Source organism: Bubalus kerabau, chromosome 20 (genome assembly GCF_029407905.1).
Source record: "Bubalus kerabau isolate K-KA32 ecotype Philippines breed swamp buffalo chromosome 20, PCC_UOA_SB_1v2, whole genome shotgun sequence".
Lineage (NCBI taxonomy): Eukaryota > Metazoa > Chordata > Mammalia > Artiodactyla > Bovidae > Bubalus > Bubalus kerabau.
In genome coordinates, this window is record NC_073643.1 from 61829610 (window position 1) to 61899640 (window position 70031).

The 70031-nt window shown below is 53.9% G+C and overlaps 2 protein-coding genes and 2 long non-coding RNA genes across 4 annotated transcripts; 1 reads left to right on the forward strand and 3 right to left on the reverse strand.

The window, feature by feature from the left end:
• Nucleotides 1-8549: 8549 nt before the first annotated feature.
• LOC129635101 (uncharacterized) lies at nt 8550-19349 on the reverse strand. Its single transcript, XR_008706103.1, has 3 exons — nt 18653-19349; nt 14169-14277; nt 8550-13860 (listed from the first exon to the last, which is right to left on the reverse strand). It is a non-coding gene; the product is annotated as an uncharacterized LOC129635101 (long non-coding RNA).
• A 902-nt stretch (nt 19350-20251) lies between these two features.
• On the forward strand, nt 20252-33444 carry LOC129635080 (uncharacterized). Its single transcript, XM_055557703.1, has 7 exons — nt 20252-20257; nt 21428-21514; nt 23450-23528; nt 23869-24160; nt 29516-29684; nt 30564-30602; nt 32219-33444. The coding sequence occupies exons 1-7, from the start codon at nt 20252-20254 to the stop codon at nt 32402-32404; spliced, it is 858 nt and encodes a 285-aa protein (XP_055413678.1). The 3' UTR covers nt 32405-33444.
• On the reverse strand, nt 30780-31396 carry LOC129635100 (uncharacterized). Its single transcript, XR_008706102.1, has 2 exons — nt 31216-31396; nt 30780-31099 (listed from the first exon to the last, which is right to left on the reverse strand). It is a non-coding gene; the product is annotated as an uncharacterized LOC129635100 (long non-coding RNA).
• Nucleotides 33445-40951: 7507 nt separating the features above from the next.
• Nucleotides 40952-43863, reverse strand: PRR23E (PRR23 family member E). The gene is made up of 3 exons (XM_055557753.1): nt 43731-43863; nt 42779-43143; nt 40952-42653 (listed from the first exon to the last, which is right to left on the reverse strand). Exons 2-3 carry the CDS (start codon nt 42866-42868, stop codon nt 42228-42230), a joined length of 516 nt encoding a protein of 171 aa, XP_055413728.1. The 5' UTR covers nt 42869-43143; nt 43731-43863; the 3' UTR covers nt 40952-42227.
• Between the last annotated feature and the right edge of the window lie 26168 nt (nt 43864-70031).

The window sequence follows — 70031 nt, forward strand, 5'->3', positions numbered from 1 at the left end:
ACACTTCTTGGAGACTTGCCAAAATCCAGGCATGTGGAGGCTTTTCCTTTCTCCTGTTTTTAGGCACTTTTAGTTTCTTTAATTTAACAGGACACATATTTTTGATGAGTGAAGGACTCTGAGGCCCACATTCAGCCTTTCTGCAGGAGGTGTGCATCCTCAGCTCAGACTTGAAGACCCCTGGCCTCTAGTCTCTGTGTCGGAAGGAGACATCACTTCAATCATAAATCTACATTAAGACTCTACAGTCTACATGCCCCACCCCCTAACTTGGGACATGCGTGTTTCAACCTTCACACCCTCAAACACGTCATCAAAGAGCCTCGATCCCCTGACAGTCAGGGGATGCACCAGGACCCGGAAGCACACCTGCAGGACCCGGAAGCACACCTGTAAGAAGACGGGCATCAGCTGCTCCTGCGGCCTGGCTGGGGGCTCTCGTCACTGGTCACTGACCTCCCACTACCCCCACCCCCCGTTTATGTCTGCACAGGGGAATCTCTGGACGCCCCTGGGCCCTCACCAGGCAGGGACCCCACTGTCCCCCCACTCTCCGCTGAGACAGTAAGTTTTCTCCACTTCACCCACCCTCCTTTGGAAGTTTTACAGTATTGGGTTAAACCATATGAAATTGCCGTCACGTTGGTCAAACATCAGCAATGTCATATGGTTTGACCCATACAATGAACTCTATAACACTCACACCTGACAAAGTCGAATGCTAGTCCATCTCTACCTTTCTCTACCGTATTTGGACCTTTGGATACAGCTTCCCTGATCACTACCAGTTCCGTTTTACATATTACTATTGCCTTGTACTTCAGTGCCATTTTGTTATCACCAGAATAATCATCAGTCACACGATTCGCGTTGACCATTGACGCTCACTTCAGTCTGTCTCCACGGTCACTAATCAGTTTGCTGTCTTCACACGTTGCTCCTTCGTCTGGAGCTCAATTTCCTTCTCCCTGAAGTAGCTTCTTTGGAGATTTTCAGTAAAGACTAGCTAGTGGTAGGCTCTCTCAGCCTGTCTGAACCGTCTCTGCTCAGGAGTGTTACTCTACTCCTGACTGATACTTTAGCCGGATGTAAAATCCCAGGTTGACAACTGCCTCTCTCATGGCCTTGAAGACAGTTTCCTGATGTTTCAGGCTGCTCCTGTTGCTGTTCTGAAACTTCCTGTGGCCCAAACTGTTCTCAGGAGTAAACTTCCGTCCTTCTCTGGGCCCTTTCATGACATCCTTTCTGTCTCTGATGTTCTGAAGTTTCCATAGGAAACAGCCACATGTATGTGTTTTTAAAGCCTTTCTCTAGATTCACTGACAGTCTTCTGAGAACACATTGAAGAAGTGGAAGATCCCCTGGGGGAGGGCATGACAACCCACTCCAGTATTCCTGCCGGGAGACTCTCATGGACAGAGGAGTTTCTGGCAAAAGACTGAGCTCCGGTCACTTTGATTTCCTCTCTTCTCCTTTGGCACCCACGTTGAACACTGTTGTACAGTTTCTCTTGGATTCTTCAGTTGACTGAAGTTTCCAGGGAGCCAGGTTTCCTGGTTCCTTCTGTTTTGGTCGTGATGGAGTCGTCTGTGTACCTGCATGTGTGCTTGTTTAGCTGATCTCAGGCAAGGGTTATATTTACTGTGGAAGCACAAGGTCCCTGCACTGTTAAGGTGACTTTTCATGGTGGCTCATTTTGGCTGATACAGGTATTGAGGGTGGGGTGGGGTAGGTGTCCCACCACCCCAGGAACAGGCTCTCAGCTTTCAGTCCTCGGAGGTGACGTTAAAGCCAGATTCCAGGTCCAAGGCAGGGCCAGCCCAGGACTCTGGATTTTCCTTGAGGGTTATACCCACTGCCCCCCTAATCATGGGAGCTCAAGCTTTCTTCCTCTGGACAGGAGTGTGCAGTTCATTCATTTTCCCCACTGGGGTTGCAGGAGTCACCCCAGCTTCAGTCCTTCCCTCCAGGGTGGGCACAAGACAGGCGCCTCTGAATTGGCTGGAGCTGGAGGTCCATGAGCCAGAGGGCCCCCTCACCTCTCTTTCTGCCTTGCTCTCACATCTGGCATCTTCCTTCCTGGCTTGTTGTCTGTACCAGCACAGAGGAGAAGCTTGAGGCACCACCTCTAGGCCAGACGGCATGGGTCCCAACCAAGGCTCCACCACAGACGAGCCCCTTAACCTCAGGGCTCTCGGCCTCCTTGGCTGCAGTCACCATCAGCAGTGATTTTCAGAGCCCAAGAAAATAAAGTCTGTCACTGTTTCCATTGTTTCCCCATGTATTTGCCAGGAAGTGATGGGACCAGATGCCATGATCTTAGTTTTTTGAATATGGAGTTTTAAGCCAGCTTTTTCACTCTCGTCTTTCACTTTCATCAAGAGGCTCTTTAGTTCTGCTTCACCTTCTGCCATAAGGGTGGTGTCATCTGCGTATCTGAGGTTATTGATATTTTTCCCAGCAATCTTGATTCCAGCTTGTGCTTCATCCAGCCTGGCATTTTGCATGATGTACTCTGCATGTAAGTTAAATAAATAAGTTAAATAAATGGTGACAATATACAGCCTTGACGTACTCCTTTCCCAATTTTGGGGAGTGAAAGTGGAGAGTGAAAAAGTTGGCTTAAAGCTCAACATTCAGAAAACAAAGATCATGGCATCTGGTCCCATCACTTCATGGCAAATAGATGGGGAAACAGTGTCAGACTTTATTTATTTGGGCTCCATAATCACTGCAGATGGTGACTGCAGCCATGAAATTAAAAGACGCTTACTCCTTGGAAGGAAAGTTATGACCAACCTAGATAGCATATTCAAAAGCAGAGACATTACTTTGCCAACAAAGGTCTGTCTAGTCAAGGCTATGGCTTTTCCAGTAGTCATGTATAGATGTGAGAGTTGGACTATGAAGAAAGCTGAGCGCCAAAGAATTGATGCTTTTGAACTGTGGTGTTGGAGAAGACTCTTGAGAGTCCCTTGGACTGCAAGGAGATCCAACCAGTCCATTCTGAAGGAGATAAGCCCTGGGATTTCTTTGGAAGGAATGATGCTAAAGCTGAAACTCCAGTCCTTTGGCCACCTCATGCGAAGAGTTGACTCATTGGAAAAGACTCTGATGCTGGGAGGGATTGGGGGCAGGAGGAGAAGGGGACAACAGAGGATGAGATGGCTGGATGGCATCACTGACTTGATGGATGTGAGTCTGAGTGAACTCCAGGAGTTGGTGATGGACAGGGAGGCCTGGCGTGCTGCGATTCATGGGGTATCAAGGAGTCAGACACAACTGAGCGACTGAACTGAACTGAACTGAACTGAGGAGTATTAAATCACCTTGTTGGAAGGAATGGCATACAAAAGTAGGCAAAAATAAACAGATGTCTTTGTACAGGTACAGAAAGAGTAAAAGATGCACAGTTTGGTTTTCTAGTACTGTGTAACCAAACAACCCAAAACTTAAGTCTTAGAACCTCTGTTTCTTTTATTTTGCTCACAATGTGGCCAGTCAGGGAAAGAGTCTGCTGGGCAGGTCACCCTGACCCATGTGGCATCAGCTGGGGGGCCCACGACTGACCAACTTCTAGCTCAATTGCAGATCACTGATTTTCTTCATCATGTGACATCCTCCTTGGCATGAGGACCAAAAACTGAGTCTATTCCTGGGATGGTGGGACATCCCCTCTGGTATGGGGACCAAAAGCTGAGTCTGTTCCCAGGGTGGTGGGATACCCTCAATACTGGCATCCACCAAAATGAAGGGAATATGCTTCATTTATTCACCCGGACTCCTGTAGGTGGGCTTTGGGGTCGTCTCCAATTTCTCTTCCAGTATGAACGCTTTTGTGCATGTCTCTGGTAGACATGCCCAGCTTTCTGTCTTGGTACACAGTAAGGAGAGGAATTGTTGGGTCAGAGGTCAAGCAAATGATCACATTTATAAGATTACACCAGGGTGATTATTCTAAACTACACGCCCTTCAGTCTGTGTACTAATACTCAGTATCCTTAGACCTCTTATGTTTGTCCAATAACCCAGTCTTGCAGTTTGCTATGGCTTGGGCTGGGAAAGACTGAAGGCGGGAGGAGAAGGGGACGACAGAGAATGAGATGGTTGGATGGCATCACCAACTCAATGGACGTGAGTTTGAGTGAACTCCAGGAGTTGGTGATGGACAGGGAGGCCTGGGGTGCTGCAGCCCATGGGGTTGCAAAAAGCTGGACAGGCCTGAGCGACTGAACTGAACTGAACAGCTTGTGTGCGTGTCCTGGGGTCATTATTCCTCTGCAGGAGCTTTCTCTTCTGTGCCACAGCGGCTTTTTCTTCTGCACATTGGGTTTTTCCTTCCTTCTAGTTGATTTGAGTTGTTCTTTATTTAATCTTGATACCAACTTTTTGTCAATCATGTTTTGCAAATAGAGTCTCATACTGTGACTTTTTTTTAAAACCTGATTTAAATTGCCTTTTGATTTATAGACGCTTCTAATCTTAATAATGAATTAAAATACATCAGTCTTTTCCTCTTATGTTAGCACTTTTTGTACCTTAAGAAATCCTACCTTGAAATCGGAAATTTTCACCTATATTTTCTTCTAAATATTTTGAAAATTTTGCTTCAGACATTTGCTTTGACACAAGTTCTAAATCCATCTGGAGAGAATTTTAACTTTTTCCATATGGAGAAACAATTGTCCAGGTACATGGTGAAAACTCCCTGCCTCCCAGCTGGTGTGCCATGTGACCTGTGCTGCTCACAGAGCTCCGTATGTACACAGATATGCTCAGGAACATTCTGTCTGTTCCATTAGTCCATTTTCCTACCCCTGAACTAACACCACACACCATCCTTACTAAGCTTTATAACGTCTTGGTGCCTCATACAGCAAGCATACCTCGCTCTTCAGAAACAAATGGACAAGTTCCACAAGGGATCTTATTCAGTTTTGACCGGTGTCCTGAATCATTAGATAAGTTGGTGGAGATTATATATGATACTAAAATTTTCAAATTATAAACATGGGATTTCTCTTCAGTTGTTTAGGTTTTCTTTCATATCCTGTGGGAAATTATACAAATTTCAGAATATAGGTCTTTACAATTATGGTGAGATTTATCTTGTTCTGTTTGTAGTTTTTGTTGCTACATAAATGGTAGCAACGGGGCTTCCCAGGTGGCTCGGGGTAAAGAATCCACCTGCCAATACAGGAGACCCAGGTTTGATCCCTGGGTCGGGAAGATCCCCTGGAGAAGGAAATGGCAACCCGCTCCAGTATTCTTGCCTGGAGAATTCTATGAACAGAGGAGCCTGGTGGGCTACAGTCTTAGCATCGCAAAGAGCTGGACACGACTGAGTGACTAAAAAAACAACGAAATGGCAGCAACATTTTAAAGTTTCTTGATGATGTACAGAAATACAGTTGACATTGGTATCTGCAAGGTATATATGGAACTTATATTCAGCTATGTGGCTAAACTCTATTATTGCTAGTAATTTGTCTCCAGATTCTTTTTCTAAATATAAAATCATATCATCTGCAAAAAATAAATAAAAATCTGCTTTAACTTTTCCCTTGCCAATGCATGTCTTCAATTTCTTTTTTCTTGTCTTATTTCACTCTATGAGGTCTTTAGCTCTTCTGTATGACTTTAAGGTGAATGCATAAATAGATTTCTCTTCACCATCCATGCATTTTCCCTGGGGATCTCACTCATGTGCATAACTAACAGCTCCTCAACTCCCTTCAGCCCAGCTTTCCCCTGGCCCAGCGCCCATATCACCACCTGTCAAGATGCCCTGGGGATGTCATACAGAAGCTCTCTGCTCACTGAGCTCAGACAGGAAGCTACTTCCCCTGCAGCGTTTTCTGTCCACCAGGGCCTCCCCGTGCCCCCAGGAGCCTTGACTCCCCCCCCCCCCACCTCTCTCTAGTCACCATCACCCAACACGTTCCACCTCCTACAGCAATCTCAGTTCTGTCCTCTTCTCTCCCTTCCCCTGCTCACTCACCAAGTGCCCCCTCTCTCAGCACCAAGTGCCCCCTGACTCAGGTGCCATCCGATTGCACCCAGAGCCCCTTGCTTCTCCTTATCTGGGCTGTGCCCTCTTCCAATCTTTTAGGTGAAGGAATCTTCCTAAAACATTCAAGTATCAATCCACTACCTTTGATGGTCTCTCCCTGCTGTTTTCGGGGTGACTGCAAGGGGACCGACACACTGGCCTAGCAGGCGCCTCACCCCCACCTGCCCCTGCATACCCACCCACCCACCCCCAGACACTGTGGCTCGGATGTGTTCCCCGAGACCTCACAGTTCTGGTCCCTAACAACCCCTGACATGTGCACAGGTAACCTCATCTCACACGTCATGGACAGAAGCTCTGCCCTCTTTGGAAAGCCGGCAGAAGACGAGGGTGCAACAGCAAGAGCAGGGCTCGGCGCGTGGCCCAGGACGGGTCCTTACGACCTCACTGAGGCTGGCAGGGTGCACAGCTAACTTGGAGGCTCAGGGATGGGGTGGGTGCCCCTGGGGCAGGTGGGACATCGGGGTGGAAAGGCAGGAATGGCATGAGCCTCCCTGACCACTGAGGGGAGGGAGGGTCCAGGGGCTAGCTCCAGCCCCTCACCCACCCGCCCAGGCCGGGCCACCAGGAAAGGAGAACCTGTTCCCTGCCCCTCCCGCCTACCCCTCTAATTGCCAGCACTGTGAGGCGGGGGCGCAGCACTGAAGGTACCGCAGGCCCAGGCACCAAAGTGGCCTGGCCACGTGCACTGAGCCATTCTGGAGCCCAGCGATGCCTGGCGGCGTTGTCTGTGCCGAGGGCCAGGGTGTCGGCTGGCGGCAGTGAGTGCTGGGGACCGGAAGTGTGATGGCGTCCCCACCCGGGTGGACCTCGCCAGGCACCTGGAGAAGAGCGCCATGTCCGGCCCCTACACAGCCCGCCCTCCTGCACCCACAGCTCGCCTGGTCCCCTGTCCAGTGGCTGGGTGTGCAGGCAGGCGGGCTGTTAACAGCGACGTCAGTAACGACATCTATCAAATGCTTATAATGCGCTTGGCTCCGAGCTGAGCGTTGCAGACGCATTATCTCAATCGACTGCTCGGCAGCTCCCTCAGCACTTGTTTCTTCCAAGAGTCTTTAGAATTCACGAGCCTCCGGTTGTTACACTTGAGCAAATTGAGCTCCAGAGACGGAGGCTGGCAGGCCAAGGTCACCTAGCAACTCGGCGGCGCGTGAGGCTGCCCATGGACACCTGCCTCTGGAGCCGGGCATCCCTCCTTTCTCCAAGATGGTGCTCCCCCAGCCCTGCTCTCCCCCCAACGTCCATACCCCCATGCCCTCAGGGCTCCAGGCCGCTGAGCTTGCGAGGCAGTCCGCCTGAGGCACCATTTCAGGCAGTGACCAGGGTGTGGTTCTGTCAGGGCTGGCACTGGCCATCAGGGCCTGCCCAGTAGCTGGCTAAAGGATCCACATAAAGTGGGGTCAAGGGTCAGAGCATGTCCCTTAGAGGCCAGCATGTGGCAGGGGTCAAAGTCAGGGTGCAACTGGAGTCAGGGGTCGGAATATGTCTGGGTTCCTGAGGAGCCACGTGGCTGGCCAAGAGTCAGTGTAGGGCTGAGGTCAGGGGTCATGGCCAGCCACTGTCATGAAGCTGACCCCAGAGAGGACCACAGCCTCTTCTGCCCTTCCCTGTGACCAGGTGTGAGTGAGTCCCTAGGTCAGCTGGTGCGAGTGGGGCTGCAGGTCAGCTGGCCCCCAAGGGTCCCCCATGGAAGGTGTGCTGCTGGGCTGGGCAGAAGCATCACAAGAGGAAGAAAAGGGATCTGTAAGGCAGCTCCAGCCCTGGCCCCTTGCACCCCCTCTACAGTGGCCACCATGACCAACTCTACCCCCTTGGCTCCATCAGTGGCCCCTTGCGGATGTGGCTGTATTTCCTGTGGACCCAAATGCAGCCTCCACCGGCCCAAGACCCCACCCAGCTGCCAGGTGGTCGTCGCCTTCCTACCCCTTCCCGGGTGTCCCTGCTGCAGGAGGTTTCCAGCCCCCAACTTGGAAATCCTCTTCACCCCTCAGAGGCACCCCTGACCCCTTCAAGCCCTGCCACATCCCTGGTGATGTGCTCACCTCCCGGGCCCCCAGCACGCACACCACCCAGTCTCAGCTCTGTGGCATTCAGGCCACAGGTGGGGGGTGGGGGCAGGGACACAGGAGGGGTCAGAAGGTTCAGGACCTCGGCACTGAGCGGCAGCAACTCCTCTGGAGGAGGGAAGCTTCTGATCACACCCTAGAGAGGGCTCAGTGGGCCTGTGTGTCTGCCAGCCCCCTAATTCGAGAGACCCTTCATAAGGGGTGACAGCAAGCTTCAGGCCCAGGCTGGATACAGGGGGAGGATCCAGCCCCACGGCTGGGTTGCAGCTCAGCTCTGCTCTCATGACCACCCTGCTGTGCAGGTTTCTCTCCACCCTGAAACGCCAGGAGGATCAGGAGTGGGTCCTCCCAACCAGGCGCTGCCCAGGTCTGGCAACGCCGACAGGCCCCCTCTCCAGGGGCTGCAGGATCCCTGCCCAGGCCTCATAGTCTGCTGGGGAGTTGGACTCGTTAAAAATAATAGCCTGGCTGGAGTCATATGGACATGAGTTTGAATAGGCTCTAGGAGTTGGTGACGGAAGTCTGGTGTGCTGCAGTCCATGGGGTCGCAGAGTCGGCCACAACTGAGCGACTGAATTGAACTGGAGTTATTAGCTTCCCATGCAAAGCCAGTTGGCTTCCATAGCAGCAATCAAGCTCGCCAGCCCCTGGGGACCCCTCTTCCCAAGGAGAGGTGACGCTAGAGATCAGAACCCGCCTGGTAACGGCTCATGAGCAGTACAGCACCGAGCCTTCTGCAGGGGCCACTCAGAGGCCCCGGGGCCAAGGCAATCGCTCCCCACTTTCGTGGCAGGGAGATCGGGGCTCAGAGAGGCAAAGCACCTGCAGACACGAGGCACAGCTGTGTCTGGGAGCCTGCCGTGGGAGCAGGGCCCTGGGCCTGCCACCATCTGGGTGGGCTTGGGGCTCAGGGTTGGGTGTGCTGGCTGGCGACGCAGGGCCTGGCACCTGTCGGGCCAGAGAAGGTGAGGGCATTGAGGTGACTGCACCTGGGCAGGGTGTGGAACAGGCTCCCCGCCAGAAGCAGGCTGTCACTGGCCTACTGTGGGGGGCGGGGGCGGGGGGACAGGACCACCCAGGTGGAAGTCTAGGCAGGTGGGCAGCCAGAGCTCCCAAGGCCAACAGCAGAGCAGGTGACGGCATCCCACCTGCCCTTCCGGGCTGGCTCCTGAACACTGGCTGCTCCCAGCAAGCACCACAGGTGATAAAACACCCTCACACAAGAGCCGAGACGTTCCCCCGGATCTGGGAGGGCCTGGCCACCTGCCATGTGAGATCCTGGTTTGCTGAGAGGTGCCCGATGGGCCTTTCTGTCCCAAACACCGGGAGCGCACACACCACTGTGGGCTGAATGTCCGTGTCCCTGGATTTATGGGAATCCCTGACCCCAGTGTGGCTGCACTTGGGGAGGGGGCAATCAAGGTCACGAGAGGTCACCAGCGTGGGGCATGATCCTTCCAAGAAGGTGGGGAGCCCAGTTCCACAACTCTCCCCCACCGCGCCCACAAGGAGGAAGAGCTTGTGGGAGAGTGTCTGCAGTGGGGGGGGTGGGGGTGGGGCAGCTGGGAATCGTGTGGGAAGGGAGAGGGGACGAGGAGGATACTTGCTCCTCAAAGACTGTGCACCTGGGGGGCCCAAGCCACCCCAGGACCTCACGCCACACACAGGAGACCCTGGAGTCTTGGGAGCTTCAAGGTTCAAATCCGACCCCAAGCATCTGACACACTATAGTCATGTTGGCATCAATCAAAGTGGACTTTAGGCCAGCAGAGTCCTGTGAGGGTCACCAGGGCCCACAGGTGTTAAGAAAACAAGTAGCCCACTGAACACAGAGTAGCTCTGTCAGCTTGCGAGCCGTGAATGACACGGAGAACCACCACAGCGAGACTACGCCAGGTCCCACCTCGCAGACCTTTCAGGTCAAGAGGAAAGATTGTGGGTCTAGCATTTTCACTGACTAGGTTCGCAGAGGCCCCAGTCTGGAGCTGAGAAGCACAATGGCCCACTGGACACCCACCGGTGCAAGCCTACGGGAAGCCCGCCATGCCCACACCGACTTGCACACCCTCTCCAGACCTGCACACACTTCCCAGGAGCCTGGCAGGGTGCGGGGCAAGTGCGCAGGGCTGCCCCCTATCCAGCTCCAGCCTGGGGTGTTGGGGGGGTCCCCTCTGGAGGGACAGGCTGGAGCAGGCTGAGAGGAGGTGGGCCTTGCAGGCGGCCCTACTAGAAGCTTTCAAGCCCAAGGACGCTGGGGGCCAGGTGCTTGGAGCGGGACTGGAGGGGCTGAGACGAGCTCACGGGCCTGGCCACGGGGAGGGCGGGTGATGGAGGGCAGGGCCCTGCCGAAGGGAGAACAAGGCGGAAGGACCAGGTTGGGGAGGAAGGGTGCCAGGCGGGGCAAACCCTGACATGACCACGCCCCACAGGTGGTGGGCGGGGCAAACCCTAACGTGACCACGCCCCCACAAATGGTGGGCAGGGTAAACCCTGATGTGATCATGCCCCCCACTCAAGATGGGTGGGGCAAACCCTGACGTGGCCACGCCCTCCACACGTGGTGTGTGGGGCAAACCCTGTCTTGGCCAAGCTCTTCCGAACGCCAGCTCCAGCCAGCCCAGGGCTGGAGGGCAGGAGTCCAACTCAGGCCCACCAGACAATAGGACCCTTTCACGTCTGAGTGCCTATGAAAAGTGGGCCCGCTGCGCAACCGAGTGGCTGGATCACTTTGGGCAACTACTGAGAAACGAACAATGTGGAAAAGAAGAGGCTTTCTGGCAATGTCACCGAAGGGGGTTAACAGATGTGATGACAAAGAGACTTGAAAACGTCTGTGCGCAAAACACCTCCAAAACCCCAGAGCAAACAAAACGTCAGAGACAGAAAAGCTACGGATAAGCAAGTCACAGGGAAAGCTGTTCAAAGGCCAATAAACACATGAGAATCCTTCAAGAGTCATTACAGGAACTTTAAGAAATGTTAGGACGTGATGTTGTTTTTCATCCGTGTGGCTGGCATATTAAACAGCTGGCAGGCAGGGTTGGAGGCTGTGAAGAAACCTGTGCTCGGTGCACGGCTGGGGCCTCGTCGCCCTAACCTTCTGGAGAGTGACTTAGAAATTGCTCTCAAACTTGGGTCTGTTCCCTCAGCCCTGCGGCTCTGCTTCCACACCCAGGACGACTGCTAACTGAGAAGCAATTAGGGCTCCGGGGGGAGCATCCCTGTGGTGGAAATGGGTCCACGGAGACCTCTTAGGGGAGCAGAACAGGGGTGGGCTGCAAACCTAGCCCTCAGGGCGGCCCGAGCTCCACGCCTGCCTGCGGGGACCCCCGGGGCCCTGAGCCGAGTATCCTCACCAGGGGCTTGGCTGGTGGGCGCTGGGCCAGTAGTGGGGAACCGGCCGGGGAGACCCGGGGTGGTGAGCAGGTCTTCTGTCCCAGTTCAGAAGAGCTGATGGAAGCCTTCGCTCCCAGGCTGGCCTGGTCGCCTGGAGATAGGCTATGAAGGACAATGTGTTCGCGTTTCTACCTCATGGGCTTCTGTGTGTTTGCCAGAAAGCATGTAGTACTCTCGCAACTAAAGTCCCAAATGAAGATTTCTGTTTCTGAGACAAAAGCAAAATCAGGCCTGGCCCAGGTGGCACACGTGGTGACTGCTGGCACTCATTCCCATCGTGTTGGTTACTGCCAGGCTGTCCTGGATAGAGCCTGAGCTGGGCTGGGGGCTGGCTGGGTGGGCAGCTGCGGGGTAAGGGGGCTAAGTGGAGGCTGGAGCTGCCCAGACCCGCTCCTGAGAGCAGAGGGAGACGGGACGGTCCTTCACCCGAGGGCTGGGCAGTGCTGTTTCAGGAACACCCTGGCCAAGCAGAGGGCCAGGAAGGAGAGTCTAGGGCTGGTCAGAGGGATGGGGATAGGGGGCAGGGGACAGGGGCGCCACATCTGCCTTGGGAGGGGATGGGGCTGTGGGCAGCAGTGAGAGGGTGCGGGGTGGAGGAGGGGAGGATTCGCCTGCCCAGAGGAGGGGTGCGGAGGCCAGGACAGGCCACAGGGTCCCCCAAACGATGGCTGCACTGCATGCCTTTCCACCTGCAGGCTCAGCGCTGTGCATCGTGGGGTCTGAATGAGATGGTTTTAACATTTACGAAACACCCATAGAACAGTGAGATCCACACGGAAAGGATGCTCCCCAGAACCTGATAAGGACTGCCTGGTGGCGGGGGAGGCCGAGGCGGGCAATCTCTCAAGTAGGGGACCCTGTGGGCACCGGCCCTTGGGGGAGGACACCCAGATCCCCCACAGGGGGATCTGCCCACTGTCAGGGGTGCGTCCACTCCCACCAGCGCAGGAGAGAGGCCCCGAGAAGGGAAGGAAAATGCCACCTCCCTCAGTCCCTCCCTGCCCTGTCCAGACGCAGGGGCCTCAGCTCTTGGTTTCTCTGCACCCGAGCCCTATAACCCGGGACAGACGCAGACGTCTGGGGGCTTGGAGTCCACCAGCAGACCTTAAGCTGCAGCAGGAGTCTTGCCTCTGGGCTGGGTTCTGGATAGTTAACCAGTTTCCCGGTGTCTCATAGCAAATACAGGTCCCCAAGCATCCTCCCAGCCCAGCCGCTGGGGCATTTGCCTTGTGCTGACCCTAGGGCGCTCCAGTCCCAGGGGCTTCCAGCAGGCGGTGAAATCTAGTCAGAAAGGGACCCTAATGTTTTCCCTTAACCCTGGATCTTATTGTTCATAAAAGGCAGATTCCGATTTGGCAGGTGTGGGAGGGGGTGAGACCGGGAATTTCTCAAGGCTCCGGTAGCATCCTTTCTGAGGTCCGCACGACCTTCCAGGCTCCTCTGTCTCTGTCTTCACCCCCTGCTTCCACGAGGCATCTCACTGTCGAACACACTTTCCCACGTGAGCACCTGCCCGTTTTCGTGTCCAGGTATTCCAGGGCCCAAGGACTGTTCAGCTCCTCGCACAGCCCCGGAGCTCATCCGCGGTCACAGGGTCTTCAGGGTGGGAGTGTCCCTTCCCTGCAGGAGCACTGCTTGGTCAGCAACGGCTCTCTCGTCCTCACCAAACGGGCCTACCGATGCTGGCAATGCCCACCTGTTTAATTTTTGCCAAGCTGGCGGGCTGAAGAGATCCCCTGCAGTTTATTTTGTATTTTTCTAATAAATAGGGCATTTTCCTCATATGTTCAATAGCCTTTGCTGTTTCTTCTTCATAGAGTTCTTATGTGCTCCATTAAGGCAATCCCTCGAAACTATACTTTTTGTTCTATAATGCAGTAATACCTAATTCAATCTGTTTATTACATTTTCTAACTGGTGTGGAGCAATGTGAATGGTTTTCGGAAGTGAATCTTGTACCCACCAACCTCACGCAATCATTAGGTTTTGGGGTTTGTGTTGTGATGCTTCTTTTTACTTTGTTGTTGTTCAGTCACTGAGTCGGGTCTGACTCTTTGGGGCCCCATGAACTGTAGCTGACCAGGCTCCTCTGTCCTATGTTATCGCCCAAGGTTGCTCACACCCATGTACATCGAGTCGGTGATGCCATCCAGCCATCCATCCTCTGTCGTCCCCGTCTCCTGCCCTCAGTGTTTCCCAGCATCAGGGTCTTTTCCAATGACTTGGCTCTTCGCATGAGGTGGCCAAAGTGCTGCAGCTTCAGCTTCAGTACTTCCGATGAACATTCAGGGTGGGTTTCCTTTAGGATGGACCGGTTGGATCTCCCTGTGAGCCACAATAAGAGGAAACATCAAGAACGGGCCTCCAACCACAGAAACAACAAACGCCAGAGAGGATATGACAGGAATGAGCCCCAGGCCCACACCAGACTCCACAGGACGGAGCCAGGCCTTTCTCCCCCCCAAAACAGGCTTATTAGGAAACCACAGTAAGTAAAGACAGTTTATCAGAGTAGGAGCTTTTCAAAAAACCACAAAATACAATAATAGCCAGTGCACAAACGGCCCTGACCCCCACAGGAAAGCTGTTATACCACAGAAGCCGTAAAATATACTGCAGATGAAATAACAGACCAGGACATACGTGGCGCTGGGAAACTGGTGATTCACGGAAAACTTGCAGTGAGTCCCCTGTGTCCGGCCATGCACAAGAGTAAACTCCAAAGGGTCTCCGTGCCTAGATCTGAAAAGAAGTGTGCTTGCCATCAGGGAAAGAGTAAGAAAATGTCTTTAGTGGTGTTGGGGGTAGGAATGAGCTTCTTGACCAAGGCACAAAGGATAAGCTTAATTTTACTGAAATAAATGCAAGTTTTTACATGGAAAAAGACACCATCAACAAAGCAAACTGAAGATGTGTGCAAAGCACAGAACTAATGGGGAATCCATATCTAGCTATAAAAGGACCTCGCAGGAGTCAATAAGAAAAGGACAAAGATTTGAATAGAACATGAGCAAAGAATATGAACAGGCAATTCAGAGAAAAATAAATCTAAGTAGCAAACATGGAAACATAATAAAGCTCATGAAAACTCAGGGAACGCACATTAAGACAATAACAGGATGCTCTTCAACGCCCACCTCCTTGGTGGGAAATGTGAATTGTGACAGATCATCAGCACTGGTGGAAGCGTGGAGTAACGGGGGCTCCCTGCACGTGGAGGAGCGTGAGCTGCCACAGGCCCACCGAGAACAGCCTGGTGTTGCCCGTGTGGCCGAGGGTGTGCACACGCCCCATGACCCAGATGTCGCCCTGCCGGGTATCGACCTAGAGAACCCGTCATGCGTGTGCAGAGGACAAACAGGCAACCGTGGTCGCTATCTGCAACCACCAACAATGCCAGGAGGGAAGCGGAAGCCGCCCAGGTGCTCGTCAACAGGAAAGCGAATGCACTTGTCACAGGCTGTGCAGTTTCATGCAGCAGAGACGACGGGTGGAATGCACCAGCATCCATGTACCGCGGAGCAGAGCGGGCGACAGACAGGACAAGACGTAGAGGCTGATGATATCAAGTTCCACACGCTGTTCATGGACACGTCCACGTGCAGTAAGAGTGTAAAATGGAATGGCCCAAGATGAGAGCAAAGATTCGCAGATTACTTCCTGGCAATGAGTAATATCCAGGATGCACAGAAAACTCCTGAAACTCAACAACGACCAAAAAGCCTGAGTCAAAACTATGCAATGGGCTTGACTGGCCATTTCTCCAAAGAATACCTATGGGTGGTTACAACCACACAAAAAGAGGCTCAGCGGCACTAACCGTTAGGGAGATGCATGTGGAAAGCGTGACGAGCTGTCACCTCTCACCCGCTAACATGGATCCTCTCAGAACAACAGAAAATAGCAAGTGTGGCAAGGATGTGGTGAAACCGGAGCCCTGTGCACTGTTGGTGGGAACGTGAAACGGGGCAGCCACTGGGAGGACAGTACTCAACAAATGCAGCAAAATGTCCCTGTGACTCAGAAATGCCACTTCTGGGGATGCACCCACAGGACTGAGGGCAGGGTCGTGAGATGTGTGTGCAGCCCAGGGTCACAGCAGCGCTGTTTACAATGGATAAAACGTGGAACTGACCCAAGTGTCCATGGGGGATGATGGGTAAGCAAAAGGCGGTTTATCCACGGACCTGGAGGGCAGTAGTGAGGTAAGTCCACAGAGAAGGAACAAATGCCGTGTGATCCCACTGCCGTGAGGTCCCTGGAGGAGACATGTCCGCAGGGGCAGGAAGTCGCTGGAGGGGCGGGGCTGGGGGTGGGGTCGGGGGTCAGTGTTAATGGGGCCAGAGCCTCAGTTTCACAAGGACAGAGAGTTCTGGAGAGCTGCACACTTAGAGATGGTTAAGATGGCAAATTTTATGTCATGTGTATTTTATTTTAGCACAGTAAGAAAAGACAGAAAAAAACTGAATGGCAGAACAGCGGAGGAGGCACAGAGAAAACAGATTCGAGAGGAACAAAAAGAGACTTTACGTGTAATGTGTTTAAAAATTTTCAAAGAAACCATGGCATAATACTAAGTTTGTTACATTTGCCAAACTATAGTGGTAAGTACATGGATATTTGTTATCTTGTTCTCTTCACTTTTCAGTGTTCTGAGAGATTTCATAGTGAGAAAATAGATGAACTACATCATGAACTCTAGAAAAGAAACAGCAATAGCCTAAAAGGGGAGGAAAAAATACAAGGGAAAATTACTTTTGTGTTTTAAAATTTCATTGGTATTTTCATTGGGAAAACCAAAGCTTGCAAGAGACGCAGAAAGTTGGCCATCAGTCAGTCTTTGTGAGGGGGGACGTGGAGGGGGGCAAATTCTGTCAGGACAGGACGGAGCTTCAGGTGAGAGAAGATTTCCCCAGAACATCTGCTTCAGCTACTGTCACACATGCTAGATGACCAATGAAATGGACAACCTTCTAGGAAAATGTAAATATTCAAAATCAGCCCAAGAGAAAGATGATTTGAAAAGCTTGGTATGTGTGACCCAAGACCCACGTGTGGGCATCAACCAGGAGGCCATGGTTTTGTGGGCGCCCCTCGCACACCTGATTCTGGAACGTGGAAGCAGGGCGCCTCCCCGAGCTTGCTGGTTGGGGAAGGACATGTGCCCCAAGCCCCTGCTTTCCCACGTGACCCCGGGAGAGGCTGGAAGATGAACTCTCACTCGACCGGCGTCCCTGCAGCTGGGGGCTCCCAGAGCACGTGCCACTGAGACGCACAGACGCTTTCTGGGAGCCACAGGGCACACGCTTTCTCGACCCAAGGGGAGGGCCTCCTCCTCCCCCAGGGACCTGGTGCCTGGGGCCGCGCTGGCCACCTGAACCCAGGGACAGACAGCCGAGGGGACGCAGAAGCGCCTACCTCTACGATTGTTGTCATCAACACCGTGGAGAGGTCTTATTTATTACTTATGGCTGAGTTATCTCTAAAATAAATGCCAACCTGATGTGAAACCCAGTCAGAGACACTGAGCAACTCACAGCCAGTCTCATACATAAACAGATGGAAATAATCTCAAATAAAATATTGGCAAGCCGAAGCCAGCAGTGCATTAAAATAAAACGCCAAGTGGGGCTTCGTCCAGGAACCTAAGGATAATTTAGCGTCACAAAAGCCATTAACGTTGTTCACTTCACTTACAGACTAGAGCAGAGAAGCTGTATGTTCGCCTCAGTAGATGCTAAAAAAGCATTTGATGAAATCCAAAACTAATTCAGAGTAAACATTCTTAGTGAACCAGGTGTGGATCTGGTCTTCCCTAAATGAACAAAACTTTTATCCAAAACCTGCAGCAAACATCTTACTGGGAGGAACAAAATTCCCATTACAGCCAGTGCAAACATACAGGAAAACAAAAGCAGCGTGGTTTTGGGAAGAGAGAGAAAGCCGTCACTATTTATGGGCAAAGCCATCTATTAAAAAATCAAAGAGATTCTACAAAGAAGCACCTTTCTGTGGCCTCTTTCTCACGGCTATGAAACAGAGCTCCTAGAAGCATGCACTCCACGGACTTCTTAACACTACTAGTTAATTTCGTACGTGTAAGGACCTCAGGTGGGTGCCTCCACACGGCCATCAGTACCAGATCAATGTATAAAAATCAGTGACAATTCTACAGGCCAGTAATAACCAATCAGAAATGCAGAACACTTAAACATTTCCTTCATAAGCACAACTAACGCCCTGAACACCTAGATTCACCCTGAGAAAGATGTGGTGGCTCAGGCATTGGATGCCCAAGCTCCGTGAAGGAAGCCTGGACAGCGACCCCGGCGGCGGGGGTTGGGGGTGGGGGGGGCACTTACCATCAGGAGTCCTTCCCTGGGGCTCAGCGGTTCCTTCTGAGATGCCCGTGGGAGAGTGGAAACCCACGGATGCCCAGGACAGGCTGAGAACCGAGCACAAGCCCAGGGCACCAGCGTGAGTGGTCTGCTTCCCTTCCTGGGGGCCAGCCTGAGTCGGACAGGTGGACATCTGGCATGTGCAGGCCCCAGCAGACCCTGCTCCCAGGGCCCGCTGCCCCCACAGTGACGTCCAGACTCACAAGGCGCTAACGCAGGAGGGCCACTCCCGCCCAACACAGCGGATTATCCGTAGGCTTAGTGTTTGACAACTGATCAGTGAAAAATAATATCCCACTCCAGTAAAAATGACCAGGGAAGCTGCCCACTGCCTCTGGAGTCTAACGGGATTGGATTATCTGCTTTCCTGCTAACCCTCTGGCCCCACAGTCCGGGGCTTTGAGGCAGAGGCCCAAAAGGCGTGTAACTGAGAGCAGAACTGCCAGATTGCTGGGAGTCCCGGCTTCTGCCTCTCTGTCCTCACCAAGCAACCTTCCGGGCGGGGGGAGGGGGGTGGGGGCGCGCCTGCTGCACTCCTATCCATGCGGCAGCACCCTGGCATCCTCGCCTGCTCCGGGAGTGGTCAGACCGCTAGCCTCGGCCACGTGGTGGGTGTGTGGGGGCGTCTTGCTGTGACGTCAGTGCGCGTTTCCACGGTTCCCTGTTCACGGTCTTATTAGCGTTCATATTCTCTCCTGAAGCTTCTGCCAACCTCTCACCTGTTTTTCGCGTTCATCGCAGGCCCGTGTTTTGGGCCTCACAGGAGGGAACATCTCAAGTCTGCGCTGTCTCCCCCACTGCCTGCTTCACACCTTCCTTCGCTGCCTGGACCCTAGGAGCTCGGGAGTGATGCAGGCATCGCCTGCTCCTGAGAACATCTGAACATCACCACCCTCACCAACTCAGCCCAGACCCATCCATCTCCCACCCTGATTAAGAGCCTCCCGGTTTGTTCCTATGTGCTCACGAGGCTGTTACCCAGCTGACAAAAGTTACATCGTTCCCTGGGAGAATCTAACCCAGAAGGAAATCTCCCCTATAACTTCAGAACCGTCTTCTATAACCGGGTGTTTGGATCTGCACCCGTGTCCAGCATTACAGGTGGTGTTTCTGTCTCGAGTCTGAGGATGTCTCTACAACCTTCTCTCCAAGCAGGTGATGTGCAGCAGACTTAGACTTCCTTAGACCGTCCCACGTTCTGGACTTGTGTCCTTCCTTCCTGAGGGTCTCTCTCCAACAAACAGTGCTGGGAAACTGATGTCCACACGCAAAAGGATGAAGCTGGACCCTTATCTTAATACCACATACGAAAAGGAACTCGAAATGGACCAAAGACCCGAAGGTAAGACCTAACACTATAAAATCTTAGAGAAGAAAATGGGGAGGAAAACGCCATACCATTGGCTTTGGCACTGCTTTCTTGCCATGACACGAAAAGCACGGGTGACAAAAATAAAAAGATAAACTGGACTTTTTCAAAATTAAAACCTTCTGTGCAGCAAAGGACACAATCAAAAGAGTGAACAGGTAACCTCAGGAATGGGGGAAAATACTCGAAAAACATATACCCGATGGGGGTTAACATCCAGAACATACAAAGGACTCCTCAAACTCAACAGCAAGGAAAAATGCTTTCAGATGGGCAAAGGACAGGAATAGGCATTTCTCAAAAAAAGACATGCAGATGGAGCAAACAGAAAGATGCTCAACATCCCTGATCACGAGGGAAACGGAAATGAAAACCACAAAGAGTATGACTTCATACCCATTAGGATGGCTGCTCGAAAACAAAACAAAACACAGAAAATAGCAAGTGTCGATGAGGAGGGCAGTGAAGCGAGCCCGCGTGCACTGTTGGTGGGAGTGTAAGCCAGCAGGACGCTGGTTTCTCAACAAACAGAACCACACGACCCGGCAGCGTATTCACCCAAGAGAGCTGAAAGAGGGCCTCACAGAGGCGTCCACGCACCACGCTCACAGCGGCAACACTCACACCTGGTAAAACGCGGAAGCACCTGCGTCCACTGATGGTGGGTGGTAGACCGAGTGCGGTCCACACACGCAGCGCGATCTGATTCCGCCTTTGAAAGGCAGGGCGTCCGGACACCTGCTGCAACACAGATGAGCCTGGAGGTCCCTGCGCAGTGAAAGAAGCCGGTCACACAGGGACAGGTACTGCACGGCCCGCTTGTATGAGGCCCGAGAGGACGCATGTCCGTGGACACAGGACGCAGTGAGGGGGCGGGGTGGGGAGGGGGAGCGTTTAATGGGGGCGGGCTTCAGCTTTGCCGGGATGCGTTCTGGAGACGGTGGTCGTCATGGCGGTTACACATTCTGAATGTACTCATGTCACTGAAGGGAGAGGCTGTATTCTGGCGGCCGGAATTCTGGCCTGGAGAATTCCATGGACTGCATAGTCCACGGGGTCACAAGGAGTCGGACACACAAGGAGTTGGACACGACTGACTGACTTTCACTAATGTCACTGAACTGGACATTTCAAATGATTAAGATGATGACTTTTATGTCCTGTGTAGTTTATCACAAAAACATTTGGGAAAGATGATAAACTACCAGGTTTTTAAAAAAATATGCTGTGCTTCTTGGTCATGACTCTCACGGCTGCGCGAACAGCTCTTGCCCCTTAGGCTGGGTGCCCGACACTAACCAACGGGGCTTTTCAATCCATATACTTACTTTCTCAAGTTCCTAATGTGAGTAACAGGGCCCTTATCAAGTGATTTATTTCAGTTAAAATTACTGAATTAATAGCTCCTCATTATCAAAACCAGAAAATGTGTCAGAGCAGAAAAGGGGAGAGCGTGATGAGCTGTGATTCCGTCCCCCGCAGGCCATCTGCCATGGCGTGGAGCCACAGACATGCCAAGACCGCTCTCACACACAGATGCGCTTCTTTTTCTCACCAAAAAAGCAATCAGCTTGTGTAAACCGCATTGTAACCTGCCTTTTTTATTTCATAATATATCATGGAAGATTTTCCTTGCTAATCAATGAACTTTTATTAGCTTTCTCCAAGCCCTCCCTGTATAATTTTCTGAGCTAATCTCCTATTGTTGGAATTGATTAGATGAGTTCATATTTGGAAAGTATTTAGGACAATGTCTGGCACCTGATAAATGCTATATAAATAATTTCAAGTGTTTTAAACAGTCACAAGAATATGGGAGAAACTGGCAAATCCCGAGTCATAAAGGAAGGTTTTTTAACACTCGCTTCTCGGAAAGCTGCAAATCAAGTTCACGAAAATGGAGGAAGCTAAGAGAACGTAATGTCATGGGTGACTCAACGGTCCCTGCAAAGCCAGCGTCTCCCCGGGTCGCCCTCCTGGCCCCACGCCTTTGTCCTCCACACTCACTTCCACCTTCTTTCAGCAGACACCGCCTAGCCTCCTGGCTGCTGTCTCTGCCTGGTCCATTGGCCCATGCATGGCACACACTCAGTCACTCAAACTCGTGCCCACCTCCCCCTTCCAGCCCAGCTCTGCTGGGGCCCCTCACTCTGGCCCACTGGTGCCTGACCGGCCCCCCAGCCCCCTGACTTTGGGCTCTGCCACTGGCCTTGTGGGTGCCTGGAGGGGTGTGGTCCACACTGGGGCCCTGCTCACCAGGCTTCCTTTGCTCCTGAGGCCTGGGCTACCGGACCACTTCTCCCAGTGGGGCAGGACGCAATGAGCTCTTCCCAGAATAGACCCCTACCCACATCATGCCTTTTGTCTACAGAAGAACTTTAGTCAAAAAAAAAATTTAATCAGAGAACTGAAAAAACGCATGAGGAAAGGAAAACCATCAAGCAGGACAAAATAATAACACTTGAGCAAATTTGGAAAACTCAGCAGTGGCCACAGGACTGGAAAAGGTCAGTTTTCATTCCAATCCCAAAGAAAGGCAATGCCAAAGAATGCTCAAACTACCGTACAATTGCACTCATCTCACACGCTAGTAAAGTAATGCTCATAATTCTCCAAGCCAGGCTTCAGCAATACGTGAACCGTAAAGTTCCAGATGTTCAAGCTGGTTTTAGAAAAGGCAGAGGAATCAGAGATCAAATTGTCAACACCCCCTGGATCATCGAAAAAGCAAGTGTTCCAGAAAAACATCTGCTTCTGCTTTATTGATTACACCAAAGCGTCTGACTATGTGGATTGCAACAAGCTGTGGAAAACTCTGAAAGAGATGGGAATACCAGACCACCTGACCTGCCTCTTGAGAAACCTGTATGCAGATGAGGAAGCAACAGTTAGAACTGGACATGGAACAGGCTGGTTCCAAATAGGAAAAGGAGTACGTCAAGGCTGTATATTGTAACCCTGCTTATTTAACTTATATGCAGAGTACATCATGAGAAACACTGGGCTGGAAGAAGCACAAGCTGGAATCAAGATTGCTGAGAGAAATATCAATAACCTCAGATATGCAGATGACACCACTCTTATGGCATAAAGTGAAGAAGAACTAAAGAGCCTCTTAATAAAAGTGAAAAAGGAGAGTGGAAAAAGTTGGCTTAAAGCTCACTATTCAGAAAACTAAGATCATGGCATCTGGTCCCATCACTTCATGACAAATAGATGGGGAAACAGTGGAAACAGTGGCTGACTTTATTTTTCTGGGCTCCCAAATCACTGCAGATAGATTGCAACCATGAAATTAAAAGACGCTTACTCCTTGGAAGGAAAGTTATGACCAACCTAGGCAGTATATTAAAAAGCAGAGATATTACTTTGTCAACAAAGGTCCGTCTAGTCAAGGCTATGGTTTTTCCAGTGGTCATGTATGGATGTGAGAGTTGGACTATAAAGAAATCTGAGTGCAGAAGAATTGATGCTTTTGAACTATGGTGTTGGAGAAGACTTTTGAGAGTCCCTTGGACTGCAAGGAGATCCAAGCAGTCCATTCTAAAGGAAATCAGTCCTGGGTGTTCATTGGAAGGACTGATGTTGAAGCTGAAAGTCAAATAATTTGGTCACCTGATGCGAAGAGCTAACTCACTGGAAAAGACCCTGATGCTGGGAAAGATTGAGGGCAGGAGAAGAAGGGGACGACAGAGGATGAGATGGTTGGATGGCATCACCAACTCAATGGACATGGGTTTGGGTGGGCTCTGGGAGTTGGTGATGGACAGGGAGGCCTGGCGTGCTGCAATTCATGGGGTTGCAAAGAGTCAGACAGGACCGAGTGACTGAACTGAACTGAACTGAGCCATTAAACAAAGTCAAGGACCTTTATTTCCTTCTCAAGGACCACAGATACTATTCTGAGCCGTGTCCTTTGAACTGTTTTGCAGACACTGAAACCCACACCAGGTGGGAGACATTAACTGTATGTTGCCCACAAGCATGTAGACGCCAGACTGGTTGGAACCGGAAGGCTGATGATGCTGACTCCCGATGACCTCACCACCAGCCAATCAGAAGACAAGCTGACCACGCCCTGCTCCCTGAGCACTGTGGACTCCTCACTGTCCCCTCCACGGGGGACGCACAGTCCTGAGGGCAGTAGCCTGCGGCGGCAAAGCAATACAGCCACTCTTCCCTACTTCACCTGAAACTCTGCATTTCTGTGGCCACAGGTAGAACGAGTGAGTCCTGAGTGAGTGAGTGATAATTGCTCAGTCCTGTCTGACTCTTTGCGACCCCCTGGACTGTGGCCTGCCAGGCTTTTCTGTCCATGGGATTCTCCAGGCAAGAATGCTGGCATGGGTTGCCATTTCCTTCTCCAAAATGAACAGAGTTCTGGCAGCAACTTGACCTCCAGACTAGCTCCCAGCCCCTCCGTTGTCTCACTGACCTCTGGTAGGTCGGTTGTACACCCGGCCGCCTCCTTGCCAGCACTCAACACAGTTCCTCTGCGCTTTGTTTCTGGGATGAACCCATAACTGGATCAATCCAACCGGCTTCCGGCCTTCGATGGAGCCACAGGAGGTGGGACACTGACCAGCAGCCTGGCCCTACGGGCTCCTAAGGAGTCACGTCTTGGGGCCTGGCCCCGCCCTCCTCACCTGCAGACCCCACCCTCCGCCCTCATAGGGGCAGCAGGTGGGGGCCAGCATGCAGGTGTGGTGGCTGCTCCTCCCGGCAAGTGCGGGAGGCCGGAGACTCGCAGCCAGAAAGCAGCGCCGACCAGGCCTTTGGCGGCCCTGGAGACCCCCAGGACCCCACTCCTCCTCCAAGCCAGCATCTTGGCACTGAGAACAGCCCTCGGGAAAGGCAGGTGTGTGGGCGGGCATGGCTTCTGTCTGCAGGGGCGGGAGGTTGGGGGCGGCTCTCCTGCTTTCCTGAGGAGGGACTGTCCGTTGCTTCCTCAGCACCTGGGCCCCCGCTCCTTCCTGGTCAGCAGCCTCCCCTCCTCAGTGCCCAGCGACTCTCTGTCTCCATCGTCCGGTAAACGCGCACAACTCCCCCCACCCCCAGCCAGCAGCCTCCCACCCCTCCTGCAGGCCCAGAGCCCTTCCCCCAGGAGGAACCTGGGGTTTCCATCAGGAAGGAGAAGGGAGCCAGAGACCACGCATCTAGCCCCTACATCTGTGCTCTGTGCGCCCAAAAGTAAAAGTGAAGTCGTTCAGTCGTGTCTGACTGTTTCCGACCCCATGGACTGTAGCCCGCCAGGCTCCTCCATCCATGGGATTCTCGAGGCAAGAGTACTGGAGTGGGTTGCCATTTCCTTCTCCAGGAGATCTTCCTGACCCAGGGATTGAACCTGGGTCTCCTGCATTGCAGGCAGATGCCAGGGGTGCCTTTAATGGCCCCCATGCTGCCAGCCTGTCCTCCAGAGACACCGAGTCCCTCTCACTCTTGCCGGGAGTGGCCCTGTGCCTCCTCCCGGTGGTGGTGCTGTAAGTCCTTCAACCCTGGGCCTCTGTGATGGTGCGAGCTAGAGCCTCAGGTCCGACATGATCTCAGGAGTGACCAGCGTTGCAGAGCGTGGGGAGAGGAGCCGCTCCCGTCCCAGGCAGATATTAGCAGCTGACATCACCCTGGCCAATCCATCTGGCATCCCCTCCACAATTCCAGATGCCGTCCTCTGTTTTCAGCTCCTTCGCCCCGCCTGCTCCCACACCCCTCCCGTGTCCAGACACCTCCGGGTCCTCAAAAGTGCATCCACCCCAGCATCCGTCCAGCGTGCCGGCTCCTGGCCAGCCTGGCTCAGCGTCATCAGGGCCTCCTTGGCCCCAGAAACACCAGCCCCGCAGCAAAGCAAATACGATAATAAGCGGAGTCACATGAATTCTTTGGTTTCCCAGTGCTTATAAAGCTTGTGTTTGTGCATACTGCAGCCTATTAAGTGTGAAATTGCATTATGTCTAAAAAAGTACACAGCTTAATATAAAAATACTTGACTGCTAGAATACGCAGCCATCTAAGCCTTCACAAAGTTCATCCAAGTTCACTGATTGCCAATCGCTGTAACAAACATGATGATAATACAAAAGCTTGAAACACCACGACAAATACCAAAATGTGATGCAGAGACACAGAGGGAGCAAAGGCTGTTGGAAAAACAGCACCAGAAGAGTCACTCAACGCAGAGGCACCACAAGCCTTCAATTTGCAAAAAAAAAAAAAAAAAAAAAAATGCCCCGCAGATTTTGGAAGCGCAGTTGAGTGAAGCTCCATGAGCCGCCTACCTGTGTCCCAGCCGTCTCCTCTCAGGCGGGCACCGACAGCTCCATGGAGTGGACATGCTTGTGGTTTTCTGAGGAAAGACACACAGGAGGTGAACTCAGCACCTTGCAAGTCTTATGGTACGTTTTCTCTGTCCTCACTCCTGACATATTCTGCCCGGGCTCAGACTTCCAAGCTGGAAAATCACTTTCCTTTAAAATGTTGGAGGTGTTGCTCTATTCTCCCAGACGGGGGTGGCGTCTGAAGCTGCCGCAGCTCTGAAACCAGCTTTGTTTTACCCGGGGATGTAGGATTTCCCCTGTCCTGGGTCCTTAATTTCATGCCACAAACATGCTCCAAGGTTCTGGGAGATTTTCCTGAGTCATATCTTTGCTTAACTCTTCCCCATTGCCTAGTCTATATTCTAGAATTCTTACTGGTGTTTTGTTTTTTTTTTAACGTGGACCATTTTTGAAGTCTTCATTGGATGTTACAACACTGCTTCTGTTTTGCGTCTTCACCCTTTGGCCGTGAGGTAGGCCGGATTTTAGCTCCCCAACCTGGGCTGAAAACGGCAACCCCTGCGCTGACAAGGTGGTCTCAACCAGGGGACCACCAGGGAAGCCCTGAATTCTTACTGATGTCTAACAACCTTTTTTTTTTAGTTTCTCGTTTTTCTATCCTCGGGGGGACTTTCTTCAACCTTACCTTCCAACACTTGTGTTTCTCATCTCAGCCATTTAACTTGCAAGGTCTTTGCTCTAAATGCCTTGAAAGACCAGATCTTGCTTGTGTTTCAAGGGTGCAGTCTGTCTGAGGACAGTTTTACCGGCTTTCTGACTTTGTCTCTACGTGACTTTTGTCCCACAAGCTTCGTCGCCTCAGTTGTGTCTCTGTCTTTGCGGCAGCCGCCATAATGGTGTCTGTGTGTCTGGTCATGGCGGTTCAGTCTCTATCGTGTAGCCACAGGCTTTCCCGGGAGCCCTGTGAGCTTGGCCGTGGTCTCCTCACTAGGAGAGGGCGCTGAAGAGCTGTGAGCACGGCTCAGACACGCTGGCCTCATCCTGGGGAGTCGCCAGAGCCCCCGCCTCTGAGCCCAACTCCCCAGAGGAGGACAAGGCGTGTCCACTCCCCTAAGGGGAGCAGGGCCCACGCTGCATGCCCAGGGGTCTGAGGTCTCAGCAGAAGGCAGACGCCTGCCCACCCCCACCCCTGCCTCCACTTCCAGGCAGAGAAGGGACGTCTAGCCCCCTCTGCCGGAGTAAGGAGCTGTCTCCTTCTGGATCGGCTGCTCCTCATTCCCTGACAGCTTAGCCCACCCCGTTTTCAGCCCCCTCCACCCCTTCCCCTCACCACCACCAACCCCACAACTGACAACGCTCGGCTCTGCCTGCTGCAGGCTGGGGCAACTCCTGCTCCCCCTCCTCCAGGTCAGGGCTGTGTGGCTCTGCCACCCCCAAATCCTGACATTTCCTCTCATGTGATTGCTATTCCTGTTGCCTGCCTGTATAAGTAAAGCCCCCTCAGGGCTTCCCTGGTGGCTCAGATGGTAAAGAATCTGCCTGAAATGCGGGAGACCCGGGTGCAATTCCTGGATTGGGAAGATCCCCTGGAGGAGGGCATGGCAACCCTCTCCAGTGTTCTTGCCTGGAGAATGCCCATGGACAGACGAGCCTGGGGGCGTACAGTCCACGGGGTCACAAAGAGTCACACAACCGAGTGACTGTCACCTTCACTTGTTCACTTAGTCGTCTGTGAGTGGGTGCGGGAGGAAGCACTTGAGACTGTGCACTCAACCTCTGTTTACTAGTCTGAACATCTTTGGGGGGCATTTATCGGCATCTTGTCTCTACTCCCACTTTCTGTGACTTTTTAAAGGTTCTTTTCCCATTTCTCCATGGAGTTGTTTCTCATTTCAATACTGTTAATAAGACGCTTGCTCCTTGGAAGAAAAGCTATGACAAACCTAGACAGCATATTAAAAAGCAGAGACATTACTTTGCCAACAAAGGTCCGTCTAGTCAAGGCTATGGTTTTTCCAGTAGTCATGTATGGATGTGAGAATTGGACCATAATGAAGGCTGAGAGATGATGAATTGATGCTTTTGAACTGTGGTGCTGGAGAATACTCTTGAGAGTCCCTTGGACTGCAAGGAAAGCCAACGAGTCCATCCTAAAGGAAATCAGTCTGAATATTCATTGGAAGGACTGATGCTGAAGCTGAAACTCCAATACTTTGGCCACCTGATGAGAACTGACTCATTGGAAAAGACCCTGATGCTGGGAAAGATTTAAGGCAGGAGAAGGGGACAACAGAGGATGAGATGGTTGGATGACATCACCAACTCAGTGGACATGAGTTTGGGTAAATTCAACTCTAGGAGTTAGTGATGGACAGGGAGGCCTGGCATGCTGCAGTTTATGGGGTCACAAAGAGTTGGACTTGACTGAATGACTGAACTGAACTGAAGTGAATAAGAACTTCCCCCTAAGACGGAACAGTTTCTGTCTGCCCCATCTTGCTTGTCAGGGACCATTCTCTCTGGTGATTCGAGGTGCTCAGTGTCCCCCACCCTCCATGAAGCAGGTTGTCCCCTTGCTCTGGGCACAGAAGCCATGTCTGGGTCCATGCAGGTCTCGTGTGCAAAGCATCAGATGGGTCCATCTGGAGCACCAGCTGTGCACACCCCCCACCGACTCTGCTCTCCCGCCCCCAGCCTCTGTGGTTTCTGGCGTCCATGGAAGCCTCACTTATACCCCTGTATCCCCACGGTCTGGTTCATGATCCAAACTCTCCTCTGCACCCTGACCTCGCCTCTGCAAGTGTGTGGGCCCAGCCACAGTGCATCCGCTCCTTGGTCACCTCCACCTCAAAGGGCAGTGGACTGCTCACTCTCCCAGCCCCTCTGCCAGCTTCCCTCCCCCTCCTACCCCCAAGGCTGTTCTCATGCAGCTGCCATGCTACCGGGGCAGGAAGGAGCACAGCTCCCCTCTCCCTCGGAAGGCGACCTGGAAGGAAACGAGGCCCAGTCGTGTTTTCCTCTCTCTTTCTTACATAGCCCTTGAAGTCTGTCCACTCTTAGGAAGGCAGGCATGTGGGAATGTGTATCGGTCATCTATTAACAAAACAGTACTGTGTAACAAAAAGACCCCCAGTTGCATATGGCGAATCTGGCTCAGCTTGCAGCCCTGCCAGGTTCTGCTCTGCTGACCCAGACCAGGCTCTGCTCCCGGTTCCAGTCCCGGCTGGGGTCTGGGAGGCAGCAGTGGCCACCAGTGCCCAGTGCCCAGCGCCTGGGCTGCACCCCAAGCTGGAGGCCTGTGCCTGCCTCTGCTGGGCTGGTGCCCGTCAGCAGTGCCATGGTCTGCACAGTTTCCCACGCTCAGCAGGCTCTCGAGGCGCCGCAGGAGGCTCCGGCCAGACTGAACGAGCCCCTGCAGGTCTCGCACCTGCTGATGTGCCCAGGCCTGGACGCAGGGGCTCCCGTGACCTGGGACATGGCCACAGGAGGCAAGGGCTGAGGCCTTCAGTGCCGTCCGCCTGCTGGGGGTGCTGAAGGGACGACTCCGCGTGGCTGGCTGCCGCGGGACTTCCCGTCCGTTTGGTGCCCACGGTGCCCTGGGGGTCCTCGTCTGCTAGGCTGTCCCTTCAGCACCTGCCCCCGGGGCGATGGGTGGCCCCTACTCTCACTGGAGCCCCCGACCCGGCTCCGCCTTCCTCTGGGGACAAGCCGTCCTGGTCCAAGCTCTTCTCTTGGTGGGTGGACACACGCCGCTGACGCACAGCCCTGAGCGTGGCCCCTCGGCTGCCTCTCGGGGAAATGGGGGCCACCCTGCCCGGGTGCGCCGGAAGGTGGAGGGTCCCTTCTTCACCCCTAGGAAGCCCCTCTTCCCACCTGTCTGCAGTGCTCTGACTGGCAGGGGAACCCCTTTTTGGGGGGCTGCTTCACTTTTGTCTCCTTAGGCCTCTGGGCCCCTGGGAGCCAGGTGTGGATTCTCCCAGATTCCATTCTGCAAACCGACGCGGGGCCGGGCTCCAAGTACAGGAAGGGATGGCTCAGCATGACCCGCGACTTTGCCTGAAGCCACACTACACCTCCGCCCCCAAGCTGCAGCTCATGTGGGCGCCCCAGGTTTGCTCCTCACCCCTGCCTGACCCATCCTCCTCCTCAGCCTCGGTCTCCTCCCGAGGCGGGAGCCAGGGCAGCGGGCTGGCCACATCCAGGAGGGGGGCAGCCGCCTCCCTGGAAGGAGCCATGCAGGCCCTCAAGACCCCCGACCAGCCCCCGGAGGAAATCCTCAGGCCTCCAGCTGCCTCCAGGGCAGATGCGGCGCCTGCCTGCAGCGTCTGTACCCACGCTGGGAACTCCCCTCTAACTGACCCCGCTGCCTGGCCGGATGTGGGGGTCCCCTGCGTCATTGCCCCCTGGCTGGAGCTCTCCCCAGCTTGGAGTTCCACCTGGGCACCCTTCGTCTGCCCCCTCTGGATGGGGCACCCCCTCCAGCTGCCTCAGAGCCTTCCGTCTGGGCCCCAAACCGCCCTCCAGCCCAGAACTCTGCCCTACGCCCCCTTCCCCCAGCGGGGACCCTTGGCCGAACCCCACGGCCCCCGTGCCCCCTCCGGGTCTGCCGCCATCTCTTCCAGCTCTGATCCATCTCCAGCCACCCGCCCCAACCAGGGGACACATGCGTGCTGCCCAGGGAACTGTGGTTGGCCAGACACTTAGGTTTCGGATTTTACTTTTTTAAAGGGCCTGGGATGCTCGCTGCTCACTGTTGCTCAGGGCCCAGCGTGTTCTCAAGGACCCATGTTGGGCCCCCACGCATCACGTGTCCTCAGTTTCCTCCTTGCCCTCTGCCCTTCAACCCCGTTGCCCACACCCCATCCCCTCCCTAGCCCTCTTCATGGGCCTGCACGCCTGTGTTTTTAGATTCTATGAACCGCGTGCTCCAGTAACTCTGCCTCTCTGCTCTCTGCCCGTCACCACGGTGTGTACGAACTGCCCACCCAGCTGCGTGCATTTGGTTCTCGGCTCCACACCGCTCTGCAGGTCAGCGTGGCCACGACCTGGGCTGAGCCAGCGTGCGGGGAGGCAGCAGGTCCCAGCCGCTCCTGACACAGGGGCAGCTAGAGGTCCGAGGTGGCCAGGTCTGGGATCGCCCATGGGGGCGGGTCAGGGAACACAGCGGCTGCAGGGACGAGCTAAAGGCACAAGCGAGCTGCTGGGAGGCCCGTCCAGGTGGATGTGGCAGCCAGGAGGAACAGGGCAGGAAGGGTGGTGAAGATCTGGCTGGTCCAGCTACAGAGTCGTGAGAAATAGGGGAGAGGAGCAGGCCAGAGGGTGTAGCAAGGCTTGGTCTATGGGAACGTCCAGGGAATTAGCGGTGCGAGCAGGGAGTCCAGGGGACCCGGGAGGGAAGTCAGCCACCACTGGCGAGGACCGCGGGCAGCACTGTCCCCAGGTTGGGGGGAGGGTCCTCTCTGGAGGCTGTGCTTCATGGAACTGACGTGCATCCCTGGAGAACGTCTGAGAGGTCCGGGGCTTTTCTGAGGGGCATGGAGCAGGGAGAGGGCAGTTGGCTTCCGTCGGGGGTGGGGCTGCAGCTAAGGGGCTGGAACCCTGGGCTCCCCACAGCCCCTGACAGGATGCCGCCCCAACTCACCGGCCTCAGGAGCCCACCAGGGCTCACAGAGGTGGAGATTGGCTGACAGTTACTGAAGCCTGGAAGCGAGCTTTTTCTGCACAGAAACACAGGGTGTGTTTGCACGGCTGAAAGTGCGCTGAACACAGTGGGTGTGCCCTCCGTCTTCCACTTCCTGTATTTCTAAAGGAAATGGCTCCAACCTTACCCTTGAATCCTAACTTCTCCACGACTGTGTGACGTCTGCTGACGTCACGCGTCCTGGGACGTCACCCAGGTGTCGGCGACGTGATGACGTATATCCTCTCCTGCGTATACAAGGGTACGGAGCCCTGAGAGATACGGATTGAAGTGATAATCAGTGATTTTTAAAAAATATGAAATCACAGACTCCCAGGAAGTTGCAGAGACGGAGCAGAGAGGCCAGTGTGGCGGGAGTCGGGGCTTTGCACACGGCTTCCGGTGCCGGAGGCTGGGGCCTGCTTGCTGCCGGGCGGGGTTGCTGTCTGGGCTCCCCCCTCAGCGGGGCTGGGCTGAGGGAGCGGCAGGGGAGGCTGCCCCCCTAGCGAAGCAAGAGCCGCCCCCCGCCCCCGCCGCCGCCCCCTGCCACGGGCCGGACGGGATGGCCGGGTGGTCTCCAGTCTGCTGTTTTCCTGGGCTGCCCCCTCCGGGGCCTCTGCCTGGAGACGGCGGCTTTTCTTACAGCTTCCTGGGTGGTCTGCCCACCCCGTCCGCATCTCTGGGGGCTGGCCTCTCTCAGAGCGGGCCTGGGGTGCACGAGGGAGCCCACCGCCATGCGGTTCTCAGCCCAGGGCCTCGCCCACGTGCCTCCTCCCCATGGTTCAGAGCCGCCCTGTCTGTCTGCGTGTCTGTGTAGCTTCCAGGCCGCTCCCCTGTCCCGCTTCCGCAGGATCGACGGGCGCGTCCTGAGGGGGACCGGGGGTGGTAAGCGGAGTGGCCGGCATCTTTCCTGCTCGCAGTCTGGTTGGAAACACACCGTTTCCCCCGTCCTTCTCATCTCAAGGTGTCTGAACTACCCTCTCTGGGCCTGCGCTCCACTTGTGATCAGATGACGGCCAGCGCTGGCAGCACGGTCTCTGTGGTCGTCCGGATGTCCTTCTCGCCACGTCCCCAGATTCGCTTTCCTCTGTGCCCCACTTTCCCGACCTGGACGCTGAGCTCTTTTCCTCCCGACACCCCTGGTTTCTGATCAGTATCTCACCCTCGGGGCGCCCTTTTGCCCTATCCTGTAACTTTGTATGTAGAGCGTTTTCCTTTAATTCTAAGAATTTCAAGATTAGCGTTAACTCAAAGGGTGATTTTAGGAGTATGTAATTTCATTCCCAGGAGTGGAAAGCTAACCCTTTATTTCAGAGATGCAAGTGTACCACGAGGTTCAGAGGTTTCTATTGAGGATGATAAGTCTCATCATGTGAGTGGAGGGCAGGGGCTTCCTTCTGCTCTTTCTGGTGATTTTCAATCTTTTAAGTTTTAATTCTGGAGAATTGTGGTCACCGTTTCTTCAAATATTCCTTCTCCATCAGCTGTGTTCCTTCTGAGCCCCGAGAGGCAGCCTGAACCCAGCCTTTGCCCCATGCTTCCTGTCCTTGAAGCTTACCTGCTGCCTCCCCCTGGGGCCCTGCCCCTCCTGCTCAGCATCGCTCCTTCTTAGTTCAGTTCAGTAGCTCAGTTGTGTCTGACTCTTTGCGACCCCAATGGACTGCAGCACGCCAGGCTTCCCTGTCCGTCACCAACTCCGGGAACTTGCTCAAACTCATGTCCATTGAGTCAGTGATGCTGTCCAACCATCTCATCCTCTGTCACCCCCTTCTCCTCCTGCCTTCAATCTTTCCCAGAATCAGGGTCTTTTCCAATAAATAATTTCTTCGAATCAGGTGGCCAAAGGATTGGAGTTTCAGCTTCAGCATCAGTTCTTCCAATGAATATTCAGGACTGGTTTCCTTTAAGACAGACTGGTTTGATCTCTTTGCAGTCCAAGGAACTCTGAAGAGTCTTCTCCAACACTACAGCTCAAAAGCATCAATTAATCGGTGCTCAGCTTTCTTCATAGTCCAACTCTCACATCCATATATGACTACTGGAAAAACCATAACTTTGACTAGATGGACCTTAGTTGGCAAACTAATGTCTCTGCTTTTTAATATGCTGTCTAGGTTTGTCATAGCTTTTCTTGCAAGGAGCAAGCATCTTTTAATTTCATGGCTGCAGTCATCATCTGCAGTGATTGTGGAGCCCTACAAAATAAAGTCTGTCACTGTTTCCATTGTTTCCCCGTCTATTTGCCATGAAGTGATGGGACCAGATGCCATGATCTTAGTTTTTTGAATGTTGAGTTTTAAGCCAACTTTTTCACTCTCACTTTCATCAAGAGACTCAGAATGGCCAGACAGAATGCCCATCATCAAAAAACCCACAAACAATAATTTCTGGAGAGGGTGTGGAGAAAAACAGACCCTCTTGCACTGTTGATGGGAATGTAAATTGGTACAGACACTATGGAAGACGGTATGGAGATTCCTTTAAAAACTAGGAATAAAACTACCATATGACCCAGCAAGCCTACTACTAGGCAAATACCCTGTTGTTGTTCAGTCACCAAGTTGTGTCCAAGCCTTTGCGATCCCATGGACTGCAGCATGACGGGCCTCCCTGAGGAAACCAAAATTGAAAAAGACACATGTGCCCCAGTGTTCACTGCAGCACTATTTGCAACAGCCACGACACGGAAGCAGCCTGGACGTGCATCGACAGACGGGTGGATAAAAAAGCTGTGGTATACATCAAGGGAATATTACTCAGCCCTAAAAAGGAACACATCTGAGTCAGTTCTAACGAGGTGGATGAACCTAGGGACTTTTATACGGAGTGAAGTAAGTCAGAAAGAGAGAAACAAATATCATATATTAATGCATAACATGGAATCTAGAGATGGAATGGATGAACATTTGCAGGGCAGCAGTAGACACAGAGAAAGAACAAACTTATGGACACGGTTGGGGGGAAGGGAGGAGAGGCTGGGACAGACGGAGAGTGTAGAATGGAAGCTTACACTATGGTATGTCAAATAAGACAGTCGGTGGGAATTTGCCGTATGACTCAGGAAATCAACTCAGAGCTCTGTGACAACCCAGAGGGGTGGGAGAGAGGTTCAAGAGGGAGGGGACACATGCATACCATGGCTGATTCACGCTGATGTATGGCAAAAAGCAACACAATATTGTAAAGTGATTATCCTTCAATGAAAAATAATTTTTTTTAAGAAAGTAAATACACTGGAAACACTCTCCTTAAATGCAAGATAAACGCTCTTCTGCCAATGACTCAGTCCTGCGTTGATCGAGAAGATGTCCCCTTTCAGACCAACAGAGGCCGGGTGGGGATGATAACCAACCAGAGCCCTGGGCGAGGATGGTGCCCGTGGGTTTGAAGCCTGGTTCTGGCACTCACTGGCCTGTGAGTGAGCAGGTCCTGACACTTCTGGCCCTCGGTTTCCCATCTGACCTCCTGACCCACGTGAAGCTCTGCAGAGGATGCTGATCCAAGGCAGCTGTGACCCTCAGGGTTCTCCAGCGCCTGCCAGGTCTGACACCGAGCGCCTCAGGGCACGGTCAGACCACCGGGAGCATCGGCCGCCCAGCAGAAGCACTCGCACTGTCCACCCTGGAGTGCCCTGTGGCCTGAGTTGGTTGAGGCCTCGACAGGCGCATGAAGAGCTCAACACACACATGTCAGGGTCCCGGCCCCAAGCCTGTGGTGATCCAGCCAACCCGTGGGCCTGTCTGCTCACTGAGTGACCCCATGAGTCACCTCGTCCACGCTGGAGATGAGCGATGAGCCAGTGTGTGAGGGGGCACGCCTCCAGAGGCTGCTGGGGCAGCCGGACCCAGGCCCCCAGTGCCCACATCTCAGTGAACAGTGACTACCAGGCAGTCGAGGTGAGGCTCCGAAGTTCCCTCCCCACCTTCCCAAGGTGCCTCAGCCTGCAAGGACCCCGTCCAGGCTCTCAGCCTGTCCTACAGGACACAAGCCCTGGAGGTCCTGTAACCTGTGGTCTGAGGGGCCTACTTCTGGGCACTGGTCACTTGGGAGGTGCTGAGAAGCTGTGGGATAATGAACCACCAGCAGGAAGTCTCAGGGCTGTGATGGGAGGAGGAGGGGATGTGCCGGCCTGAGATTCAGGACATCAGAGGGGACATGGCCTCAGCAGGGCAGCCCAGGGGAGCAGGGGTGGTAGAGGGCAGAGAGGGAGTCAGGCCACTTCTCCCACCTCCCCAGCCTCCAGTCTCCCCAGCATCGCCCATTGCTGACCCTGTGGGGAGCAGGTGAGCCAGGAGACGCAGTCTCTGGGGCAGCACAGAGCAGGACCTCAGGCTTGTGCCCACTCTGAATCTCACAGTAGGGCAGGGCTGGCCCAGGCAGGCATCGGTCGCAGTGAGCTGATTGCAGTGAGTGAGTGGTCGGAAGTGACCAACAAGGGGTGTCATGCTTGGGGGTTGCTCTAGCGGGGGCCATGCTTCTAGGTGGGCTCAGTGGTAAAGAATCTGCTTGCCAATGCAAGAGCTGTGGGTTCGATCCCTGGGTTGGGAAGATCCCCTGGAGGATCATGGAGGTCATGGAATCCCACTCCAGTGTTCTTGCCGGGAGAATCTCATGGACAGAGGAGCCTGGCGGGCTGCAGTCCATAGGGTTGCAAAGAGCTGGACATGACTGAGCAACTAACCAACAAGAAACACTGGCTAACGAGGGCTGGCTGGCCTCGAGTTCCAGCAGGGGACAGAGCAGGAGCGGGGAACCCGAGTCAGAAGCCGAGAGGAAAGGACACGGGGTCTCCCAGGGCTGCGGTCAGCTCCACTGCCAACCTCTGTGCCCAAGACAGAGCGTGAACTGTGCACGAGGAGCCGGGCAGTGTGGGGCGGGGGGGTGGCAGAGATGGGTCCCCACGTCCAGCATCCAAGGTGCAGCCTCCACCGGCCCAGGCTCTGCAACACTAGGGTCGCAGACAACAGTGTCCTCGGGACACCAGAGAGCGAGCCAGGGGCAGGGTGGACAGCCCTAATGCCCATCCTGACGTCTCTCCCTCTCATGAAGCCAAGCTGGCGGGGGTGGTGAGACATGCAGAAACAGTGACATCCAGCCAGTTTCATCACGTTGTACTACCTCATTACATCTAGTTTATATTCAATGTATGGCGAGAGACACCAAATTCCCAAGTACTTTAGTGATTATACTTAATATGTGACACTTCCTTAAAAAATACACTAGTTGAAGTAACAAGAGCGAATTTAAAATAACACACTGCATACAGGAACGTGGAAAGCCTTCAAAGTTGGCATAAGAGTGACCAGAGGTCAGGACTGAGTGTCCAAGTGTCCATTCAGACATCACTGCACAGGGTGGGCTAGGCTGTGGAAGCTGGCCCCTGACCAGGCAGGAGGGCCTCTCCACCCTGCAGAACAGATATAACAAACGCGGCAGCTGCCCAGCCAGTGAGACACCTCTAAAGAGGTATTCTGAGACAACCGTATCACCTCAGGTTCATCGCAGAGGAGACCGAGCGCTCCAGCGGAAGTTAGAAAAGCAGCCACAGAAGAAACCCAAGGACAAAATGAAAGAAAAAATACAAAGACAAAATCCACAAACACAGAATAATGAAATGATTTTAAAAGGTGAAAAACCAAAACAGTATTTGTTTTTTAAAAAAATACACAAAACATTGGGAAGACTAAGAAAGAGGAGAGAAGATATATGTAAGCAAAACACAGAACTACAAAAGCAATTCATGAACGAGACATGTAAGTAAATGTCATAAGCAAAGTGATGATGCCCTTACTACTAAAAAGCCCCAGGCGCAGACAGCTTTACAGATGAATTTCCAAACTTCTTCATAAGAATGCTCCAGAATATTCCTTTAAAAGAGGAGAATTTTGAAATTAATTTTTGGAAGCGATTATTACCTTATATTCAGAGCTGGTAAAGTCAACACAAGAAAACACGCCTGGGTTATTTCCCTTCATGTAAAATATCCTAAACAGCACAGGAACAAACCAAATGTAAAGTGTCCTACAAGAGAAAACCTGTGACTGGACATACTTTACCCCAGCGATGCAAAGATAATTTTCCACATGAAATAATTCACTACATTGTTAGGCTACAGAAGACAAAAAATGTCTACCTTAACGATTACACAAAACTGTCCTTGGCAGATACAGAGAAAGGGTTTGATAAGATTTCAGTATATTCTGAAGTGTTAGAACTCTCAGGAAAATAGAATGCCAAGGAATAACGCTGAACTTGATAAAGCCTATATACTCAATGCATGCCTCTCTAAGAAGATGAGAGCTCAGGCAAACCAAAAACTAGCCAAGGATGTGGACGTGAGCCGCACGGTCAGCAAGTGTGATCTGACGGCCACGTGAGCTCTGCTATCACCGCGAGAGAGTAAGTCCACAAACTTTACTGGGTTTACAACAACAATGACTTTTGAAGAACGGGTTTGCCGCAGGCCACATTCTCCAGCAGGGGAATCAGGCACAGTCACAACAGAGACTAACTGCAGTGAGTGTCTCAGGTGGGTGAGCACGCGCTGTGCTCTCCAAGTTGGCCAATGCGTCCAAGTCTTCCTTCTGACTTAGACTCCCACTACAAAATGAAATGAAGTGATGCTTTACTTTCTAAAGAACAAAATAACTGCCAACTTAGCAAAAAGGGTTAGCAAAATATCCCTTAAAAGTGAAGGACCAAAAAAAGACATTTTTCAGGCAAACATAAGCTGAGAGAGTAACTCACAAGAACCTGAAGCCAAAGAAACACAGAAAGAAGAGAAAAATGATTCCAGTTGCAGGTGTGGAGATTCAGGAAGGAAGGAATGCAGGAACGGGAAACAAATGGAAAAATGTAAAAATAACGATTATTTCCTACTGCTAAGTCGTTTCAGTCGTGTGCGACCCTGTGCGACCCCATAGATGGCAGCCCACCAGGCTCCCCCATCCCTGGGATTCTCCAGGCAAGAACACTGGAGTGGGTTGCCATTTCCTTCTCCAGTGCATGAAAGTGAAAAGTCAAAGTGAAGTCGCTCAGTTGTGTCCAACTCTTAGCGACCCCATGGATTGCAGCCCACCAGGCTCCTCCGTCCATGGGATTTTCCAGGCAAGCGTACTGGAGTGGGGTGCCATTGCCTTAAGACTAAGCAATTGATGCTGTCTTGTCAACTTTATAACAGAGACGCAGAGTGCAGAGTACATTACAGCAATTAGCAACAGCCCGCTAGGGAGAAGTGGGAGACTGGAGTTGAACTGCATGGTTTGGAAACTGGTACAAATACTTGTATCAAGTAGACAGTAATCAATGGAGGGTCTGTGTTTTAATCTTTAGAGTAACTGCCAAAAGAATGATAGACTGAAGTCTAATTTAAAAGTAATAAAGAGATACAGTGGAGAAATTTTTTAAACAAAAGGTGCAGGAGGAGGTATGGACCAAGAGACCACAGTGAGACGGTGGGCAAGGGCAGCCGCATCAGGGACCACACTAAACTGATATGGAGTAAACAATCCAGCTACAGGACAGGTCTCGAGCCTGGGTTTTTAAAGCTCTCTGAGGTTTTAAGAGACATTTTGAGGCCGTGAGGGTGATCTGGTTGCAGCACCTGTCACCCAGTGGTCGCAGGGTTGACTCAGCTGATGTGACTGGGTAGGTGCGTGTCCCCTGCTCCCTCACCACCCCACATGTGTCCCTCCTGCAGCTGCCGCTCGGTCAAAGGACGACCGTCCCAACAGAGGAGGACCAGTCTCCCGTCAGGGGTGTACTGTGCTCCCCTGCTAGAGCCTCCAAACAAGCTCTCAGGAAACACGTTGGAATATAACAGCACAAAGTGCAAATAAAGCAAAGACTAGATAAAAGAGCAGATAAATTCCCAGACAAAACAGACTCTAATGCGAGAAGTATTGAACAGTGTCAAGTGTGACACTCTATAAGAATAAAGGGACAAATAGTCCAGACGATAAAACAATAAAACAGATGGTCCAGACAATAAAACAATAAAACACACAATAACATATCTTTAGAAAACAAAGCAACGATGGACAGAACTAAAAGGAAAAATAGAAAAATGCAAAACCATGGATTTTAATTCTCTCAGTAAATAATAGAACAAGAAGACATGAAAAGATAGAAGATGTGAACAAAATAATTATCTAACTTGACCTAATTGACATATGTAGCATATTATACCAAACAATTGAAGAATTTAAGTACACAAAAACGTTTCCTAAAATACAGCATATGCTGTGCCCCAAACTGAGAGTTAGTATGTTCCAAAAATTAATTTGAGATGGAAACATAAAAGGTAACACAATAAAACTCCAAGAAAAAAATATGAGAATATGTTCATGACTTGGAAGTAGACAAAGAATTAAACAGGCTTAATAATTTTAAACAGACTGAAGAGCACTAATAAAAAAATATTGACAAATAAGACTTCTATACAATTTAAAACTTCTGTTCACCTACAGACGCCATTTAAAAAGCCACAAAGAGGGCTTTCCCGGTGGCTCAGTGGTAAAGAATCTGCCTGCTACTGCAGGAGACACGGGTCTGATCCCTGTTCTGGGAGGATCCCACGACAGATAAGCCCATTCACCACAACCGTTGAGCCTGTGCTCTGGAGCCCGCACACCGCAGCTGCTGAGCCCAGGAGCCGCGACGACTGAAGCCCACACACCCTAGAGCTTGCGCTCTGTAGAAGGAAAAGCCAGTGATGAGAAGCTCCTGCACCACAAGGAAAAGAAGCCCCTGCAAGCTGCAGCTGGAGGAAGCCCACACAGCAGCAAACCCAGTGCAGCCGAAGGGAAAGAAGAGCCACAACGAATATTTAATCAGCACTTGCATCTAACAAAAGACTTTTCTATGGAATATATAAAGAACGTTTTATAAACATGCACACTCAAAGAGCACAGCCCCAACCCAAGGGAAAAGTGAGGAACTCTCACCTCTCCAAATAGGATGGGCAAAGGACCATTTGATCTACCCCAATCCCTTCCCCCCAGAAAGCCAGGTATAAAATACACTGTTAGGCAAAAACAAAATTTAAAATTAAGAAAATTTAATTGAAAAAAATTAAAAAACACACACTTTTGAACACTTAAGGGAAAACCTACACTCTAGGGCCAACTGGGAGCGTGTGTACGCTCTGCAGACTACGCAGTCAGGAGTGACGACGGCACGGCCTGCAGGGCAGTGCCCTCGTTCTGCAGAGACGCACGAGCAAGGGTCAGGCATCCAGAATTTACTGTGACACCATTACCAGATTAGTGGGGAGAGGACAGACTGAGACGGGGACTGATGAGCAGACACAGGGGACATCACTTGTAAGACTATTTAGGTGACTGGAGACAGAAATTAAAGAAAAATTCACAGGAGGAACAATCCACGTAGGTGGAGGGTACATGGGCGTCCATTCTTCCTGTTACTCCTACCATTGAAATTCTCCAAACACAAACAGGAAGCAGGGGCAAGAAAACCATGGGGGTGTGGGGTGTGGAGGAGCTGTGGGTCTCTGTGGCCCGCAGCCCCCGACAAGCCACTCCACCGAGGGCCCTGGCCCAACTGGCAGGCAAGATTTGCTGTTCTCTGGGCATTGATGTACCTGGGGTGGACGGTGGTGACAACCCGGTCTGGGCTGGTCCTTGGGACACTGGGACAAGTGGCCTAGCAGCCTAGCTACCTGAGGCCACTCCCAGCCTCGGTGGCCTCCCGAGGGGCCAGTCCCCTGGGCACCTGTCACCAGAGGTCTCAGATTTGTCCAGACTTTTGCAATCAGTGCGAAGAGAGAAAGGCCCCGTCTGCATCCCGTCTAAGAGATAACTCAGCTGAGGGAGAATGAGGCACGCGCACCCTCTGCAGAAGCGCCGTCCGGAGCCCAGGGCTGGGGCACTGTGAGGCTGACCTCCACACTCGACAAGGAAACCGCTTCCAGAGCTAGGACCGAACACCATCACCTTCAGGTCCCAGGAGACATGGCTTCTTCAAGCTCAACAACCTTCTAACACAGCGATTACTCCAGATTCCAAAGCCGTATCAAGCAACGTGAGCGCTTCATTTTCACCCCCTTCAGAATGCACTTTTAATGATTTCTCTCGGAATCAGTAAAGAAAAACACTTCTGCTTCAGAGATTCACGTTGTACAAAATGCTGCTTGAAAGCGAGCTTCCATGGTAAGCGCACAAACAACAGTATATAAATACTCTGAGTAACTTCCACCAAGCTTCAAGCTGCGCCATATGAATATTGTTTTCACTTTTATTGGCACTGCATTACAACGGCTATGGAGGACAGAACGGCAACTGGAAGATTGGAGAGAGGCCTGTGAGACGCTTAGAACCGCGAAGGAGAGTCTGGTTTGTCTGCTGGCAGAAAGAAGACAAATAATATTTACTTGATTTTCCCCTTAGTAAGAATTGTTTTAAAAGATACAGAAATGAAACATCACATATTACTATGGAATACATCTCAAGTGATACATTTAAAGAAAATTTTATGGCATTAAAAATTATATGAGAAAAGAATAAAGGCTAAAAATGACTTGAGCGAGCGCCACCTACATGGTGTTAGGAAACAATCAGCCCACAGTGGACACGGGGAGCAGAGAGCGCCTTCAGGAGACACAAGAGAACTGCTGAGTGAGCAGCGGGTTCAATAAAAGCAAGAGATCTACATTAAGATTTCTTCTTTTAATATATGAAATATTAAGAAAGAAAAGTGGGATACCACAGATAATCAACAGAGTAGGAAATAATCACATGAAAAACTTTCGGTAACAAATTTGAGAATGATCGGAAGTGTACGCATGCAAATGAGGCTGGGTCTTTCTAACGAGTGAAGCATGAACCCAGCTGACAGCACAGCATGGCGTATTTGAATGTAAGACGCTCACAGTTACACGTTTTATAAGAATGGCCCGTGCTCCCCATCTGTCACAGCAGGTTTGGAAGTTATCTGGGCAGCGGGCACAGCAGGGCTCATTGGACCCCACGGCCCCTAACCACCGGAGGGCATGGTCTCCAAGCGCATATCAGAGCTAGAAGAGGCGGCGGCGGGCCCGGGAGGGTGGGCGGTGGGGGCGGGGGCCGTGGGGTTCCGGCTGAGGGTCCACACAGGGGGAAGGGGGCAGAGGGCAGAGTTCTGGGCTGCAGGGTGGTTTGGGGCCCACATGCTGACCTGGGCAGCCCTCCTGAGGGAAGGACTTCCAGTGCCATCGTCACGTGGGAAGCAGCCCTGGGCGGGCTCCCCACCGCAGTCAGGCGGGCTGAGCTGGGCGGGGGCTGCCATCCCCGCTGGGCACCGGGCTCGGGGGTGTCCCCACCTAGAGTTGGAGGGGACGAGGAGTATGGGGGTGGGGGCTCCACAGGGTAACGAAACACCCTGGGGGTCCAGGGGGCCAAGTGCTGGCTCCCCACACACCCCATCTGGGCATGGGCCCCGGGGCACCCAAAGCTGGAGCTGGAAGGACTGAGGAGAATGGGGCTGGGGGCTCCACAGAGTAAGGAAACACTCTGGAAAAACAGGGGACTGAGGGCTGGCTCCCCATGAGGGGGTCAAAGCTGCAGATGCCCCAGACCCAGATGGAAGGCCCTGAGGCAGCCGGAGGGGGGTACCCCATCCAAGGATGGCTGGCAAAGGGCACCCCGGTGGAACTGCAAGGGTCGGGGAACTCCAGCCAGGGAGCCCTCCAGTCAGGCCAGCAGGCGGGGTCAGTTACATGCTGGGCTCCCCAGAGGTAAGAGTAGCACAGGCAGGGCCCACAGCTGCCGAGGGGGCCAGGGAGCACGGCCAACGCCCCACATGGCTGGCTCCCTGCATGCACACGCGTCCATCTCGGGGGAGCTCTCCTTCCACGGGCTGACTCCTCAGGGTGCCCAGGCGGCTCCTTGGAACCTGCAGGTAAGCAGACAAGAGAGTCAGAGAGGGTTCGGGGGGCTGGAGGAAAGGTCGGGGGTGAGGTGAGGGGAGAGCTGAGCGAAAGCACAGATGACCACGAAAGGGTGATACAGGAGTGACCCTGCCCGGGGTGCCTGCGTGGCCCTTAGTTATCTGGGCATCTGGCATTCAGCCCCTCGCCCCCACCATGCAGGCCTCAGAGGACAGAGACGGGAGAACCCCAACGGCCACTGGGCTCCCTGTGGGGGGGCCTGCCGCCTTCAGGGCAGAATCCGCCAGGCAACAGCTTCCCATGGCACTCCACCCCTTCCTGGGGCCCAGACGCTGAGACCCCAGCTGGGGAGGCCAGCGCTGCAGTGGACAGTGCTCGGGGGAGCCGAGGGGCCGTGGTGGGGGGCCCTCTGCTCCCCGGGCTTGGCTCAGGGGCGGGCAGGAAGCAGAGGGCTGGCTCCAGAGTGAGGCGTGGGGGAGGAAGACCCCTGGGCTGCTCAGCGACTGATCTAGGGAGGGGCCGGGGAGGGGGCAGGCGGGAGGGGAAGCGGCAGAGTGACCGCCCGGCCGCCGTCTCAGAATCTCGTCCTCACCTGACCCTCTGGGGCTGCCTCCGTCCAGCAAGGCCCTGGAGCGCGCCCTTCACGCTTGGGCCAGAGCAGCTGGGGTGCCCGAGGCGGTTCGGGTCCAGGAAGGTCTCAGGTCCAGGGAGGTTCGGGTCTGAGAAGGTCTGACGGGGTCTCGAGTCCGAGGCGGTGCTGCAGCCCAGGCCGAGCCCCTGTGCCCACCGAGGATGCTGGTGTGCCGCACGTGGCCTCTCTTGAGCTGGACCCAGCTGTGCGGGGCTCCAGCCTCGGCCAATGGCAGCCTCCTGGTGATGCGGTCAGCGATCCCGCGGGGCCCTGATGGGATCACGGGCGCGCCTCAGTCGGGGTGTGACTAGACGGGGCGACGGCTCGTCTGCGATGGGCCGGGCATCACCAGTGTGAAGAGGCCGCCGCCTCGGGTGGAGGTCAGCGAGGAGCCCTGAGGAACCTGGCCTGTCCTGACTCTGACGGTTCAGAGGCCCAGCAGGGAGGCGGGAGGCTGGAGCCAGAAGCGGCGGCTGCCCCTCCCAGGCCCTTGTGGGGGGCCTGGAGATGCGTCTCCACCAGGGAGCTGGGACCGTCCTGAACTGCACAACCGGGACCAGACCGCATGCTCCGGAGTCCGGTTCTGCTGGGTCCAGTCGCTCGGGCCTGCGTGCAGTGGCCGCTTCCAGTCTGACGCGCAGTGCGAGCCCATCTGTGCCGGGCTGGCAGTAACTCTTTCAACCCCCACGTGGTCCTGCGAGCCCCGCAGAGCACACCAGCGGGGTCGGACAGTCCCACTGCGGAGAAAGCGGGGCTGCCCTTCTCCATACGCGAGGCCGGCAAGGAAGCCTCAGGGCGGGAAGAAGCCCCCGGGAAAGAGGCGTCAGGGGGCGGAGCGGCCGCTCCTCCAGGCGGAGGCCCGGGCGGGGCGGAGGCACTGCGCCGTCAGGAGAGGTGCCCCTCCGGCTCCGCAGTGAGGCTGCCCCAGAAGCCCGAGGGCGGCCTTCGCCCTGAGCTGCTTTGCTCCCGGGTCCGGGCCTCCCGGCCGCACCCCCGAGGCTTGTGTACCCGCAGACGCCTCCATGAAGGCAGCTCTGCGCGAGTCTTCCTCAGACTTGGCAGGATCCCGGACGAAACCCTGCCGCCCTCCTCTGGGGGCTTCCGTGGGGGCCGGGCTCCCTGCGGGCACGACGCACTGACCGGCCCTGTCCTTTCGGGACCAGAATGGGGCGTTCGCCCCCACTGTCCAGCCCTTCGGTGCTCCCCTCGTCTCCTCCCAGGCCTCTGAAAAGAGTTCACGGTTAAACAGCAAACGTTCTCCAATGAACACTGTTGCATCCCACGGGGGTCTTGAGAGGCACCCTTCCACTGAGTCTTCAGAACAGTCTTTGCCTTGCTTTACATTTTCTCTGATGCCCCCATCACCACATATGCCCTGCGGAGTCATAGGTATTACCTAACAGATACAACAGTATTTGTTGTTGTCCAGTCGATAAGTCACGCTGGACTCTTTGCGACCCGATGGACTGCAGCACACCAGGCTTCCCTGTTCTTCCCTCCCTATCTCCCCAAGTTTGCTCAAACTCAAGTCCATTGATGCCATCCAACCATCTCATCCTCTGTCGTCCCCTTCTCCTCCCACCTTCAATCTTTCCCAGCAACAGGGTCTTTTCCAATGAGTCAGCTCTTCGCATCAGGTGCCCAGAGTACTGGAGCTTCAGCATCAGTCCTTCCAATGAATATTCAGGGTTGACTTCCTTTACAACTGACTGGTTTGAACTCCTTGCTGTCCAGGGGACTCTCAAAAGTCTTCTCCAGCACCACAGTTCAAAAGCATCAATTCTGTGCCACTCAGTTTTCTTTATAGTCCAACTCTCACATCCATACATGACTACTGGAAAAACCATACTTTGACTAGACAGACATTTGTCGGCAAAGTTATATCTTTCCTTTTTAATATGCTGTTTAGGTTTATCATAGTGTTCCTTCCAAGGAGCAAGCATCTTTTAATTTCATGGCTACAGTCACCATCTGCAGTGATTTCGCAGCCCAAAAAATAAAATCTGTCACTGCTTCCACTTTTCCTCCTTCTATTTGCCATGAAGTGATGGGACCAGATGCCACGATCTTGGTTTTGTTGATGTTGAATTTTAAGCCAGCTTTTTCACTCTCCTCTTTCACCTTCATCAAGAAGCTCTTTAGTTCCTCATCGCATTCTGCCCTCAGAGTGGTATAATCTGCATATCTGAGGTTGTTGATATTTCTCCTGGCAATCTTGACTCCAGCTTGTAATTCATCCAGGGTTGCATTTTGCATGATGTACTCTGTATATAACTTAAATAAGCAGGCTGACAATATACAGCATTGACGTATCTCCATTTTTCTTGAAGAGCTCTCTAGTCTTTCTTGTTCTGTTGCTTTTCTCTACTTTTTTGCAGTGTTCATTTAAGAAGGCCTTCTTTTCTCTCTGTGCTATTCTCAGGAACTCTGCATTCATTTGGGTGTATCTTTCTCTTTCTCCCTTGCCTTTCGCTTCTCTTCCTTCCTCAGCTATTTGTAAAGCCTTCCCAGTTCAGTTCAGTCACTCAGTCATATCCGACTCTTGGTGACCCGATGGACTGCAGCACGCCAGGCCTCCCTGTCCATCACCAACTCCTGGAGTTTACTCAAACTCATGTCCATTGAGTCAGTGATGCCATCCAACCATCTCATCCTCTGTCGCCCCCTTCTCCTCCCACCTTCAATCTTTCCCAGCATCAGGGTCTTTTCAAATGAGTCACCTCTTCTCATCAGGTGGCCAAAGTATTTGACTTTCAGCTTCAACATCAGTCCTTCCAATAAACATTCAGGACTGATTTCCTTTAGGATGGACTGGTTGCTTTTCCTTGCTGTCCAAGGGACTCAAGAGTCTTCTCCAACACTGGAGTTCAAAATCATCAATTCTTTGGCACTCAGCTTTCTTTATAGTCCAACTCTCACATCCATACGTGACTACTGAAAAAAACCATAGCTTTGATTGGATGGACCTTTGTTGGTAATGTCTCTGCTTTTTAATATGGTGTCTAGGTTGGTCATAACTTTTCTTCTAAGGAACAAATGTCTTTTTATTTCATGGCTGCAGTCACCATCTGCAGTGATTTTGGAGCCCCCCCAAAATAAAGCCTTCCACTGTTTCCACTGTTTCTCCATCTATTTGCCATGAAGTGATGGGACCAGATGCCATGATCTTAGTTTTCTGAATGTTGAGCTTTAAGCCAACTTTTTCACTCTCCTCGTTCACTTTCATCAAGAGGCTCTTTAGTTCTTCTTCCCTTTCTGCCATAAGGGTGGTGTCATCTGCATATCTGAGGTTATTGATATTTCACCCAGAAATCTTAATTCCAGCTTTTGCTTCATCCAGCCCAGTGTTTCTCATGATGTACTCTGCATAGAAGTTAAATAAGCAGGGTGACAATATATAGTCTTGACGTACTCCTTTTCCTATTTGGAACCAGTCTGTTGTTCCATGTCCAGTTCTAACTGTTGCTTCCTGACCTGCATACAGATTTCTCAAGAGGCAGGTCAGGTGGTCTGGTATTCCCACCTCTTTCAGAATTTTCCACAGTTTATTGTGATCCACACAGTCAAAGGCTTTGGCATAGACAATAAAGCAGAAATAGATATTTTTCTGGAACTCTCTTGCCTTTTCTAAAACCAGCTTGAGCATCTGGAAGTTCACGGTTCACATATTGCTGAAGCCTGGCTTGGAGAATTTTGAGCATTACTTTACTAGCGTGTGAGATGAGTGCAATTTGGCAGTAGTTTGAGCATTCTTTGGCATTGCCTTTCTTAGAGATTGGGATGAAAACTGACCTTTCCCAGTCCTTTTTCAGCCACTGCTGAGTTTTCCAAATTTGCTGGCATATTGAGTGCAGCACTTTCACAGCATCATATTTTAGGATTTGAAATAGCTCAACTGGAATTCCCTCACCTCCTCTAGCTTTGTTTGTAGTGATGCCTCCTAAGACCCACTTGACTTCACATTCCAGGATGTCTGGCTCTAGGTGATCGTGATTATCTAGGCCACGAAGATCATTTTTGTCCAGTTCTCCTATGTATTCTTGCCACCTTTTAATATCTCCTGCTTCTGTTAGGTCCATACCATTTCTGTCATTTATTGAGCCCATCTTTGCATGAAATATTCCCTTGGTATCTCTAATTTACTTGAAGAGATTTCTAGTCTTTCCCATTCTATTGTTTTCCTGTATTTCTTTGCACTGATCACTGAGGAAGCCTTTCTTATCTCTCCTTGCTATTCTTTGGAACTCTGCATTGAAATGGGTATATCTTTCCTTTTCTCCTTTGCTTTTTTCTTCTCTTCTTTTCACAGCTATTTGTAAGGCCTCCCCAGACATCCATTTTGCTTTTTTGCATTTTTTTCTCTTGGGGATGGTCTTGCTCCCTCTCTCCTGTACAATGTCACGAATCTCCATCCATAGTTCATCAGGCACTCTATCATATCTAGTCTCTTAAATCTATTTCTCACTTCCACTGTATAATTGTTAGGGATTTTATTTAGGTCATATCTGAATGGTCTAGTGGTTTTCCCTACTTTCTTCAATTTAAGTCTGAATTTGGCAATAAGGAGTTCATGATCTGAGCCACAGTCAGCTCCTGGTCTTGTTTTTGTTGACTGTATAGAGCTTCTCCATCTTTGGCTGCAAAGAATACAATCAATCTGATTTCAATATTTACCAATTGGTGATGTCTATGTGTAGAGTCGTCTCTCGTGTTGCTGTAATAGGTGTTTGCTATGACCAGTATGTTCTCTTGACAAAACTCTATTAGCCTCTGCCCTGCTTCATTCTGTACTCCAAGGCCAAACTTGCCTGTTACTCCAGGGGTCTCTTGACTTCCTACTTTTGCATTCCAGTCCCCTTGGAATAAAAGGATAACCTTTTTTGGTGTTAGTTCTAGAAGATCTTGTAGGTCCTCAAAGAACCAATCAGCCTTAGCTTCTTTGGCATCAGAGGGCTCCCTGGTGGCTCAGATGGTAAAGAATCTGCCTGCAGTGCAGAAGACCTGGGTTCAATCCCTGGGTCGGGAAGATCCCCTGGAGACAGGAATGGCTACCCATTCCAGTATTCTTGCCTGGAGCATCCCATGGACAGAGGAGCCTTGCAGGTTACAGTCCATGGGGGCTGAAAAGAGTTGACACAAGTGAAGTGACTTTCTTGCACATGTCACTATTATCTTTTAATAAATAATTTTATACATTTATGTTTGCTTAGGGCCTCCCTCAGCTCAGTTGGTAAAGAATCTGCCTGCAATGCAAAAGACCTGGGTTCAATTCCAGGGTTGGGAAGATCCTCTGGAGAAGGGAATGGCAACCTGCTCCAGTATTCTCGCCTGGAGAATTCCATGGACAGAGGAGCCTGGCGGACTACAGTCCATGGGGTTGCGAAGAGTCAGACACAACTTAGCAACTAAACCACCATGACCATGTTTGCTTACATTAAATTAGTAAATCAACAGCTGTATTCTCCCTCTAAGGAAACAAAATTCTTAGCATCACTTTTGTATTATCTTCTTGTAGGCAGAAAGTGAAGAGGAACTAAAAAGCCTCTTGATGAAAGTGAAAGTGGAGAGTGAAAAAGTTGGCTTAAAGCTCAACATTCAAAAAACAAAGATCATGGCATCCGGTCCCATCACTTCATGGGAAATAGATGGGGAAACAGTGGAAACGGTGTCAGACTTTATTTTTCTGGGCTCCAAAATCACTACAGATGGTGACTGCAGCCATGAAATAAAAAGATGCTTACTCCTTGGAAGGAAAGTTATGACCAACCTAGATAGCATATTCAAAAGCAGAGACATTACTTTGCCAACAAAGGTTCGTCTAGTCAAGGCTATGGGTTTTCCTGTGGTCATGTATGGATGTGAGAGTTGGACTGTGAAGAAGGCTGAGAGCCGAAGAATTGATGCTGTTTAACTGTGGTGTTGGAGAAGACTCTTGAGAGTCCCTTGGACTGCAAGGAGATCCAACCAGTCCATTCTGAAGGAGATCAGCCCTGGGATTTCTTTGGAAGGAATGATGCTAAAGCTGAAACTCCAGTATTTGGCCACCTCATGCAAAGAGTTGACTCATTGGAAAAGACTCTGATCTGGGAGGGACTGGGGGCAAGAGGAGAAGGGGATGACAGAGGATGAGATGGCTGGATGGCATCACTGACTCGATGGACGTGAGTCTCAGTGAACTCTGGGAGTTGGTGATGGACAGGGAGGCCTGGCGTGCTGCGATTCATGGGGTCGCAAAGAGTCAGACACGACTGAGCGACTGATCTGATCTGATCTGATCTGATATCCCTATTAGCCTATATTGATACTTGGAACTGTAGCTTGATCTTGGTACATATTTTTTAATGAGGCATTGCTTTTATTTTTACTTTTTAAATATTTACTTATTTACTTGCCTGGGCGGGGTCTTAGTTGCAGCACACGAGATCTTGAGATGTGGCTTGTGGGATCCAGTTTCCTGACCAGGGACTGAACACAGGCCCCCTGCATTAGGAGCACGGAGTCTTAGCCACCGGATCACCAAGGAAGTGCCAGTATGTAATTTCCTTAATCAGTACTTACTTACATTTAACAATAGCTTTCACCAGGGGCGGTTCTCTGCTGCTCTATGACTTACACACTTTCTTTCTGGATTCATTTCTTTTTACGTTTATTCTACGATTTCTACGATGCAATATACAATTCACACAATTCTCTAATTTCCATTCTGTTACTCATTCTGCACATGGTTTGGAAAGTTTCCACCTGTGGAGACTTGGCCTCACTTTTGACCAACAGCTGGCTGGGCACAGGACTCAGGTCCAGAGTCACTCAGTCTCAGCACTTGGCTACCAGTGTCCAGTGAACCTCTCGCCTCCACATCTGCTGCTGAGAACGGTGGTTCTTTCAGACCTCTTTCTTCATGAGCATTGGTCTCCTGACGACTGGGAAGCCTGGTCCTCCTCCGCTCACCCTTCCACAGTTGACATATCACTGGAGTGCACCCATGGTTCCTTTGTTTGCTCCATGGAGGTTTGTTCTGATACACACTTGGTGTGATCTTTCTATTTGAAGAAAATTTTTTTCTTCAGTTTTAAAAAGCACAAACATTTATTATGTTGATTAATAAACCATCAATATCACCAAAGAAAATCTATTTATGACATTTATAATGGGATTCAGCCAGAAATCGCTAAGACAACTTTCAGAAGAATAAAGTTGGAGAACTTACACCATCAGATTTTAGACCTACTACTGAACTGAACTGAATGAAGCAATAGGCCGGCTACAGTCCATGAGGTCACAAAAGAGTCAGATTCGACTAAACAACAGCAGCAATAAACTGAGAGCAAGTTAATAAGTCAGTGTTGTTTTATGCAGTTGTTTTATATAAGTTGTTTTATGTTTTATGCAGTAGACAGTTAGGTTATGGAAACAAAAAAGTGATTCTTTAAACTAAAACCACTTATGATTTGAGCTAAGTTACCCATGATTCACCGAGTAATTGAAATGTCTTTCAGTAAGTGGTGCTGGAGCACATGGATGTATCCATATTAAAAACATGTAACCCACACATCACACCACACACAAAAGTAGCTTGAGATGGCTCGCAGACCTAATTTCAAAGACAAGATAAGAAAGCTTATAAAGGAAAAAATAAGAATAAAATAAGTGTTTTTTAGTTTTGATAAAGGTACTATGGTTCTGTAAAATATTAAAATCAGAGCAAGCTACATGAAGTATATATGTGAGTTCTCTGCAGTATTTTTGCAACTTTTCTGTAAATCTAAAATTAGCTTAAATTTACATTTTAAAAAAATAGAGCATAACTTTATAACTATGAGATAGGCAAAAGATTAAATAATTTGTAAACTAAAGTTATTAACAAAAAAAAAAAAAGACTAATAAGTTTGATGCCTTTGAAATTAAAGCCTGTTCATCAGAAGACACCGTAGAGAGGATGAAGACACAAAACTAGGGCAGACGTTTGTAATACATGTACCCAGCCCAGGATATGTATGCAGAATACAGAAAGAATGCCTACAAATCAATACAAGAAGAACACACAGCCAAATTCAGAAGTGGGTTACTCTTCACAAAGAGAACATCCAGCTGATCAGCAGGAGTACAGAAATGTGCCAGCATTAGTCATCGGGGAAATACAACTTAGCCAAGTAAGACCCCGGTACACACCTCCAGGAACAGCTCCCATCAGAAAGACTGAGTTTGGGAGCCCCCTGGGGCTCCAGTGGGTAAGACGCCATGCTCCCAATGCAGGGGCCTGGATTCGATTCCTGGACAAAGAACTAGATCCCTTGTGTCACAGCTAAGAGTTCTCATGTCTCACCTAAAGCTACCGCATGCCATAACGAAGACTGGAGACCCAGAGAGCTGCAACCAAGGCCCGGCACGGTCAAACAAATAAAAACAAATGTTGAAAAAAGACCGACATTATCCAGTGTTGACAAGCATGTGGAGGAACCAGGAATCCTCTCAAGTTGGTGGCGGGACTTTAAACTGGAAGAGTGCTTTAGAGGAGGAGGGCATGGCAGCCCACTCCAGTATTATTGCCTGGAGAACCCCATGGACAGAGAAGCCTGATGGGCTATTGTCCGTGCAGTCGCAAAGAATCGGGCACGACTGAGCAACTGAGCACAGCACACAGTGCTTTACAAAACTGCTTGCCAACACTGTGTAATCCAGAAACTATACTCCTGGGTTTATATCTCAAAAAAAAAAAAATTGCATGAATCCACACACACACAAAATATGTATAAGAAGGCTTTTAGCAACTTTCTTCACAAAAGGTAAAATCAGAAACAACTGAGATATCAATCAACAGTAAAATGTATAAATACACAGTGATGTGTTCATACAGCAGAAGGACATGCAGCAATGAAAATAAACGTGCTGCTGCTATAGGCAACAAGAAGGAAAAATCTCACAAGCGTCACAGCCAGGAAAGGAGTTCCTCCCGTGTGGTCTCAGTCGTGTGAGGTTCAAGAGCAGGAACAGGTAACCATAGTGACAGGAGAGCTAGTAGAAGCTGCCCTGGGGTGGGGTGGAGCGGGCTGGGGGGAGCAGCAAGTGGGACTTTCTGGGGCTGTGGGTCACTCACATATTAATCTGAGCGGTGGGTCCATGTGTGTCTACATATGTAAACATCCACTGACATGATGAGATCAGAGACAGGAGTGCAAAAAAGGAGCAGAAAGAATATTTGAGGACACAATGGCTGAAAACCTAACAAATCTGACCAAAAAAGCCCCCAAAAAACCAATCTCCATGTCTGAGAAGCTTAATGAATTCCAAGTAAGATAAATTCAGAAAGATCCATACCTGGAAAGATTATAATCAAACTAGGGAAACCCCAAAACAAAGAGAAACTCTTGAAAGCAGCTCAAGAGAAGCAACTCATCACCTACAAAGGATTCTCAACGAGATTAACAGAAATTTTGGCCATGCAGGGTGGGGTGTTCAGGGACCTGTCAGTCAAGAATTCTATATCCAACAAAACTATCCTTCAAAAATAAAGAATCAGTTAACACATGCCCAGACCAACAGAAACCAAGGATTCATCACTAGATCTGTTCTACAAGAAATACTGGGTGGGGGGGTGGTCCTTCAGGATGAAATGAAAGGACATGAGACGGTAACTCAAGTGCGCATGGGGACGTAAGAGCACGGGTTCCTGCAACAACGCAGGTGAATACACATCAATGAAATACCGTGTGAATGTATTTTTTTGTTTGTGACTCCTTTTTTCTCTTCACCAATTTCAAAGATGACATCAGGGCAGGGGGGCTGGGAAGGTAGCCAAGAGGGTGGGGGCTGCCCTTGTGAGGGGATGTGAGGAGGGAAGAGCTACCACGGCTCAACCACAGACCACGAAACACAGGAAGGGTCAGCAGTCCTCTGCCTAGGGCATGCTGACCCCTTATCCTGAGGCAACAGGGTCCCCCCACAGCCCATCAGACAAAATCTGCTCATCACCCTCAGACACCTGCAGCCCTGGGATGTCCCTCTCTGGCTCTGTGCCTGGGAAGACTGGCCTCAAACCTCCCAGGCAGCATGGCGACCACTGCTGGGGCTCTGGGGCTCCAAGTAGCAAGGCATCCCCTCCACAACATCACTGTTCTCATCCAGGGGTGGAGGCGCCTGGGTTCACCAGGGGTGAGAGGTGGAGGAGTTGGGGTGGGGAGGGTGGGCTTGGACCAAGTGTGACCCTGACGGAGAGCGTGGGACCAGCGTTCTCTGTCAATGGTCCGTCTCCCCATGACCCCATCATTGGCCAGAAGCCAGTTAGGCTGATCTGGTTCCGGGTTTATCCTAGAAATAAAGGTACAACAAATGGAACTGTGTTGAGTGTCGGCAAGGAGAGGGGCTGGGTACACAGCTGACGAGGCTATCAGAGGTCAGGGAAAGACAGGGAGGGGCTTGGAGGTGGAGAGGTGGGGATGGGGTCCTTGTGGCAGGGGAAGGGGTGAAGGGTGTGGGGGCCTCATGGGCCCAGAAAATCCAGCCCCAGGGCCCCAGAGGGGACCAGACCCCTCCAGGCGCTCACAGGGCCGGAAGCCAGGGGGTGTGGGGGCGATGGAGTTGGACCAGCAGGCCACTGAGCCCCCAGGCCTTCTTGGGGTCTCTCTCTTCCTCCCTGCCCCTGCCCCCCTACAAGGGGCATTGCTGCACAGTTACAGAGAGGAACATTCTTAGCAGGCATCTGTCAGGCCTGAATGTACACACTGCAGGGGCAACTCCCTTAAAAACCATTCAAGTTCAGGATGCAAAATTGCTAGCCCCCCTCAGCGTGGCCCTGGGAAGGGGCTCTGCCCTGACCTACGGCCCCACCTCATGCCAACCCCCTTCAGGACTGTGGTAAGGTGCGCCCCACCCCTCACCGGGCTGAACCAGCAGGATTGGGGGACCTGGGGAACAATGCAGGGTGGCATGTGGGTGTCACTGCTGTGAGATCAACTCCAAGAACCCGTGTTTGCACAACGCCCTCACGTCCAAACTCCCCCAAGAAGGAAGGAAAGCAACGGGTGGCCGTGAGCTGGGAAGGGTGGCCACTCCCCACCAGCCCCACCTGAGAGTCCACGCGGAGGGGAGACGGGCAGACGGAAGGAGGCGGGAGCCGGGCCTTCAGCCCCACGAGGGCCAGCACTGGGGGCCCTTCCACGGGAGGGGCCACGGTCTTTGGCCCGATGACCTGGAAGACATCACAGCCCAGGATGCATGGGTGCTCAGACCTGTGGGGAGGAAGGGCCCTCGCCGTCTTCCCGCAGGCGTCTCTCCCCGTTGGCCCCGGTTGATGGGGTGCTGTTGAAGCCCCTGCATTTACAGGGCTTCCACCTGGACATTCTGAAGCTGCTTCTTCCCAGGGAAAGTGCTCTGTTATCAGAACCAAGTGGGAGACTTTCTCTCTCCGAACAGTTTACCCTGAATCATGTTTTCCGCATAATTTTGTTTCATCTTTCTTTCTGCAACGTTTGGCTCTTGTGCCTTTCGTGTTGTCTTTCCCGATTTCTCTCCTGTTTCTCATTTGCCCCATTTCCCCCATTTCTCTCCTACTGCATTTTAGGTGCATCCCTCGTACGTAAAGTAAGCTGTCTTTTTGTGTCTTAATCCAATTTGAGAGTCTCTGTATCTTAATAAATAAATATCCATTCACATCTATTCTGCCCAGCTTTTTTTTCCTACTTACTATGATTTTTTACTATTTTTCCTATCCTGACGTTCAATGGGTCATTTAATTCATTTTGCCTTGAAAGTTACACTATTTCTGTTCTAGTCATGATCTTTACCTTGTTAACACGTACACATACAGTGTTCAAATTCTAGCGTTAACCAAATCTGTATTCTTGACCCCTGATAGACACACCTCTCAGGTCCTTCCATCCTCAGAGCGACTCCAGTCCCCAGCTCTCCCCACCAGACTCAACGCCGCCGTCGGCACCTCGCACCCACCCCACGCCGCGTCGCTCTGCTGTTTCCATAGACACTGTGCTCATGTCTTGAAGGTTTCCCATCCTTCCAGCGCTTCGGTGGGATCTGTCTCTGGGAGCCATGAGACGCTCCCCTTTCCCCTCCCGCTTCTCTCGTTACTCTGCTTTACATATTTTCAAGTTTGTTGTTGTGTATGCCGAGGGCCACACTCGCTTATTTCCTCTGTGCCGGCTCCTTGATTCGGAGCAAAACGCACAGCTCGGCCATGCACCTCCGGGCCCCTCTTTTATGCCCTACGCGGGGCCCCAGAGGCTGGCCTCAGTGGACTGCGACCCTCTCTGGTGCCAGGAGGCCAGAGGGCAGTAGCGGCTGAGCTCTGGGGCCCACTGCGCTCTCGCCTCCTCGGGGGCTGCAGGCTGGCTGCGGCACGTTCCTTAGAGACCCATCGCTGCCCCTCCTGCAGCTGCACCGCCTGGTCCTGGGCCCCGCCTCCCCACCCCCGCCCTGCAGGCCCCTGGGAGCTCAGCCCCCACTGCTGGTTCCTTCAGCCCCACCGATACCTTGTAAGCAAATGTCTGTCTCATTGGTTACTCTTCTGTGAAATTTTCAAGTGTCTCCTCCTGGAACACGGCAGATCCAGAGCTTCTCTGCCTCGTGTCCTGCTTGGTCCTTGGTTAGGACTGCGAGTCCGTCCTGTCTCACTGTCTCCCTGTCAATCCTGGCCTGTCAGGAGACAAGCTCACCCATCCTCCCCACGTCACCACTGTCCCCCGACAGGGACAATCTTCCTGGTCACTAAGCTGCTGTCTCTAAGCATTGCCCTGGGTCGTCCACTGAGCGGCCCCCTCGTCCACGGCTGCCCAGCGCCCCAGCCTCCTCCTGGCCTCTGGTCACCCGCACGCCGCTCCACAGCCCTTCTGTGTGGCTGGTTACCCCTGTGGTCACTGTCAGGGCACAGCGTGGCTGCTGGCACTCCCACATCTCAGCACACGGGGCCGTCTCTCAGCTCCACCTCTGCTCTCTCGCCTGCACCTCTCACTGTGGACGGTCCCGTTCGGGTGGGCCTTTGTTGTCGGTGCGGGGGAGCTCCAGCACCGCGTGTCTGGTTTTGTGTTGTGTTGCTCTGCCTCACAGGGGTCCTCGTTCGTGCTTTCTTCTGATTGGGCGAGGGTCCCTGTGTCCGTGCCCCCAGCTGCTCTTCCAAGCATCCCATCTCTCACTCCTTTGTGCCACGGGCCCATCTGTCAGTCCCTCTCGGGAAACAGCCCGTGTTTTGAGTCCACTGCCTCTGACTGGCCCGTCTCCGTGCCTTCTGCCTCTGTTCTCCATGTGAGGAGGCCCTCGGGTCTGTTCCCAGCTCAGTCTCCATGTCCGCGACCACGTGGAGCCCCCTATCCATCCGGGGCGTCTCCCCCCAGGGAGGAGCATGGAGCCGAACACACCCGCCCCACAGGCAGGCAGAGCCGGCCTCCGCGCTGTGTGCGTCCCCTCCCCGCCGACTCCCACCCTCCCGCAGGCACGGGGCCTGCCTCCCTCTGCCCCGGGGCTCAGACCCTGCCCCGGGAAACACGCGCTCTTTTCCCGCTCAGAGCCGGCCGTGTCTGTGGCGACTCTGCCATGGGTCTCCGGTCGACCCGGCCCTGGATCTGCCGTTGCGTCTTGAGCTGTCGGGCCCCTTTAATTCCCTTCCTTCTTCACGCATCCCTGGGAAGTCCCAGCTTCCCTGGAGCCTGTCTTCACCACCCAGCGTGAGAACCTCCTCCCGACGGGGGCGCCCACCGGCACCGCGCCCAGGGCCTCGGCAGGACCTGCTGCTGCTGTAGGTGCTCCTCGTGCTCGGTCTGCGCTTACCTTCCAGTGACGGCAAGTGGTACCAGCTTTCCAGCATCTCGTGCGGATCCACAGACACATGTTGTGGTTTTTGAATGCACGGGTTTGCAGAGAACATATGTAAATAAAAGCACGGGGGGTCTGATGCCACGAATGACACACGTGATGGGTGTCTGGGGGCTCCCCAGAGCCCCCAGGAGACCCTGCTGACGTTCCACGCGTGGGTCGGGTCCCGGGGCCACCTCTAGCTGCGAGGATGCCCGGGGGTGCTTTCCCAGCTGTGCAGAGAAACACAGCCACAGGTGAGGAGGAAGAGAGGGACCCTTGGGCCAGATGGCACTGGGCATCTGCGTGACGCCCGCTCTGCCCGTGAGATGCCGGGGCCCTGGGACGTGAACCTCAGGAGGAACCGGAGTTCTGAGCACAGACATGATGGAGGCAGGGCGGGCTTCCTGGCCCCTCAGCCCCTTCTCTGTCTCTGAGGCTCAGAAACACCCCAGGAGGAAGACTTCTCCGTCCACTCATCCATCCAGGATGCACCATCTCTGAGCTGCAGAAGGCTAGTGCCAGCCACTGAGGCCTGCCCTGCCCAGCCACCCAGGGGCGAGTGGACCCCGCCAACTCCCCAGGAGGACACGTTAGGGCCAAACCCAAAGGAGGAGTGGGCCGCTCCCAGGAGACATGTCCAGGCACGGGGGACAGCTCGAGCAAAGGCCCTGGGCCCCGGAAAGGCCGAGCTTGGGGCTGGAGCAAGGTGGACCAACCGGCAAGAGCCAAGCCAGAGGCCGATGGAGGCAGGTCCAGACCAAGACCCCTGTGATGTGCTCCCGAGCTCAGCCGCCCCCCTGGGAACTCCCGCTTCCTGGATGTCTGAGCCCACCCGTCCCCGCCCCCGCCCTCCTCCCCAGCACCTCCTACTGCAGTCCCTGCTTCCTGACCCCCTGCCCCTCCCCACGCATGGCCAGCGGCCCCCTCTCTGCCCCAGTGCGGACACCGCGTAAGCCACAGGGCAGGGCCTCTTGTCCCAGGGCCCCCTCCCCGCCTCCCCAGCACACCCAGGGCCTGGGAGCCACCAGCATGGGCGCCAGCATCTCCCAGGGTAGGACCAGGGCCCAGGCGGGGCCCCTGGAAAGGGGGCGGCCCTCCTTGGCCTGACCTGCTCGGCCTGGACGGCCGTCCCTCACGCCCACACCACGGGGAAGGCCACGTGCTGAGCGAGGGCTGGCCTGGCAGAGAAGCCTGCTTAGAGGGGTGGGTCTGGCCAAGAGGCCGCAGCTCCCAAGCTTCTGGCCCTCCGCGCCTCATTGGAGGCTTGAGGCTGAGCCCAGAGGGGCTGGTCTCCCCACAGGCAGTGTGGGCTCGGGGTCTGCACCAGCCGCCTCTCCATCTCTGCACTGCACTGTGTTCAGGCCCCTCCCCTCCCCTCCCCCACCATCCCCTTCCCCTTCCCCTCCCCCTCACCCCAGATGTCAGCCCCACACCCCGCTCCTCCCCCCTCCCCACCCCCGCCTCCCGTGAGCCCCACGTCTCACTCTGTCTCAGTGTCTGCTCCCTGGGGACCAGAGCTGACCGGCTCCCAGACCATGGCTGGACAGGCTCCGTCCTCTGCCTCGGCTCAGGGACGCCCCACCTGTGCCCTGGGGCCCCACCCACGCTGCTTTCAGGAGGGACTCAGAGCACAGCCTGCCCCCACCCCGCGGCCGGTCACGCTGACACCACCTGCCAGGAGGACCCCTGGGCAGGGCGTCGGGGTGCCCCCAGGCTGCAGGCAGGGCGGTGATGTCACCCTGAGGGCGTAACCATGGAAACAGGCCTCGAGCAGCTCTGGCTTGCAGTGTGAGGTGCGGGGACAAACCCTGGCTGAGAAGGCCGGCGGGGGTCCCCCGTCTGGGGGTGCCAGCCTGCCAGCAGAGCAGGATGCAGGAGACACCTCGGCTTCTCATGGCCCACCCATGTGTGAGTCCAGCGCCCCACGCAGGTGCGCATCCCCACGTGCGGGTGCTCACAGCACCTGGAAGTGCGGGCGTTTCGCCTGGGTGACACGTCACCGGCTGCCTCTTCTTACATGCGAGGCTCAGAGCGTCTCAGAGACTTCTCCAAGACACACAGCTGGAATTCAGACCACGTTCTCTGACTCTGGGTCCAGGGCGTCGGGGACCAGCTGAAAGAGCCACCCTGGTGTCTCACGGGGCTGGGCGGGAGGCCCAGCGTGGCCGGCAGTGACTGAGAGAGTGAGGCGCTGGCCCCAAGGCGGGGCTCGGCTGAAGAAAGAATTCAGAGCCTTGAAACAGACCCCTTGGGTAGAGGAAGGCCCTTGCTCACAGAAAGTGTCAAGACAGAACAATGCCAAGGAGGTAATTTACAAAGTAATGCTGAGATGCCTGGAGACCAGTTCTGGAAAAGCCGAGTCTGAGCTTGACATCGGAGACTCCATTACAGGTGGCCTGCAGACCTGACTGCAGGCCATCCAATCAGAGGAGCCCCCGAGAGTCCAGCCTGGGCGGAGACCTGCAGGCGTCAGCACCTCACTTGGAAATCAGACATTGAAGGAGAACTAACGGAAATGATAAAGTGATTAATGCTTTTTGGATATCAAAAAATGTTTAAAAAGACTAAGAAACACTCACGTTGAACAGCAGATACCATCTATGGGCTACAAGTGTTTGTCCAACAACAGCTGCTGTTGTTCAGTCGCTCCAGTCGTGCCCGACTCTCTGCGACCCCATGGACTGCAGCCTGCCAGGCTCCTCTGTCCATGGGATTCTCCAGGCAAGAACACTGGAGTGGGCTGCCATTCCCTCCTCCAGGGGATCTCCCCGAGCCAGGGCCTGAACGAGAGTCTCGTGTGTCTCCTGCACTGGCAGGCAGGTTCTTTACCATCGACCCACCAGGGAAGCCCCCACGGCCATCGCAAGGGTCAGCTGAGCTGGGAAGCTGGAAACAAAATCACAACATTGTATGCCTAGTGACTGTGTGCAAGTTGAAAGCAGAAACAAGGCTGGCAAGGCTGCTTCCCCTCCCCACGCCGACGCTCACAGCCTGTAAACCGTGGGTCCCTCTGAGGCACACGCCCAGGCCGGAAGTGTCAATCCCGACATCCGTGATCCCAGCCTTGGGGATGGATCCTCAGGAAACGTGAGCGAAGCGGAAACGCCACGAATAAGGATATGCTGGCTGAAGCACTGCTCCACGATGTATTATGAAAAATGTCAACCCACACACAAGCAGAGAAATTAAGATAATGAGCCCATGTGCCATCCTCAGTCTCAACTATCTCAGCCCACAGACAGTGTCTCACGTCCCCGCCACACACACGCACGCACACACGCTGGCACACGCCCTTTTTTTAGTATTATGAAGGGAATCCCAGACATTTCATTTTGTCCATTAATACTTCAGCTTGCATCCCTAGCAAATAAGGTTTTTAAAAGTCTAATCCTCACCTCCTCACGCCCAATAGTAAATTCTTTAACATCCTTTAGTTCGCCGCCCATGCTCGATCCTTTCACATTTTAGACGCTGCAGGACCAGTTTCTGGGAAGCAGGAAGCGCAGAAGCGCGAGGCGCTGCGTCTGGTCGCTTTGCGTGAGTCTTTTGTTCTGTAACAGCCTTCGCATCCCTCCTCACCAAGCCATCTGAAACAACGCCCCCGAGTGGGCAGTGGGCAGCAGGCCCAGGGCCAGGGCCAGCTGGGCCGCCTGTGGTGTCCTAGCCTGGGCTCCAGGGCCCTGACCGTCCGGGCAGCAGTGGCCGAATGTGGCCGGGAGCAGCTGGCCACAGGCCCCTGTCCAGCCTGGTGGCTGCTCACCCAGCTCTACTGCCCCCAGCGACTTGGCCGCCGGACTTGGCTGTGCCCTTGAATTGGGCAGCGAGGCCGCGCCCAGGCCTTGTGGGGTGTTTGGACCTGGTCACGTTTCTGGACGCCAGCCCCTGGCCGCAGCTGAGCCCCCTTGCCTCCGCAGCTGCAGGCAGGAAGCACCTCGCTGCTCCCCTCCATGGCCAGACTCAGCCCTCAGAGTTGCCCACCGGGAGCCCACCCTGCGCCGGCCACAGTGGCGGAGATGCAAGTGCCCACTGGACAGCCACGTGAAGGTGTGTGCTTGCTGTGGACAAAACCACAGCCGTGCAAGCTCTAACTGCAAGGAGCAACCCCGCTCACCTCTCATCCTCCGACACTCAGCCGGGTCCGCCTGTTAGAGAAGGGAGCTGGGCTTTGTTGCTGGGTTGCCATGGGAACACTTTCCCCCTGGAGCAGTGGACAGGCGCAGGGTGGGGGTCCAACCTGGACGGCCAGGGAAGAGGCAGTTGGTGAGGGGCAGGCTGCCCAGGTGTCTAACGTGGGTTTTGTCATCATTCAGGTAAGTGGAGCCAACAGACCATAAGCGCTGCTGAGAAGGCAGCTGGTTACATTTGCACATCCCCGGAGGAGGGCGAGATGCCCGGGGCAGGGCACCTGGGGAGGCGCCAGCGCTGGCCAGGGGGCCGGGCGTGGGGGGCGCGGGCGAGAGCCCCTACTGGAGTTTCCCAGGAAGCAGGTGAGGCAGCGGAGAAGCCTGGGGCCCGGCTGACCTGAGTGACCACAGGGCTCTGGACGCAGGGTTGTCCCCAGCTGTCCCGCCCCTGGCCCCCATAAGGGGTGATGAGGGCAGGGGGATGGTGGTCCTGCGTGTGAGAGCCCCAAGGAGGAGGGCTTGGTGTGGATGGAAAGGCAGGCTCGGGGATGAGCCCTCTGTCCCTAGGACGCCCCAGAGCCTGCACAGCCCTGAGACGCCAGAACCTTGGCAAGTAAAATCACAGGAGATGCAGGAGCCAGAGCCAAACCGCCGTCTCCCTTCACCTGCCGCTCCCCACCGTCTGCTCATGCCAGACTGGCCTGCTTCTCTCTCCGGCTCACCTCCGACGACGACGACAGCCCCTCGCCCCCACCCCCACCCACAGCCACTCACGACCCGGAGGCTCACGGCCCCCACCCCGGGCTCCTCCGCAGCTGGCTTGCCGGCCCCGCGCCTACAACTGCTGGACCCTGTCTCCACCCACTGACGCCGGGGGCCCCGGGGCTGCTCTGGCCGACAGGGTACAGCCCTCGGAGCCCTTGTGCACTGCTGGTGGGGAGGCACGTGGTGCACCCGCTTCAGAAAACGGCACAAAGTTCTTCAAAAACCGAACACAGAACCACACAGCCCAGCAGCTCCACTTCTGGGTGTTTACCCGAAGGAGCACCTCTACGTACACACTCGTGGCAGCGTTACACACCGTCGCCAAGAGGGGGAAGCCACCCAGCTGGCCATCGCCAGCTGAGTGAGTAAACAAAGCCTGGTCCAAACAGACAGGGGAGTGTGACTCAGCCTTTCAAACGAAGGGCATCCTGACACGTGCTACAGCGCAGATGAACCTGGAGGACACAGGATGCAGTGAAACAGGGGACAAGGTACCTATGATCCACGTACCCGAGGCCCTAGGGGGTCATGTCCACAGACGCAAGAAGTAGATGGCGGGAGCTCGGGGAAGGGGTGGGGAACTGGTGTTAATGGACACAGAGCTTGAGTTTCATAAGATGGAGGAGCTATGGGCACAAATGGTGCTGATGGTCACAGAACGTGTGAATGGCCCTAACCTGGGCGCGTCAGCACGACTGAAATGGTAGACGTGTGCTATCTCATGGCACGTATCATAACAACAAAGGCAAAAACGGATGTGTCACTTTCTCAGAGGGGTTCTCCACGCCTCCCTGGGCAGCCTCTGCCCTTCTTTCCAGAAGTTCATAACCGCTCACCAGGCACACATTCCATGCCAGACACCAGGGCAAACAAGGGAGATGAAATGCAGGAGGCCCCTGCTCCGGGCAAGAGATCCTCCTGGAGGCCCTGCAGACACCCGAGGCAGTGAGGAGGGGCTTCTGTGACCCACCCCTGCCCACCTGCCCTGCCCTGCCTTTCACAGGCTGTTGGAGAGTGGAGTGTGGCATGGCTTGGGTTCCTCTGACGCAGTTTCCTTTGCTGGGGCCTGGCCCGCTCCCCCGGAGGAGCTGACCCTGCCTGGGTCTGGGCTGAGGTTGGCCTGGGCAAGGCCACGGAGCTGTCCACACTGCAGTGCTGAAAACACCCGGGCCTGCAGCCCGCAGAGGACTCATTGGCAGGGGCTGACCCCGCAGCCAGGCCACCGGCCTCCTGAGTGGCTGAGGGGCCCCGAGGATGCCCCCATGCTGTCCACAAGCCCGTTATGAGTCCTGGCCGTGGGCTCTGTGCCAGGCACACCAGCAGAGGAAGGGGGCTTCCCCCTCAAAAGGAGGGGGAGGCAGCACCTTCTCACAGCGAGGAGAGGGGGCTGAACGAGACACCGTCTGCCGAGCTCACCACCCTGCAGTCACGCACAGAGCACCGGCCTCACTCTCTTCCTCCACGGGGTTAGGCCCTCCGTCTCTCCAGCTTTGTTGCCCAAGCACAGCGAGGGACTGGCTGCAGGGCCGCACAGCTGAGTCCCAGGTGGGCCTCTCTGGGTGGAGAGGAAGGAATCTGTGCCTGTCCCAGCAGACCTGGGGCTCTGGGGCAGAATGGAGGCCCAGACAACAAGCCCCTCCTGCTCCCGGTTAGACTGTCTACAACAGGGACAGAGCAGAAGCTACAAGAAGTCACCCTATTGGCACTGACTTCAGTTAATGAAGCAGGAAATAAAAGCATGAAGGCTCCCCAGGTCCAGGCAGAGAAGCGGGAGGGGGCCAACCCCCCGTGGGAGAGGGAGGGGGCGCAGGGGAGGGCAGAGGCCTCCTTGGGCTGCGAACCAGCAGATACGAGGGACTACCTCTGCCTAGGACACGCCCTCAGCTCGGGGTCAAGAGGACTCCTTCCAGGGAGGGAGCAGGTGGGCCAGGGTGGGGGCAGTTGCTCAGAAGTCATCCAATAACTTGAGTTACTGTTTTACTTTGATAAAAATGTAAACGGTGGTTTGAAAATATTTTAGCAAATCATCATAAAGGACGGTTGAAGGATTTGGAATTTTACACTCATGGAGGCCTGGACCTGCCACCCCCCTTCCTTGCTCACCCTCCAGGAATCCCAGGTAAGGGGAGGCTGAGGCTGGGAAGGATGCAGGCAGGAAGGGAGGCGTGCCCACCCTGAAAGAGGCCTGGGGCTCCCCTGATGCCAGCCCCAAGGGTCCCTGGCACTCAGAGCAGGGTGTGTAACACAGTGAGCTGAGTGGAGGGTCGCCGTCTGATCCTGCGTGTCGAGGGCCCATCTGGTCCTCTGGAAAGACAGACGCACTGAACTCGACAGCCTGCTGGGGCTTCCTGCGTCTCATCTCGCCGTGACTGCGATCAGGCCACACAATTACTGCTGTAAGGCTGCCTTCCCAGGTTTCCTTTGCGAATGTCACGGCCTCCCCAGGCAGCAAGCAGGTGAGGACAGGAAGCCCCTGTCCTCCGCTGGTGTGCCTGGCACAGAGCCCACGGCCAGGACTCATAAGGGGCTTGTGGACATCACGGGGGCATCCTCGGGGCCCCTCGGCCACTCAGGAGGCTGGTGGCCTGGCTGCGGGGTCAGCCCCTGCCAGTGAGTCCTCTGCCGGCTGCAGGCCGGGACGTTTTCAGCACTGCAGCATGGACAGCTCTGTGGCCTCGTCCAGGCCAACCTCAGCCCAGACCCAGGCAGGGTCAGCTCCTCAAAGGGAGGGGGCCAGGCCCCCAGCAAAGCAAACTGAGTCAGAGGAACCCAAGCCACGCCACCCTGCACTCTCCAACAGCTGTGTCCAGTGGAAACAGAACTGTCTCCCAGCCACGTGAAAACACAGAACATGGAATGGGCAAGGTTACTTTTAGGAACATGTATAATACGGCCTGGGGAACCGGCTGGGTGACTGAGCCCCACGGCAGCGGGGCACGATCAGTGCTCTCTAAGTGACAGATGACTCTCCACAGCTAACAGACACGCCAGGCAGGGCCTCCAGTCACAGCGACCAGCACAGCACACGCTGAGGAGCAGCCGGGGGCATTACCACCTGGTTTCAGGCAGCCCTGGGGCCCACCCTGCCCTCACCCTCACTTTACAGATGAGGACAGTGAGGGAGGTAGGGGTGTGCTGAGCCCTGGTGGACGGCCTGTCTCCTCCGATCCCCCCACGGGGACCACCTCCATGCACAGGACGCACACTTACACCCTTTCCTTGGGGTCTGTCCCTCAAGAAGAGGGCCCGGCATCCACCCCCAGCCTCCCCACCTGGTAAAGGAGAAAGCGGGGTTCAGACCCCAAGCCTGCCCACTCTGGGTGCAGAGCGGGGCCGGGCTCCTGGCCCCCCACTTCCCCAAGGGGAGCCCTGAGTAACCAGCCTGCCCCCCTCCCCCACAGCCAGCTGCAGCCTCCCAGCCCCCTGCCCCCCACCTCTGTCTCCAGTTCGTTTTTTCCTTTTAGGGCATTAAGCACAGAAGTATTAAAAGGGATTGTTCAGGCCAGTTAATTAGCTCAGAAGAGGCTTCTGCAGAAGCCCAGGTCACGGCCGTCCACCTCTCTTTATTAGCCGAATTGATGGAGACAGCACGGCCCAGATGGGAATAAATTGAATCCGATGGCAGAGAGCCTCTTGTGCGAGCTATTAACGGGAGCGAGCAGGCCTCACGCTCTCCTCACTGGCATTTCCTTAACGCCTTCTCCTGCTGCTCTGGCTGCTCCCAGACGCCCACTTAGACTCCGTGGGGGAGCAGCTGCTCCCTGGAGCACCCCACCTGCGCCCCGAAGTCCAGCTGTGGGTAGCAGGGCAGCTCCAATCCATGAAGGACATGCTTACCGGGAGGGGCAGGCCCCACCCCAAGGCCAGGGGTCCTGGACACCTCCCCCCACCTCAGTAAGGCTGCCAAGGCCTGGAGCCAGGGGCCAGCATTCCCTGCCCGGGGGGAGGGCCCAGCTTTGGCACCCACGCCCACCTTGTCCTGCCAGCACGGGGTCAGCACGCGTCTGGCCCCCACCTCTGTGGTAGGGGAGGGCAGACCTGTCCACACGGTGGGCTGAGGTAGTGGGGGGGCGGGGCTGCACTGGGGGCCTGCCCGGCTCAGGGTGCAGTCACCCCGGTGGGGAGGGGAGAGGGCAGAGCCGGCCTTTCAGCACCCTGGACAGGGCTGGGCCGCCCAGCGCTGAGACTCCCGAGCCCCGTGGACTCAGGTCTTCAGGACAATGGGCAGCGGAGGACAGCCACCCCGGCCCCAGCTACGGCCGGTGCCCACCTTCCTGGAGTGTCCTGCAGCTTCCCAGACCTCTGCCTGCTGGCTCCTCCCGTCTCTCGGGTCTCAGCCCTTGCCCCCCGCTCTGAGGAGCCCTCCTGGACTGTCCGAGAGGACATCCAGCCTCCCCGGCTCCTGATGCACTGTTCTGCTGACTTTCCTGGGGCTCTCTCTGGAATGGTCACCGCAGGAGGGGCCGTTCTCGGCCATGTGCCCGAGCCTGGAGTGGGGGCTGCCAGACGGGAGTGATGACCACAGAAAACACTGTCGAGACCCTGGAAAGGAACAGGGGGGTGGGCCAGGGCTCCTGAGCCCCTGGGAAAGTGGGACGGACGGTTCTCTGTGGCTCAGAGGAAGTCCCCATCCCTGCCCCTGCCCCGGCCTTCCTGCCCCCTCTCGTCTCCTCACTCCAGCTCCCCAGCACTTCGCTGTGACTGGAAGGTGTCGTGAACATCCACAGCTGTTCCCTCAGCCTGTGCCATCCTCCTCTGTTTTGTACTGGTGAACTCCTACCCAGCCTACAAGGCCCAACTCCACCTGCTCAGAGTCCCACAGCCCTCCCACTCCTCCCAGAAGGCAGTGAACCTCCAACTTCAAGGCTGAAAAATACTGGATATTCACTTTCCCAGCCTCCACGGCCTCCGAGGGGCGCAGGCCAGTCCCAGGGGTTGCGGCTTCTGGCAAGTGTTTTCCTCCCCTTTGAAAAGTCTCAAGGGAAGAAGTCATGCCTGCCCCATGACTCTCTGCTGGGCACAGATGTGTCTGATCACTGGGCTGACGTGCCTGTGACTCTTGGACACCCACACACACTAGCGGGGGCCAGCTCTGCCCACTGTGTCCCAAGCTGGTGCCCAGTGTGCCCGGCCAGGCAGCCCTGCCGTCCCTGTGTCTGGTCCCCACCCCCTTCCCATGCCCTTGCCCCAGCCCCCTGCCCACCAGGGCCCTGTCCCTTCTCCTGCATGACTCCCTTTACGTGCAGACACCCACGCTGGCCAGGCCAGCACTCCACTCCATGTGTCACCCCCTGGCACCGTTGACATTCGTAAGGGACGCCTCCTGCCTTCCCTGTAGCACTTGGCCGATGGCTGGGACACCAGGGGATGAAACACCGGTTTCTCCACACCCCCAGCCCCCGAGCCCAGGCAGGCTCCAGGCGCTGCCTCTGAAGACACATGGCCCGCAGCAGCGCCCCAGGACGGGGGATGGGAGCCCCAGGGCCCTCGTCAGAGTCACAGCCTCAGTGTGGAGGGGAGATCTAGAGACCACGCAGGAGGTGGGAGGCCCAGAGCCCCTGGGAGCTCCGCGGGCCGCCCAGGGTCTCTGGGGTCCCTCCCACCAGTGCCTCCCTGTGCCCATCCCTGTCCGGTGCCCGCGGGCTGCAGGCGGAGGAGCCAGGCTGGCATGGACCCATGCCACTCGGCCACCAGCTGCACCCATGAGGCCTGAAGCTCTGGTCAAGGGGGGCCCGCAGGCAGTCAGCCACCCGCCCCAGGATGCCAGCCACATCCAGTTATTAGCCGGCTCAGGGACCACTACAAGTTGGCTCCGGTGTTGCCAGAACGACCTCTCCCAGTGGACTGGTTGGTGGGTGATGGATGGGCAGTCCTCCTGGATGACCACCGCCTCCCCAAGGCAGGGGGTGGCTCCAGAGTGGGGAGTCTGGGGTCCTCTCCTTGTTTCCTGAAAGGGACTGCCTGGCAGCCAGTGACCCCAACGCTTGAAAACCAGCTGAAGTACAACACGCTGAAGTCCACGCATCAGAAGACATTGCTCCGACAGAAGTGCCCCCACGTCACTGCCACCAGATCAGGACTCAGGTCAGCTCTCTGTGCCCTGGAAGCCGGGTGTCCCTCCCCCTGCTGTCTTGCCTGCCCGGAGCAGACACACACCGACCTCCCGCTCCCCCGTATCTGTGACACCTTGGGTCGCGCGGAGCAGCACCTCACTCTGGGTCATGGCTGTGTAGACACGCCACACCCTGCGTAGACCACACTGCACCGTTGGATCACAGTGCTCTTCCCCTTCTGCTGTTTCAGACTTCTGGATTTCTCCCATTTCAGGGCCTTGATGAGTAACGCTGCCAAGAACAGCACTGTCCGTGAGGTTTTGGCAAAGAAAGCCCCACCCAGGACCTTTGGGCATATTCCTGTGCGTAGAGCTGGTAGGTCATAGGATAGGCTTATTATTTAACTGTTAAGAGATGTGGCTGAATGACCTCACACTGTCACCAAGCAGTCACTTCTCATTCCTGCCAACACCTGTCATTCCTTTTTTAAAGCAACTGAGACGCAGAACTTCCCTGCTGGACCAGTGGTTAAGAATCTGCCTTCCAATGCAGGGAACGTGGGTTTGATCCCTGGTAGAGGAACTAAGATTCATGTGTCGCAGGGCAACTAAGCCAGCAAAGCACAGCTGGAGTCCACGAGCCACAGCAAAAGATCCGCATGGTGCAACTGAGATCTGATGCAGCCAAACACACACACACGCACGCGCACATGCACACACGCATGTGCGCACACACACATGCAGACACACACACACACACGCATGTGCACACACACGTTAGGCTTGTTTCCCTGCATGCCTGCACTAAATGTGCCTGTAGTCACTAATGTCTGACTCTGTGTGATCCCATCGACTGTAACCCACTGGGCTCCTCTGTCCACGGGATTTCTCAGGCAAGAACACTGGAGTGGGTTGCCATTTCCTTCTGCAGGGGATATTCCTGACCCAGGGATTGAACCCACATCTCCTGCATTGTTGGTGGATTCTTTACCACTGAGCCACCAGGGCAGGCCCAATAAATATTTTTTTAAAAGGAACTGAGATTATAATTGACATACCCTACAAGGCGCCCTTAGGACGTGCACAGGTTCAGTGGGTTAGATACTCACAATGTTGCACGGTCATCACTACCACCCACTCGGCAAACATCCCCAAGCCCCGATAGGAGCCCTGTCCCCTCCCCGGCAGGGACACTGGTTGCCTCCTCTCCACCCAGGGCAGCCACTCACCTCCTCTGTCTCAACCCTGGATATTTTCTGTAAACGGCATCATACGATGCGTGCTCCTTCCTGACTCCTCTCCCTCATTGCCACATGTATCAGAACATCCCTCCTTCTACAGCCACACAGTATTCCACAGTACAGAGTTACCACAGTCCGTCCATTCGTCCATTTTACACACAGACCACAGCCTTCCCTAACTCAATGCAACTATGAGCCACGCCGTGCAGAGTCACCCAAGACGGAACGGTCATGGTGGAGAGTTCTGACAAAACGTGGTCCCCTGGAGAAGGGAATGGCA

Bases quoted from the DNA above. Each gene is read 5' to 3' on its own strand.
- PRR23E (XM_055557753.1), bottom strand. From the start codon at position 42,868: ATGGGGTACCCCCCTCCGGCTGCCTCAGGGCCTTCCATCTGGGTCTGG. The intron at 42,654-42,778 runs GTCCCCTGTTTT...GTGGGGAGCCAG, and splicing joins TCATGGGGAGCCAGCCCTCA to CACTTGGCCCCCTGGACCCC.
- LOC129635080 (XM_055557703.1), top strand. The intron at 21,515-23,449 runs GTGGGTGCCTGG...TGAGGGCAGTAG, and splicing joins TGGGCTCTGCCACTGGCCTT to CCTGCGGCGGCAAAGCAATA. The intron at 29,685-30,563 runs GTTTGCTCCTCA...CTGCCCACCCAG, and splicing joins AGCTCATGTGGGCGCCCCAG to CTGCGTGCATTTGGTTCTCG.